A 72089-nucleotide genomic window follows, 5' to 3' on the forward strand; every position below is an offset into this window, starting at 1 on the left:
CCGGTGAAACCCCGTCTCTACTAAAAAAAATACAAAAAACTAGCCGGGCGAAGTGACGGGCGCCTGTAGTCTCAGCTACTCCGGAGGCTGAGGCAGGAGAATGGCGTAAACCCGGGAGGCGGAGCTTGCAGTGAGCTGAGATCCGGCCACTGCACTCCAGCCTGGGCGACAGAGCGAGACTCCGTCTCAAAAAAATAAATAAATAAAAATAAAAAAGTTGCCGGGTGTGGTGGCGCCTGCCTGTTGTCCCAGCTACTCGGGAGGCTGAGGCATGAGAATCACTTGAACCCAGGAGGCGGAGGTTTCTTTGAGCAGAAATTGCACCACTGCACTCCAGCCTGGGCGACAGAGCGAGACTCTGTCTCAAAAAACAAAACAAAACAAAACAAAAACAAAAACAAAAAAGGACATTTTGGTTACCAAATGGCAACTAGATACACATTTATTCCAGTTCCATATCTTCAGATACAGGTAGAACGCAAAACCTCTCAGGCCACGGAACAAATTAACCACTTCTTAAAGTATAGATAACATCCATTTTTCCTGTCACTTTGTGGTTTTGCCACCTGATTTAAGTAGCTTTAGCTGTGTAATAAATCCCTCAAAATGTAGTTACTTCCGGCAACCACCATCGGCTTTTGTTTACACACCATGGGTCCTGGGTGTGGTCTCTTATCTGAGCCTGCTCAGCACTTCTCTACTAGGCTCTCTTATGCAACCGTGGTCACCTGGTGGGGTGTTCAATTCCGTGAGTTAGGATGGCCTCAGTCGTGTCTCTGGCAGTTGGCAGACTCTTGGTTCTCTTCCAATTCACAAATACTTTTCAGACCTCTGCTGAGTCATGTGTGCTAATGTCATATTGGCCAAGCAAATTTCCTAGACAACCCAGATTCAAGGGGTAAGAAAATAGGCCCCCTAATGTCTTCATGGGAGGATCTGTACTTCCATCTTGAAAGGACAAGAATGAAGGGAGGGGAACAATTTGTGTCTATTTTTAACTGTACGTTGTCATTTTCTGGTGTTTTCTATTGAGATCGGGTCTTCCTTAATTGAACCTCATGATGTGACAGCCTCTAGCCACTTGCCAGTTAGAATATTTTAAAAGGCCACCCCTCCCTCACAATTTCTTTTCTCTGAACGTATCCATCTCTTGTTCAATTTTCTATGGACATTGAATCATAATGGTGATTATCCTTCGTGAACATCATCTGATGTTGTGTTAGCGTTCCCTAGGTTAAGCACACTATGTTGCAACATACTTTTATAAAACACCATTTCACCCTCATTACTCAGGTTTTAGCTTTGCTCTAGACCTTCCTCAGTTTTTGTTTTTTCTCCCTCTAAGCATTATGACTAGCACAGTGTTCTAATAGCTATCTGACAAATGGCAGAAATATAACTTTAATTTTTATTATTCTTTAATTCATGCAAGCTAATTCTGGCAATGCAGTGAAAGACTTAACTTTTTGGACAAGAGAAACCTAGAATGAACCCCAAGCTCTTTTATTTACTAGTTATGGGATCTAGGCCAAGTTATCTATTAATTTACATATTTATTAAAACATTACATTTCTTTCATGAGAATAAAAATTGTTATACAGTTATCGTGAGTGAATTTTAAAGTACCTGGAATGCAGTAGATGCTAAATAAATTGTAGTAGTAATAAAAATAAGAGTAATAAGTATTATTTCTCTTATTGTTACCATTTTTAACATGGTGAGCAGATACTTTGTCTTGCTTTATGTTTGCATTATTTCCAAAGTTCATTTTGGTTGATTCTTTATAGGTTAAATGTATTTCTATGAGCTTAACTATAACACTGGAAATGTCACACTGAATCAGTGCAGATTTTTTTTTTATTCATTTATTTTTTGACGGAGTCTTGCTCTGTCACCCAGGCTGGATGGAGTGCAGTGGCGTGATCTCAGCTCACTGCAAGTTCTGCCTCCTGGGTTCACGCCATTCTCCTGCCTCAGCCTCCCGAGTAGCTGGGATTACAGGTGCCTGCTACCATGCCTGGCTAATTTTTTGTATTTTTAGTAGACACGTGGTTTCACCATGTTGGCTAGGTTGGTCTTGATCTCCTGACCTCGTGATCCGCCCACCTCGGCCTCCCAAAGTGCTAGGATTACAGGCATGAGCCACCGCGCCTGGCCCCAGTGCAGACATTATTTTACAATTTCTCCATTTCAGGGTGGCTGTGGAACTCCATGGCCTTCTGCTAATAAATGCCCTGGGCCCCTTTATACATTGATGACATGTATCTGTTCACTACTTCAACAATTTTTCATACCCTCAGATTTCTTCTTATTTTCCAGTCTGCCAAAACTTACTCTTTTAATGCAAATTACTCTAGTCTTAAGGTGGTTTATGGAATAATATATAATATGTTTGTATTCGTTAGTGTTCTGAAATTCAGCCTTAATTTCAGCTTCTTATTGCTAAGTATTCCAGAGAAGTTATGATGATCCAAGGAATTCAAGTTCTCTGATTCACAGTCAATGGGATTAAGCCTTTCCTCACAGCCTCTCATCTGATTCCCTTGCTGGAAAGTTCCAAGAAAAACACTCTATATTCTTTCTCTTATTCTTCTGTTACTGCAGCTGAAAGTCAATTTTCTTTGTTTTTAAGTTTCTCTTATTTTCCTCTGTTGCAAAAGCCCTCCTTTAAAAAGATCCATATCCATACCCTGAAGAGAACAACTCTGGGAGCAGAATTAGAGCAGTCAACGGTTGTGGCCAGATGTCACCCGCTTAGGAGTCCCCAAAGTTTTTTTTGTTTTTTAAAATTATGAACAATAATTTTTTTTGTTTTTTAAAATTATGAACAATAATTTTTTTGTTTTTTAAAATTATAAACAATAATAGTGTCTTTAAATCTTATTCCATGAACGATGGCAAAACCCAGTGTCACTCTCAATGTCTCCAGACATTTCTTGGAAGATGCAAGTGAATACGAGGGAAGGGGAGCCACTGGGACTTCTATCGTGTGGAGTGGTCTCAAGCTCTGATTTTCTGCATCTATTGAATTCTTAGTTTTCTCTGCATGTCTGGGCTTCTGTCTGTGTTGACTGTTTTTCTCACTGCACTGTCCTGTTGGTTTTCATCCTGCTTCTTCACTACTCTGAAGTAGTACTAGTACAATCTTGCATGTATAGCATACTTTAAAAATAAGATTAGAAGACTATTCTACAGAACCTACAAAGGCAGCACCAGGGATTTCCTACAGTATCTTCTGACATACACACTCTAATTACTAATTTCGGACTTACACATAGGTATTAGATATTCCCTTTGTGACTACCTAGGAATTTTATGTTTAAAGAACAAAAAGATTCTTTGTTTCACTGTGGTCAGATGGGATTTTTATGCCCTCACTCCGTTTCCCAATTTGCAAGAAGAAAACGTGTATATTATGGTAATATACACTACTATCCAGTTATAGAAACCACACACACACACACACACACACACACACACACACACACACACAATCTTTTCCCTCTCATTCTCTAATCATGTAACCTAAGGCATGTTTATATTATAGTATTAAGTATTGTTAACTTTACATCATATGATTTAAATCATAGAAGTTGCTAGACAGTAAGGAGAAGAGTAAACATCATTCACAGACTTTACCCTTCTTCTGAGAAGAGGTTGGTACATTTACAGTTGTATGCATGACAGTTGTAACATATAATGAAGAATTATGACCTTTTAGTCTTTATTTGGAGATTAAGTATGGCTTAAGGAGATGCATATGAGTGTGAGGTTGACAAGGGATGGCCTTTTGATGGTTAATTGTATGCATCATCTTGATTGAACCATAGGTGCCCAGATTTTTGGTTAAACTTTATTCTGAGTGTGTCTATGAGGATGTGTCTGGATGAGGTTAACATTTACATTGGTAGACTGAATGGATGGCTTCATTTAATCTCTCATTCTTCTGTTACTGCAACTGAAAGTCAATTTTCTTTGTTTTTAAGTTTCTCTTATTTTTCTCTTTTGTTAAAGCTCTCCTTTAAAAAAAATCCATATCCATCCTCTGGAGAGAACAATTCTGGGAGCAGAGTTAGTGCAGTCAACTGTTGTGGCCAGATGTCACCTGCTTAGGAGTCTCCAGATCCTCTAGTTTTCTTTTTTTTTTTTTAAATTATAAATAATAATAGTGTCTTTAAATCTTATTCCACGAATGGTGGTAAAACCCAGTGTCACTTTCAATGTCTCCAACAAGGGCCTAAGTAAAAGCAAAGCCTGAGCAAGAGAAAATTTGCTTTCTCTCCTGTCTTTGAGCTGGGACACTGGACTTTTCCTATCGTCGGGCTAAGACTTGAACTGGAATTTAAACTCTTGGTTCTGAGGCCTTTGGACTTAGACTGGAACTATACCATCAGCTCTCCTGGGTCTCCAGCTTTCAGATCTTGGGACTTCTCAGCCTTATAATCATGTGAGCCAATTCCTCATCTATCTATCTATCTATCTATCTATCTATCTATCTATCTATCTATCTATCTATCTATCTATCTATCCATCCATCCATCCATCCATCCATCCATCCATCCATCTATCTATCTATCTATCTATCTATCTATCTATCAATCATCTATCTTCTATCTATCTTCTATATGTCTGTCTGTATCTGTCTGTCTGTCTGTCTAATCCTCTTGGTTCTGTTTCTCTGGAGGACCCTGATTAATACACCACACTAGAAAGAACTGACTATGCCCCTTACTCTTGCTCCAACCTGTGCCTCTTGCTCTGTTTTGTTGATGGTAATGATGTCTCAGCCAGCTAATCTTTTAAGCTAGAGAAGATGGTTTATTCTTCATTTTCCTCAATTCTACACCTCTAGTTCCTGTCCCATCATGACAGTTTTACTCTTGAGTTATCGTTTTAGTCTCTACTCTTCTATACATCCCTAGATCACTTAGTATCTCTTTCTTCACTATATCAAGACCTAATTGACTCCCTGCCTCCATCTTTCTTTCTCCAATTCATCCTCCACACTGCAGCCACAGTAATCTCTTTAAAACACCATTCAGTTATTTCCCACTTTAAAAGTCAAACGTGTTTCTAAGAAATTAGGAAAACATTAATTTTTAAAATTATGTGTATTTTTCCATGTGTACTATTTATGGGAGCCCACAGTCTTTCCTGATTGCGGTTATATTCAATGAGAAAAGGAGCACAGAAATTTAAGGTTATTAATCGATTTATCTTAAAATAGGTTATCTTGGATTATTCGAGTAAATCTAGTGTAATAAAATGACTCCTTAAAACCAGATACAGGAGAGGGAGTCAGATTTGGGTTTGAGAAGACTTGACAAACTGTTACTGGGTTGAAGATGGAAGGGATCACATGAGAAGGAACGCAGGAGCAGTTCTCAGCTGACAGCCAGCAAGGAAATGGGAACCTCAGTCCTGCAGCCACAAGGACTGGATTCTTCTAACAATGGATGAACTTTGAAGAGGAGCCCAACCCCAGAACCACTGCCCTGGCCAGTCCTCTGATTTTAGCCATGTGATATTCTGAACAAATAATTTAACCAAACTTTCCTGGGCTTCTGAACTGAGAGATAATAAGCTTGTTGTTTTAAGCAGCTACCTTTGTGGCAATTTGTTATGTAGCAGTAGGTAACTAACACAAGGAGATACGAGTAAGATTCCTGCCATTTTGAGCAAGATTTGACTTTTTTTGTGCCTTAAAGACTCTATTTACTCAGCTTAGACTACCTTCTAGCCAAACAGCTCCATGCATTCCTTGCCCTAATACGGGTTTTTCTTTTAGACCACAATCCAGTTGAATATTCAAATTGGAAGTAATCTATACCATGATTTATGGACCAGGCTCCATTCTCTAGAGACTCAAGATCTTGTGGATCCTAGATTCTCTACATCTGGCCAGTGCACAAGGGAAAAAAATATTGTAGAAATAATGCTGGCAATTTTAGGAGTCAAACTTTACATGATTAGGCTGGAAGATTGAGGTAACTGATAGCTTTTGATAACACATGATTAGGCTTGGAAGATTGAGGTAACTGATAGCTTTTGATAACACAATTTCCTTTGATGACAGAGGATGAAATTATGTATCATAAGGGTTGAGAAATTAGAATCAGTAAATGCAGGCATAAAGAAGGGAGCTGAAGCTTCACTCAATACAATACATTATGTCATATTTTCTATTATGACATCTGCATCTCTGTTCTTCCCTAATTTCCACTTTCCTATCTCTAGATATCTCTTAATCCCTCCCACTCCATCTGTCACATTCTGTATTCATTGCCACATTCTACCTCATTAACAATTGAACAAACTCAGTCCATATATCCTCAACATAGATATAAGGAGGGAGAGTAAATAAGAGGATTGGAAACAGCAAGACAGGGAAATGGGAGAAATTGTTGTTTCTTGCTGACTCTTTTGGTTCATGAACCCTTAGAGAACCTTCACAGACTTCCCTGTGGTTGATTTTCTGAACTCCTAAATGCCAAAAGGGGGAGATGAAAAATACAAGCATCACACCAAAGTAGGGCCATTAGATATTAAGTTATAAGATGAAATCGTGATTATAAACCGAAGCCCTAACTTTGATGACAAGGAGTATACATGTGAATTATTTCTTCACATACATAAAGTGATGGTACAGTGTTAACATTTGGTTTGTTGTCATTTTATTTTAAGTAAGAACAAATTGAGTGCTCAGCATGCCCTTCATTTTTTTGTAAGCTAATTAGGTTGCAACCACAATTGAGTATGCAGGTTGGAGGTGACAATATTGTTTTTTCCTAATTTAATTCCATTAACGGGGGCAGTGAGGCACTTGGGTAGATTCTGCATGTTAGTCAGAGTCTTCAGATTGCTGTTGCTCTTTTGGATCACATGAAGTAGAAGTTACATTCACATCTTCTTTATATTTTGAGGAATTTGAGGAAGCTGAAGTGTTTGGCTGCACATCTTGTTCTGAATCTAGATGGGACAAATAGCCTATACACGTGTCTTGTACTGAACTTTGGCCAGAAGAAGAATGAAAATCTGGCTTCACGTTTTCTGATTGCAGGTCTCCTGAGGCTTGCCCTGTACATTTCATGTCCCCTGGTTTGATGTCTCTAGTATATATATCTCCTTTCTGTGTAACTCTGGATTGAAGGTCTTCTTGGTCTTTATCTTGACTGGCTTGACATTCTAGGTTATGTTGGGCTGTTGTGTGCTGGGTTTGGACTTCTCGGTATAGAGCTATCTGCTTTAGGGCTTCTTTCTCTAATAGATCCTGTGTTTGCCAGGGCTGCATTTCAAATTGCCATTCTCTTGCTTTATAATCTTTGTTTCTCCAGCCTTGAGTTATCCATTCAGGGGATTCTTGGCCAAAAGATTGACAGTCTTGGGTTGTCCAGTCTGGAGACTGCCTTTGTGGGGATTGCCAGTATTGGTATTGCTGTATTTGGGATTCTGAATCTTGGCATAACAGTTTTGGCACTTTCTCCACCTGAGCTTGCTGTCCTTTGGCTCGAACATTTTGGGATTGTCCTTTCAGGGATTTCTTCTCTTGGGTCTGCTGGTCTTTGGTTTGCTGATCCTGGATTTGCTTCTTTGAGGGTTGCTCCTCATCAGTCTGCTGGTCTTTAACTTGTCCATCTTTAGATTGTCCTTCTGGGTATTGTTCCCCTTTGGCTTGCTGATCTTCAGCTTGTTGATCTGGGAGTTGCTCTGTAGTTTGATTAAGTTGAACTTGCTTATCTATGGAGTGCCTCTTTGGGGATAGCCAGTCTTTGATTTGCTGGTCTAAGGATTTCCGCTTTGGAGATTGCCAGCCTTTGCTTTGCTGATCTAAGGAACGCCTCTTTGAGGATTTATGGCCTTTGGTTTGCATGTCTAAAGAATATCTCCTTAAGTATTGCAAGGCTTTGGTTTGCTGGTTTAAGGAATATCGTCTTGAGGATTTTCTTCTATGGAGTTCCTCCTGAGATTTCCATTCTTTGGTCTCTTCCGTAACTTCTGATCTAATATCTTGATATGACATTTGTAAAATTTGCTGGTTTTGAGGTTCGGTGTTTTCTGGTTGAAGATCTGGGGGCTGCTGAAGTAGCTGTTGTATTTTAGGGAACTGCACAATATGGGGTGTTGAGGCTTCAGGTAATATGGCATGTGCTGATAGAGCTTGGGATAGCATATCTTGGGAAGGTGTGTCTTGGGGTGGCATGTTGTGGGATGATGTGTCTTGAGATAGCATATCTAGGGATTTCATGTCTTGGGATGTCATGTCAGGCAACAGCATATCTTGAGGTGGTGTGTCTTGGGATAGTATGCCTTGAGGGGGAAGGTCATTAGCTGTCAGATTATAAGACTGTTTGTCATGGGATGTTGTAGACCTAGATGGCATGGATTGTTCTGACAGGCCTTCTACTGGTAGAGCTTGGGATGGCAAGTCTTCAGGTGGTAGATCTTCGAGTTTTAGTATAGAATGGGATGGAAAAACTTGGAGTGACACAACTTGGTCCTGCGGAAACTGGGTTTGCATTTGGGAAGGTTGTACAATAGCAGATTGTAGATCTTCATCTTTCATTTGTTTAAATGTAGAGTCTAGCTGAATGGGCGTATTTTCTGAGGGCTTTTCTTCTAATGTAGGAGGCAAAGGTTTTAGTTCAATTTCTTCCTCTGAAAATTTGGGAGATGGAAGGATACTTTGCTTTTGTTCATCTGGCACAAATTCCGTACCTTTATTACCTGGTTGGGAGACTAAAGGACTTCTAGAGAGTCTTAACTTGAAGAAAGCATAGCCTCCAAAGAAAACAGAGTGTGCATATGTTGTTGAATCATCACTGGAAAACTCTTCTTGAAGCACAAATTGTAATTGAGCATTTTCTTCTGCGGCAGGTTGTTCACTATTTTGAGTAACATCCGAAGGCAAGAAAAACAGAACCTATAAAACCAAGGATGAGGGTAATTAATATGACAGAATCATGTCTGATTTTTTTTCCAAGTTACTTTTCATCTCTGACTTAAGACAGTAGATAGGAAATAACATCTAAATGAGAAGGCAGAAAACAAATGCCGGCCCTGCCTTTACCATCAACTTATTGGTATTATTTTAGAAAAGTCATCACCTTTTAGTTTTTCAAATATTAAACAGAGGAATTTGATTAAGATTGCCTCAAAAATTCCTCCCATACTTAATATTATAAAGCTTCTGAGACATTTTATATCATCTAGTCAATATTCATATATTCATGCTTAATCTGTAATGGTTTATTGATCACCTAGATGAACTAAATGCTGGGAATCAAAGACAGTTATATGTGGGTTTTTCCCTTAAGGTGCTCACAATTATCTGTACATCAACATATAAATAGATAATAGTAATACAATTCAGCAAATGCAATAGATACTTAGTGCTTTATGGAAACATAGAAGATGACCTGATTCTGAGACAACCTGGAAATGCTTTACAGAAAAGGCAATATTTAATCTATATCTTAACAGCTGAGTAGGAATTACGCAGGCATAGACAGTAAGATGAAATAAGACAGGAGTCAGAATCCAGGTAGAAGCAGCAGTGGAATAGCGGGTACAAAAACACAAGATTGTGATACAGCATGGTGTGATGGCAGAGGGTAAACAGTTAGATATTGCTGATATTATTAGATGGCATGCTAGGCTAGGAAATTTGGACTTTCCTTTACAAATAAGAGAAAGCTATTGGAGTTTTTTAAACAGCTAAGTGACAGCATCTGATACAACCTGCAATGCTTTCCATTAGTTCTCATGTTATTATTATAATTTTTAGGAGGTTGTTACTGAAGCACAACCTACTTCTTTTTATTCTGACTCCATGAATTACACCTTTCTGAGGTAATTCATAGAGTCAGAATAGACTACTTGTTCTATTTGATGAAGTGGATCAGAACTCAGTGATTAAATGAATTAATTATGCTTACCTCGTTGGCTAATAGCAGGCCTAGATTGAGAATCTACACATTCTCTTACATAATACATTGTATTTCCCACTCTCCTAATTAGTTTTTCACACCTATATTTCATCTCTATTGAAGGACTATTTATGTGAGTATAAATGGTACTTTGGAAGAGATTTCTGTATTTCTAAGAATCCTCAAACTTTTGTTTCATGTGAATTTTAATTTATTCTTTCATTTAAAAAGAGGTTTGGAAGAATGAATTATAGTTCCTCTGTTTATTCAAGCTCTCAAGTGCTATGATTTTAAATTTCCTCATCATTAATGAGAACTCAGTGATTACCAGATGCTAGACAAAGTTCCAAAGTCATCCCAAAGAATTGGTATGACATCCCTATAAAGTTATTATCCTTCTTTTAGAATTGAGGCAACTGAGGTTCAGAGATGTTAAATAACCAGACCAGTATTGTAGAGCTGTTTACCTAGGAAGGATTTAAACATTGTAGTTGAATCCAAGGTCCTGTGCTTTCCTCTCTGATCTATGCTTCTTGTATTAATAACCACCTATTTCCTACTTCAGGGTGGCTATGACTAAAGATCATGTGAAATAATACTTTCAAGCACAGAAACTGGCACAGAGAAATTTCTCTGTAAATGTAGAGTTCACTTTTCCTGTCCTTTTCTTGAGATCAAGGTACATATTTTATTATTTTTGAATCCCCTGTTGTACTTTGCACGTTACTATGCCATTAGTGGATTAAAGATCTGTATTCACTGAATTTGATTGAAAAGTAATTTAGTGTGAGTAACTTACTTTAATATTGTTTCTAAAGGGCTTAAAACAGGGTTTGTCCTCTCCTCTAGTTGTATAGTATACAAATAATACAATAAAGGTGAAAGCATAAGATGAAAAATGACAAAAGCCAATACCCATTCATGATTTTTTAAAATCTGCATAACAGAGTAAATTTGCTCTGTAAAAAACCTACAAATAACATCATATTTAAGAGTGAAATGTTGAACATTTTCATCCTAAGATCAAGAACAAGGAAAGATTGACTATTTTCATCACTTATTTTAAACATTGTATTGGAGGCTACACAGTGTAATAGGGCAAGAAGAATGAGGCATAAAGTTTGGGAGTAAAAATGTCTTTATTAATATTTAAAATGGTTATCTACTAAGAAAATTATAGGAACTCTATTAAAAAGAACTATGAGAACTAATAAGTTAGTTTAGAAAGGTCATAGTAGACCAGTATATAAAAATAAATTGCATTTCTATATGTAGGAATGAACATTTAAAAGTAAATTTAAAATACTATGTACAATATCAAGAAAAAATGAAATAATTACAGATAGGTTTAACAAAGTATGCATAAGACTTATACATTGAAAATAATAAAATAATACTGAGTGAAATGAAATGAGATATAAGAAAATATTGACATGTTTCATGGACATGGATCAGAAGACTACATATTACTAGGAAGTAAATTGTTTATAAATTATCTATAGGTTCAGTACAATTCCAACCAATATCCCAGCAAGATTTTTGTAGGAATCAATAAACTAATTCTAAAACTTATATGGAAATTCATATGACCTAGAACAGCCAAAACAATTTTGAAAAAGAACAAAGTTGGAAGATTTACACTATCTGATTTCGAGAATTACTCTAGCACAATTTTAGTAGGGCAGAGGAGAAATCTCCATAGAGAATTGAAAAACAATAGAGAAAATCAATGAACCCAAATGTTGATTCTTTTAAAAGATCAACAAAATTGATAAACCTTTACATATACTGAAAAGCAAAAAGACAATAAAACAACTAAAACAAGACATAAAAGTGAGGACATTATTACTGACCTTATAGAGAGAAAAAGTATTGTGAAAGAATACTATAAAAAATTATATCCCAAAAAATTAGATACTGTATAAGAAATGGGCAAATTCCTTGCAACACACAAATTACCTAAAATGATTCAAGAAGAAATAGAAAATCTTGACAGATCCGTAACAAGTAAAAAGATTTGTAATCTAAAACTTCCCAACAAAGGAAACTTCTGGATCAGATGGCTTCACCAGTGAATTCCACCAAAATGTAAAGAAAAAAAATATTATTCTCAAACTCTTCTGAAAACTTGAAGAGAAGGGAAAATTGCCTAACTCATTCTATGAGGCCACCATTACCTTGACACCAAAACCAGATAATTATGTCACAAGAAAAGAAAATTACAGATTAATATCCTTTATAAGTGTAGATATAAAAATTGCCAACAAAATATTTGAAAAGGATTATTCTATGATGAAGTGAAATTCATAAGCAAAATACAAGGATGGTACAATAAGAAAATCAACAAATGTAATACATCACATTAATATAATGTTGGAAAACCCACACACAATCGTCTCACTTGGAGTAGAAAAGGCATTTGATGAAATGCCTTTCATGAGAAAACCTCTCATAAAACTAGGAAGAGGTGGAAAATTCCTCAATATGTAAAGTTTATTTATAAAACACACACAGCTCATTTCATATTCAGTGGTGAAAGATTAAAAGCTTTCCCCCTAAGATCAGGAACTGTATAAGAATGCTTTCTTTCAGTGCAGCTATTCAATATTGTACTAAAAGCTCTAGCTAGAGCTATTAGAAAATAAAAGGAAATAAAATTCATCCAAATTAGAAAAGAAGAGATTAAGGCCGTCTCTATTTTCAGATGACATGATCTTCCTATAAAGAAAATCCTCCCAAATCCACAAGACAGTTACTAGACCTAATAAAGGAATTCAACAAGGTTCAAGATATAACAGCAACCCAAAAAAATCATTGTTGTTTCTGTATAACAGCAATAAACAATATAAAAAGAACATTTAAAAAGCAATTTCATTTATAATGCCACCTAAAATATACTTTAGAATAAATCTAATCAAGGGGATGAAAGACCTCTATGCTTAAAAAATACAAAACATTGCTGAAAGTAATTAAAGACCTAAATAAATGAAAAGACATCTTGTGTTCATGTATAACAAGATTTGAAATTGTTAAGATGTCAGTGCCGCTCAAAGAAATATACAGATTCAATACAATTTCTATCAAAATTCCAACAGTCTTTTTCCCAGAAATGGAAAAATGGATCCTCAAGTTCATATGGAATTTTAAGAGGCCCTGAATAGCCAAAACAACAATGAAAAAGAATAATAAACTTTGAGTGATTATACTTTCCAACTTTGAAACGTACTATGAAGCTACACTAATTAAAACAACATGGGGCCAGGCACGGTAGCTCGTGCCTGTAATCCTAGCACTTTGGGAGGCCGAGACAGGTGGATCACCTGAGGTAAGGAGCTCGAGCCCAGCCTGGCCAATATGGTGAACCTTGTCTCTACTAAAAGTACAAAAAGTAACCTGGCATGGTGGCATGCACCTATAGTCCCAGCTACTCGGGAGGCTGAGGCAGAAGAATTGCTTGAACCCAGGAGGCAGAGTTTGCAGTGACCTGAGATTTCACCACTGCACTCCAGCCTGAGCGACAGAGCAAGACTCCATCTTAAAAACAAAACAAAACAAAACTGAAAAACCAATATATTACCTGGCATAAGGGAAGATATATAGACCAATGGAATCATTCAGAAATAAATGCTCACATATATCACATATATAGTAAATCAGTTTTCAACATAGACACTAAGAATATTCAGTGGGGAAAGGAATCTTTTCAACATATGATGCTGGAATAACTGGGCATCCACATGCAAAATAATAAAGTTGAACCCTTACTTTATACCATATACAAACATTAATTCAAAATCAATCAAACACTGAGCCTAAGAGCTAAAACTATACATTTCATGGAAAAAAATTGGAAGAAATCTTCATGACAATTTGGGAATAATTTCATGGATGTGACAAGAAAAGCACAGAAAACAACAACAAAATAATAGATTAATTATAGTTCATAAAAATAAAGAACTTTTGTGCATCAAAAGGTCGTCAAGAAAGTGCAAAGACAACCTACAGAATAGGAGAAAATATTTGCAAATCATTTATCTACTAAGGGACTAAGATCCAGAATATATAAAGAACTCTACAATTCAACAACAACCACAAAAAACCAGCCCAATTAAGAAACAGGCAATACCATAAAAAATATTTCTCCAAAGAAGATGTGTACATGGATGCTCAACATGAAATTGTTAGGTAAAAGCAAATCAAAAGCGTAAGATACCACTTCATACCCGCTAAGATGGCCATTATGTCAGGCTGGGTGCGGTGACTCATGCCTTTAATCCCAGCAGTTCGGAAGGCCAAGGTGGAAGGATGGCTTAAAGGCAGGAGTTCAAGACCAGCCCTGACAACATAGCAAGACCTTGTCTCTACAAAAATAAAAATTTATTTGGGTGTGGTGGCACATGCCTTTTGTCCCAGCTACTCAGGAGACTGAGACAGGAGGATCGCTTGAGCCCAGGAGTTTGAGGCTGTGGTGAGCTGTGATCTTGTGCCACTCTAGCCTAATTGACAGAGTCTTTGTATAAGAAAGAAAGAAAAAGAAAGAGAGAGAGAGAAAGAAAGAAAGAGAAAGAAAGAAAGAAAAAGAAAGAAAGAAAGGAGGGAGGGAGGGAAAAAAGAAAAAGAAAGAAAAGAAAGAAAAAGAAAGAAAGAAAGAAGAAAGAGAAAGAAAAGAAAAGAAAGAGGGCCATGATAAAAACAAATATGATCCAGCAATCCCATTACAGGGTATATATTCAAAGGAAATGAAGACAGTTGGAGAAACATCAGTGCTCCCATATTTATTGCAGTGCTATTCACAAGAGCCAAGATAAGGAATCCACCTAAATGCTTATCTACAGATAAATGAATAAAGGAAATGTAATATATGTATATTATACATATATTATATATTACATATATAATGTATACACACACACAAACAGTGGAATACTATTCAGCCATAAACCAGAATGTAAGTCTGCCATTTGTGGCAACATGAATTAACCTGAGGACATTATATTAAGTGAAATAAGCCAAGCTGAGAAAGACAAACACTGCATGATCTCACTCAGATTTGGAATCTAAAAAAGTTGATTTCATAGAAGTGAAGACTAGAATAGTGGTTAGCAGAGGCTAGGGAAGGTAGGGAGGTTGGGAGGACCAGGAAAGATTGGTCAATGGGTATAAAATTATAAACAGGAAGAATAAGTTCCCACTTACTATAGATAGTAAGAATAAGTTCTATACATAGTAGTGTGACTATAGCAAGTAACAATGTAGTGTATATTTCCAGGAGGCTAGAAGAGAAAATTTTGAATGTTGTCACTACAAAGAAATGATCAATGTTTAAAGTGATGAATGTGGTAATTACCATAATTTGATCATTAGAAAATGTAACATGCATTGAAGCATCGCACTGCACCCCATATGTAGTACAATTACCATGTGTCAATCATAAATTGAAAATTGAAAATAATTGCTCTCCTTTTTCCCCTGTTGGTTGGTATTGATGGAGATGTGGAGAAATTGGAATCCTTGTACCCTACTGGTGGAAATGTAAGATGGTGCAACCAATGTGAAAAACAGTTTGGCATTTTCTCAAAACATTAAACATAGAACTTCCATATGACCCAGCAATTTCACTCTTAAATATATATCCTCTCTTAGGATATATATTCAATATCCTTAGAATTGAAAACAGGGACTTGAGGAGATATTTTTACACCTATGTTCATAACGGCGTTATTCACAATATGCAAAAGGCAGGAATTTCTGTGTCCATCAACAAATTAATGGCTAAGCAAAATGTGGTATATACACAAAATGGAATTTTATTTAGTCATAGAAGGAATGAAATTTTGATGTATACTACAACATGGATTAATCTTGAAAATATTATGCTTATTCAAATAAGCCAGTTAGAGAAGGACAAATATTGTAAGATTCCACTTATATGAGGTCTCTAGAAAAGGCAAATTCATAATATAGAAAGTAGGATAGAGGATACCAGGGGCAATTGGGAGGAGAATCAGGGAGTCATTGTTTTGTGGTACAGAGTTTGTGTTGGGGATGATGAAAAATTTTTGGGCATAGATAGTGGTGAGAGTTATACAACATTAATAATGTATTCAATGATTTGAACAAATGGCTAAAATGATAAATATTATGTCATATATATTTCACCACAATGCAGAAGAATTACTCTAAAGATACAGAAATTAAGAGAGTGTAGAATACGTGCAAGGATAGACATATTGGCCAGAGGAACAAAATAAAGTATCCAGAAGAGACCTAAAATAAGTAATAAGTAAATTGATTTTCAACAAAAATACCACAGTGCTGGAGGAAAGCATTGCATTTTCAACAAATGGCGTTATAACAACTGGATATCTCCATGAGGGGGGATGTGCATTAACTTCTAACCTTACCCTACATCTGTATGCAAAAGTTAAGTTAAAATGGACCATACATGTAAACAGAAAATCTGAAATGATAAAACTTCTGTAGGAAAAGATAGAAGAAAACCTTCATGACTTGGGGGTAGGGAAAACTTTGTTAAACAACACACACAAAAACCATAACCATAAAAGCAAAAATGATAAATGGAACTTCATCAAATTTAGTTTTTTGAAAGAAGCTATTGAAATGAAAAGGCAAATCACAGAGTGAAACAAATATTTGTAAGGGATTTGTATTAAGAATTAATTAGGCTGCTATAAGGCCAATAAGAAGAAGATATTCCAATAAAATACAGCTAAATATTTGAACAGACATCTCAAAAGAGGATATACAAATGGATAATAAACATATAGCAAGAGTCTCATCATCATTAGTCATCAGGGAAATGTAAATTAAAACTACAATGAGGTGCCACTACATACGCACTAAAATAGCTAAATTATTGATAAAACTGACAGTTTCAAGTGTTCATGATGACATGGAGCAACTGTCCCTCTCACACATTGTTGATGAGAATGGAAAGCAATATAGCCACTTTGACAAACTGATATTTTCTTATAAAGTGAAACATCTGGTTACCATACGATCTCACAATCAAATCCTAGATGCAACACTCCAGGAGAAACAAAAATATGTCCACATAAACATATGAACTCAAATATTCTCAGTAACTTATTGATAATAGTTCAGAACTTTAAACAATCTAAATACTCATCAAAAGGTAAATGGACCGGGACCAGTGCCACACACCTGTAATCCCGGAACTTTGGAAGGTCATGGTGGGTGTATCACTTGAGCCAAGGAGTTTGAGACCAGCCTGGGCAACATGACAAAACCCTATTTCTACAAAAAAATACAAAAAAAAAATTTAGCTGGGGGTGGTGGTGCATGCTTGCAGTCCCAGCTATTTGGGAGGCTGAGGTGGAAGTGTTGCTTGAGTCCAGGAGATTGAGGCTGCAGTGAGCCGAGATAGTACCACTGCATTCCAGCTTGGGTGATAGAGTGAGGTCTTGACTCAAAAAAAAAAAAGGTAAATTGATAAACAAATTGTGATGTACCCATACATAAAGGGAATGGATTCTTGATAGAGGCAACACCATGGATGACTCTCAAAAACATATTTCTGTGTGGAAGAAGCCATAGAAGCCATATACAGAGAGTACTTACTTATGATTCCATGAGTATGAAATTTTGGAAAGTCAAAACCAATCTAGGTGATGAGGACATTGACTGCAAAGGGGTTCAGTGAAACTTTTGGGATGATAGGAATGCATTATACCTTGATTGTGATGGTAGCTCAACATAGGTACATTTTGTTGTTTATAAATGATACTTCTATGAAGTTGATGTAAACAAAAAGAGAGAAATGAAAACTCCACGAATCACAAGGCCTGTACTGTTATTTGGAACTTAGCAGGCAGGCTCTGGGGACACACCATGAGGGTCAGAATCCTGATGTTATGTGATACTGGAGAGGTTATTCAGCCTCTTTGTGCCTTACTTCCTTCATATGTAAAATAAAGATGTTATAGTTTTGTTAAGATTAAGTTGGTGCTCAGTGATTAAAACGGTGACTGACGTAGTCAGAATTCTGTAAATATAAACTATAACAATTATTATAAATACTATGTAGTATCAGTATTAATAGTTTTTTTCCCTACCTCTTTTCTGGTGGTGGAACTGTGTCATACATCTTATGATCCAAGAATATACACCCCATGTCACAGTAACTTGGGATCCCATTAAGTCTGATATTACATATTTTTGGCAGGGACATAAAGAGCTATGTCTGAACAAAGATGACTGAGTATAAAGCAGATAGTACAAGAAGGGAAAGCATAGTTGTTTCAGAGGGTGGGGTGAGCTTCAATCTTAAGCTTGTGCCTCTCTGACCTTCCTAAATTTAGATGTTTTACTTCAGCATCTGAGCTTGCTGCTCTTCCTGCTAATAAACCAGACATCATCGTGTGCAGTATCCCAACAGGAACAGGAACCTGTTCTCTTAATAATATTAAGAGACATCAGAACATACCTCATCTGACTGTGTCCAGCACTTGCTTCTAAAGGATGCAATAGTCACAGAGATGCTGAGCTCTGCTATGCTGATGATCAGTAAGACTGACAAAATTCCCTGCAAATAATGAGGAGAAATAAATGGCATTTGAAATGAGAGCGGTTATTTTAAATATGTAAGCTGAGAACCCCTTACACTGTATCACCAAGTATGGGAAAACCATATTTTGGATGGTTCTGTAGCCATCAGACATTGCACAAGTTTCATCTTATGTCTTTCTGATAAGGCAGGGATAACAAACTCCAATGTCCATGGGAGCTGGGCAACCATTGTGAACTAAACAAGGAGAGAGTAGAGAGTAATAGCATTCATAGGAGGCATCAATTCCAGCCAATTGTTGTCATGTAGGAACATGGATACCATAATGCCTATTTTGTTTGTTTTTCCCTAAAGAGCCAGATAGAACATACATACAGGCTGGATGTAGCCCACAGATTGCCATTTTGCCCATTTTGCTTTAAGGTAATGTTTAGATTGAGAAGTAACATGGTACCTTATGGTGCCTCAAAGTTTAAACTATGAAGACAGAAAGACCTGGGTTAAAGTGGATCCAAGGTCGGGCCGGGCGCGGTGGCTCATGCCTGTAATCCCAGCACTTTGGGAGGCCAAGGCAGGCAGATTAACTGAGGTTGGGAGTTCGTGACCAGCCTGACAAACATGGAGAAACCCCGTCTCTACTAAAAATACAAAAGTAGCTGGACCTGGTGGTGCATGCCTGTGATCCCAGCTACTCGAGAGGCCAAGGCAGGAGAATTGCTTGAACCCAGTGTATTTCTGAATCTTGGTTTCCCTGCAGTACACCAAAAATCTTAGATATTCAATATGTGTTGGTAAAACTGAAATGTATGAAGACCCCATTGTATGCAATTTACTCACTTTCTCCATTGAACAAGATATACCTGGTCTTGGATTTTGTGGAACTTACATCATGGTAAGGGAGGCAGACAATAAGAAGTAATTAGGTAATTATTTACTTAACTAAATTGTGATAAATGCTGTGAAGAAGGATTGCGAGCAATGCACTACTATAATGGGGGTCTATGCAGATATGAGCGTAGAGGTGTGGTCAGGAAGAACTTCCTTAAAGAAGTGATATTTCAGTTGAGATTTAAGTATGAGGATGAGTTAATTGTATAACTGGCCTGGTGACCCTTCAAAGCAGGAAGAAGCTGATCCTATGATCATCTTGGGGCCATGAATACTTGACACATTAAGGGATTCTAGGAAGTGGCCGGAGTGTGGAGTGAGAAGAATGAAGTCCTGGAATAATGTCAGAAAGGTGGGTAGGATAGGTGTTACAGGGTTTGGCAAGGCCCTTAAGATATGGGCCTTAATCATCAGACGTTTTACAGGAAGCCATTAAGTAATTGCTCAGATTTACATTTTTAAATGATTACTCTGGCCACAGTATAGAAAATAGATTGGTCTTTAGGACAGGGGTCAGCCCAAGAGACATCTAAAGCCCACTGTTTTGGCTCTTTTAGCTTATGATGTTTGGGTTACAGCAAGAAATTGTTAAGTTATATAAGTGAGAACCAGGAAGAGACTGTTCATGGTTCTGTATGCAGGTAACTAATCTTGCAATACCCATCCATGGAGAGTAGGAAATAGCAAAATTTCCTATATCTGGAGATGTAACCCTTTCTGTATATACAAGTTCTTCCTTGTATATACCAACATAACAAACAGTAGTAGGCTCCTGTCCATTCGGCAATGGCCAAGAATTATAATGTTGTTTCATGTTCTTGGCCCAGTTAGAACAGGGTATTATTGCTTATGTTGTTTTCTGGCTTTCTTTAGTAATCTCTCAGAAGTCTAATTTTAGAATTTATCTCAGAACACATGAGAGGGTCCCTAGGACCATCTCACTGAGTGATTGTGAGGATTAAATAAACTCTTGTATTCAGGAGCTAGCTTCTTATTTCTTATTTACTGAGGAAGACCATTTTCTGTGATTCCACTTTATTTCCCTTCAGCAGATTCAAATAGTCTTCAAATTGTAGAACCCAAGCCTCAAGATATAGCTGATAGGAATAAAATAAAACCCCAGGACTTGCTTAGGGAACTAGAGAGAAAGGCCTATTGGAGTCACTGGCATGCTTAAAAATAATGTCATTGATTACTTGTTAGATAAATACTTTAAATTGTACAGACAATTACATTTCCTGGTAAAAGATCTCTCATCTGCTTTAATGAATAAAATTGCTACAATTATGTGAAATAATGTGTGTCTTAAGCATATAAAAATCCTTACTTTATTAAACGACTTCTAAATACCTTCCCCCACTGTATTTTGATCTTAGTGTTATTGAGCAAACTTTTAGATCATTTTGTTCATTAATGCTGAAACAGTAATATTTAATTAAATCTGTGTCCATAATAATTGTATTAGCTAAACCTATTAACTATTTAACCGTGAAAGGTACTGTTTTAATTTAAGCAATCCTCACAACAACCCATGAGGTAAGCATTCTTATTATGTTCATTTTCCACTTGAGGAAAACGAAGTCTTAGAGGGAATACAATATTAGGCCAAGGTGACAAACTTATGCAAACAGGATTCAAGTCCAGAAAATATCGCTCCTTAATCATTGCAACAATAACCCCACAGTACCCTTCTCAACCGTCAGTTCAAATGCTCAGACAACTTCAGTTAATAAAATAAAAATCAATGAATCATTACATCACGGACACAGTTCACGTAAGATTTTAGAGATTCATCATGCAAAATAAGACAACTTACAATGAAAAGAGTTCTACCCAAAACACATATTTCTTCAACAGAAGACGTCTGGCAGTACTTGTCTTGATGTCTATAGCTGAAAATGATTAAAGTAATCCCAGTTATCGCAACCAAGGAACTGATAACATTCATGCTCGTGACACCTTGACCCTGAAAGATAATTAAAAAATAATAAAATAAACAAAATCGAAACCAAAGCAAAAATACCTTGTAAGAAATTCTTAATGCTTTTATCTTTCCAGATACTTCTCAGGAAGAGTTGTTCCATCAGGTCAGTATGATTGGAAGGCTTAATAAACTAAATTCTGACTCATTAAAGTCGGAAGACAAACCAAGTTTTAGAATGGGCCAAGGATGCTCCATGGCTAATGCTAAAGAAAACGTTCATTTCATCCCATTTTATCTCGTTTTATCCCCACCATCTTTCATAATCTGGAAGCAGTACAATGTGTTAGCAAATATATTTGCTTGGAAATGAAACCTCATTTCAAGTCCAAGTTTCATTGGGACCTTATGCAAGCAACCGAATCTCGTGGAATCTCAATTTCTGCCTTTAAAAATGTGAATGTGTCACCTTTTAGGGTAGTACCCATTTATTCATTTATTTCATAGATATTTAATGTGCACCAGATACATGTGAGTACTGCATTAGGCCCTGGAGACACAAAAATGAACAAAAGAGGTGACATCCTGCAATCACACAGTTTACAGTCATTCCCTGGGAGAATTCAAGCGATAATCAACAGAATCATGAACATTTAAAGATGTTAACCTATTTGGACTGGAGTTTAAAGGTGTTCTTTCTTGAACTCAGTGTTCCAATAAGAATATTTCACATTGCCCTACCCAATTCCTTTTATTCATTCCTATTTTTGGGGGGAGAGGGAGGGGCGGGTGGGTGGGGTATGTATATCTGAGTTCCTTTAAAGGAAAGGGATCATCTGATTTGTTCCTTCCTACCCACTCCCAGGACTGATATCACTCTTTTAAAGGAAAAATAAAGAAAAGCTTCCCCTTTCCATTCATCAGGTATTTGCTGTACCTTCATTGATTGTCTTATGACTATCAATGTGGTGGAAAATACAATGATGCATTTACACAGCCAGTCCTTTCCGGAACAGTTTGTGGCTTGATGTGGCAAACCTCAAAAGTGTACTTGTGACTTAATATTTACCTCAGTCCCAGGTTTTTAATTGCAAATAGACACTTTGGCAGAAAAATGCACAGGAACATATAGATAGGCCATCTCTCTCTTGGTCTTTAGTCCCCTTGTTTTCTCAAGGCTCTATTTTGGCTCCCATAGGACATTTTATAGACTAAGATCTCTAGATAATCAATCCCTCATGTGTATTGGGCATTACAAAGAACATGTCCAGCCTATTCTCTTCTGATTCTCATTATACTTTTGTGATGTAGGAAGGACATTTGTTGTTATCCCCATTTTACAGATAAATGGACTTCAGGAAGTAAGTGACTGTGAGCAATCACTTTCACGGTTTGTGAAAGGGCTGTGATGAAAAGTCAGGTCTTCTGATGCCTAGATCAGCATCCTGCCCCCATCATTCCTGCCCATCTCCGTCTGTATAGCTCTCAGTGAGTCAGGAGTAGGTTTTCCTTACCCATAGTCTATTTCTCAGCTCTGGAAGGAAGTCAATACAGAGAGAACACCATTTGGGGCTTCATCCTCATTGTCTGCATGTGTTTCCATAAGCAGGGGTGGAAACATTTATTCCCCCTCCCCTCAGAATGTCTCTATGGCTTGTAACTATCCCTAGAGGAAATTGGCAGAGGAGCATAAGAACAGAGTTAAACTGACTTTCAGAGAGGCCCACATCCCCAGGACCTTAAACGAGATCAGAGTGGTTAGAAAGGAGTATGAACATTTAAGCATCATCCTGCCTTTTATAAGTAATGTCTCATTAAACCCTCAAAATAACCCTTGGAAGTAGGTACTTTTCCCTTCAGGTTAAGAGAGAAGTGAGTGATAGCCTTGGTTCAATCCTAGAACAATCCAGCATCGATGCCCAAACTCTTTTTTCCAGACCTTGGACAGGCTCTAAAGAAAAGCATCGGTTGGTATTGGAGATAGGGCTAGGATTAGGAGGAAGAATTACTGAGATCTTAGGATTGAGTTTGGTTAGAGCAAGGTTTCTCAACTTTGGTACTATAAACATTTTTCGTTGTCTAATTTTTGTGTTGTGGGGAGGCTGCCCTGTGCATTTTAGATGCTTAGAAATGTCCCTGGCCTCTACTCACTTGTCGCCAATAACACCAATTGTAGTGACCAAAAATGTCTTCAGAAGTTGTCCAATATTTCTGGGTCCTGGGAGTGCAGGGCAGGGAATTACCCCTAATTACAAACAGTGAATTACAGGGGTACAGAATGGTTCCCAATAAACAACTCTTTTAGTTTACTTGACCAGGGAAATGGGAACCAGTGTAAGAATGTCTGTGGGGCAAAGAGTGGCACTGGCAAATAGGGATGATCTGAACTGCAACTTTGACATGTACAGATTTTCCTGACAGTTAACTTTACTAAAGGCTTTATACATAAAGATGATAGAAAACAATAGAAGATTTTAAAATTTATGTAGTTTAAGTGACTTACCAGAATTTTTGACTTCGTATCGGTTACTGTGTAATATCCTGTAAGAATAAACTGTTAAGAAGACAAGAGACAAAAGTTAACAGGTGATGTGTTTGACCACCTTGCAATATAATTTCTCTTGGATTCACAAAATATCTGTTTGTGAATCTCCAAGACCATCCAATTTTTCCACCTGAGCATCAGGGAGTAGGGAAGGTAGGCAGAGGTAGGGTAGGAAGAAACTCGGCTGAATTCACTCAGCACTGAACAAGCACTCTCTGCCAGGGTCAGCTGGGACAAGCAGGCTCCTCTGAGATCCAGAGGACACCACCCGGATGTTTGGTCCAACTGGGGCTCCAAAAAAAGATTCCTGAGCTCTGGGTCTTGAAGAGAAGAAGAGGAACTGTGCCTGTTCTGAGCAGGTGAAGGGAGACTTTCTCAAGGAAGACCCCTCTAAAGGCTGATACGGGGACTGATACCTAGTGTAGTTATCAGAGTCCCTCATTTCCCATGAGTGTAGAGCCTAGTGCCACCTCGAGAAAATGAGAACTCTGTCACTCCATGTGGAGCCCCTTACTTTTTTTAATGTTCTGAGGATGGGAACCTTCCCTGTGGGAACTGATTTGGACCTTGGGGACATCTGGGTCTTAGAGTCCAAGGATCTGCAGCTGACTTGCGGAGATCAGAAAGGTACCTTTGATACCTCCCTCCACTTCACTCCCCACATTGGATTGCCAAGTCCTGTCACTTCTACCTCCAAGTCACTCTCAAGGCTTTCCATCTTTAGCTCCATTGACGCCAAGCTAGTTCAGGGAGACTCCTTCCTCATCCACGTGATTGCAGCCTCCTCTCATTGGATTCTCCTAAGTTTACTGTTATAATTGAATTAATTTCTCACTCGAAAAACACAATGATACTTCAAGAAGTCTTCAAATGTCTCTATCCTCTTTAAAAATTTTCAGTGGATTTCCCATGCTTTCACATTGAAGTTCCATGTCTTAATATGACTAACGGGTTGGCACAACCTGGTTACACCCTACCTTTATAGCCTCATTTTGTGCCATCACGATAGATTTGTTGGTCTTCTTTTGGTTACTCTTTCCCACATCAAGCCCTTGGCTCATGCTTTATCTTTGCCAGGGATGCTTTTCTCCCACTTCGCCTAGTGAGCAGCTATGCAGAAAGCACTTCCCTGACCTCCGTGGTCAGGTGAGTCCTCTATTAAACCCTCACATGGCACCTGGAACTCTTCTCTTAGAACACTTGGCACAAATGTAGGAACAAATATTTGGGGTTACTTTTGACTTTTTCATGTCTAGTCTCCCAGTTAGATGACAAACTGTCTAAATCTAAGAACAATTCACCACTTCTCTCAGAGAGGAGCTGTTTTCCAGTATTCTCAGTCTCAGCACCTAGGATGCTATCGAAGACACGGTATGTGCTCGGTAAATATCCTTTAAGTGAAAAGTAGAGTTTTCAAAAGCAGCAGGCCAGAACCTCATTTTAACTCACACATGCAGATTACACAGAGTCACACTGGGACAATTCTGTTGTGAAATGAGAAAGTGAGGGGTTGGTCTGTTTGATTTTCTACAGTATGGCATGTACAGTTTGAAAATCATGTTGAATATTATATTATGTATATTGGGAAAATGAAAACACTGCTGGTTGTTTCTGAAATGCACATTATAGAAAAGGCATGGAATATTTCTGTTTATCAAAAGAGACTCTGGATTTTTAATAGTTAGAGATAGTGGCCTAATTTATTCATTATTTTACCTATTTGTTCATTGATTGATTGATTGACTCATTCATTCGTTCATGCACACTATGCCTCAAGAAGAAATGATTCTAGATTCTCAGAATATAACAACTAAAACAGATGATAATATTGCTGTCTTCTCAGTAGTGTATGTTACAGCAGGAGAAGCTATAATGAGTCTGTCCTTAACTATTATGGCACAAAATTAGGAATCCAGGCTGTGGAGAATGGATAGAAATAGCATTGTACTAAGAATAATATTTATGCGCCTCTATGATTATCTAGAGGAGTGCCACTCATAAAATTGTCTCTGGGGCTAAGAAGGAGGATGAGCGATGATAATCTTAAAATTCTTTTAAAGCTTTCAGAGTCTGTGATTTCATGAGTGCTAGCTAGATATGTTTGGTTATTCTCTACTTTTGAGCTCAGTTTCCTTATTTGCAAAGGAGAAAGTAGGATATTTGTGCATCTAGTCTCCCGGGTTAGTAGTGAGGAGCAAATGTCTTACTATACACACAAGGGCTTTGGAAACTTTCAAGCAGCTGAGAGTAGTTATTACAATGATGATGGTAGTGCAATGACCAAATGGAGTTGCTGCTTTTACCATGAAGGGAACTGCCTTTTTTGGTCTCCTGGAGGGCCGTATCTATGGAATTCATTACCCTAGCACGTGAAGCAGTTCAAATCTATCTTTATAGCAATTTCTCCAAAGCTTCTGAAGTACTCACGATAAGTGCTCCCCAAAATGGATATCCCGTGAGGACAACAAGGGGAAATCTTTGGGAGAAACGGATGTAATTAAGTACAAACATAGTTCCAAGGCCCACAATGATTAGAGCAAGCAGGATCTGGGTAGCCTGTGAGGAGAGAAATGGGTACATGAGGTTACAAGTATCCAAGTCCCTGTGGGCTACCCCAGGTCCCTCAGGGTGTGCCTCCATGGCACACTTTTCCCTCCAACCAAATGCCTTCCTCTCTCATTTGTCAATCATTCTCAGATTGTTAAGAGACTCAGTTCAATGTGTTTCCTTTTCACTTTGCTTGCCTGGATCCTTCAACTTCAAATCCTTCACTTTTATTCTTTATTATTTTCTCTCCTCCCTGGGGTTACCAATTAATCTTATATCAGACAGATTTGAGTACGTGTCTGACTACCCCCAGACTATAAGCTTCTTGAGCACAGGGACTACAAACTATTCACCTTTACATTTTGTTTTTCTTCTGTCTCACCTGTTTCCTATTATTATCCTAACAGCCCCCACCCCCGCATTTTCCAGCATTCAGTATAGGCTTTTGGAATTGGGGCTCATCCCAGTTGTCTAAAAGTTTTAAAAGTCTGATGAGTGGAGAACCTGGGATGAGCTTGCATTTCACCTTCCGTTCATCCAAGGACCCAACTAGGGAGGAGAATAGCCCAGTGGGCCTATCAGCTTGCAGGAGTCTGCAGGGAAAAGAATAGCAGCAGTGGTTCTCAGGGCGCAACTTCTCTAGCAGTCTAGATTTTGTCCCCAGGCCACATCTCTGGGCTATGGCACCCCAAGTAATGATTTTTGCTGTTTGTACAAAGGATGGAGGCTGTGCATACAGCTCTCCCCTGGGTGCATTTGTGATGAAAAACGTTTTGTATGCCTTATCATTTGGTTCACTGTGGAGCTTTGAATATGGATTTTGAAGCACTCCCAGTTACTTTAAGAGCACGAAGGGGAAGTCAAACCTCTGCACTTAAGGTTTCTTAGCTTCAAGGGAGGTTCCACCACACCCTGAAGTCACTTCCTCAATGAGATATTTTAAAAAGTTATACTAGTTTCTTGCTTCCCCCTCTGCTGGGATTCAAAGATCAGTACTAATTTCTCATGAAACGTGAAGGGGGAAAAGTAGAATTAACTCCCTCCCTGAAAATAATAGCACAGAGGTATCTCTGCAGACATACTGAATAAATGAGCTTCTTTCCTCCCCTTTGGGAGGATCTATTGATTGGAGAGGACTTACCCCCAAGACTCTTGGCTCTCCCTTCAGAAAATCCAGCAGAGAGCTATGAGGTCTGTAGGGAAATGCAGTCCATACAGTTTCATTTGGTTTTATAGTGATGACGTGAGTTGGCCTTTTTTCCTGGGATGGTGACTCCATGATTCAATGCAGAACTCTAGTAAGAGAAAGAGTGAGCAAACATTGCTGCCCAGATCATGGCCTACCTCTCCACCAGAGTCACATGGAGCCTTTAGACATGAGCCCTTAGTGATGACTCTACTCAGTAGTAGAACCTCAGAATCACAGTTGAGTCACAGAGTTTTAGAATTCTAGAGCATGCCCAGCCCCCCATCTTCCTGGTGAAAAGTACTGTATCCAGAAGGCCTCCTCTCTTGTCAATTTGCTTACAAACATATGGTAAACACAGAATAGATGGTATATACAAAACAAGTCCTTACACATATGTTCATGAGTTATAAAGGAACTAAAACTTATGGAATATTTCTTATGTTCCAGGAACTGTGTAGAAGGTGTTTTGTTTGTGTTGACATGCACTAACATTTATTCTCTTAACAGTTCTACAATGCTGAGACTGAGGAACAGCAAGGTTATGTCACCCAAAGGCATACGGGACGGGGGAAGGGGTAAACTCAACTTGCCCTGTCTCCAAAATCTATGTTTTCTAAACTCAACTGTGCTTCTGCCCTCCTTCAAAAGGAGTTTCTCACTTTTACTTGATGAATTTTCTAACTTACTGTTTAACCATATTCCTCTGTATTATAAAAATCAGTAGTTAACTTTGAATCTCAATTTTTTTCCATCTTTATTGAGGTATATTTGACAAAAATTATATATATTTAGGGTGTGCTACATATTTTGATATACATCGACATTCCAAAATGATTACCACAATCCAGCTAATTAACATATCCGTCATCTCACGTAGTTATCTTTTTTCTTTTTTCTGTAGTGAGAACATTTAAGAACATTGAACAATTCTTTGCATTTTCAAATTAAAAAGAAATCAGTAGTAAAGATGCTATAGGACCAGATGGAGTTGCCCCTTTATAATAGATAATATTTTAACTTTCATAAAGTTAAGTAAAACTAATGATAGTCAAATCCTTCCTGGTTTGAACTACACAAATACTAATTAAAACAACAGAAACTGCCTTTAGAAATTTTGCTTCCCATATTGATCCTTTTTATTCCTAAATTTGTTACAATTTTAACTATGAGATCATGAAGGCAAATTGTTTCATAAAACTAAAACCAATGTATACACATAATAACTTATTTCCTGGTTTGTAGGGACCATGGATAGCAGGGTGTCTCAAAATTAGCACTGATGGCATTTGGACTCAATAATTCTTTGTTGTAGAAAGTTATAAGATATATATTTTTTAAACTATGCTACTCTTCAAGCTTATTTAGGAAACCTCATATGCATAGAGAATGCAAAGTTAAACTGCAGCCACACTGGAATTTCCATAATTGCCCAAGAAATTGAGTTTAATGCAGCGGCCCACATAGAACATATTACACAAAGAACAGACAAGATAATTGCGGCAATGACTGGGAAGAAAGAATATGCTCATGTGGTACAAAGTGCAGGGGTGATGATCCGAATTACAAAATTGTGCTATAGATCAAAATAGAGGTAATACCCAAACAAACAAACAGACATTATTATTTTCAGTGTGAGCACTAGTTGGCTCCAAGTTAGAAACAGAAAACATGCCACTCAGAGACAGATTATCTGTAACTTATTAAGAAGACTAAGATGCCTTCATTGACTCCTTCCCTGAAATAATAGAAAAGAACATAGTTTATGTGCCGACTAAATATTTATTTTATTTATTTATTTAAAATAAATGAATTCAAAGACTATAGATAGTCCATTTTTATTTTTATGTATTTATTTTATTTATTTTGAGATGGAGTTTTGTTCTTATAGGCCAGGCTGGAGTGCAATGGTGTAGTCTCTGCTCACTGCAACCTCTGCCTCCCGGGTTCAAGTGATTCTTCTGCCTCAGCCTCTCGGGTAGCTGGAACTACAGGCACGCACTGCCGTGCCCGGCTAATTTTTTGTATTTTTAATAGAGATGGGGTTTCACCTTGTTGACCAGGCTGGTCTCGAACTCCTGACCTCAGGTGATCTGCCCACCTCGGCCTCCCAAATTGCTGGGATTACAGGCATGAGCCACTGTGCCAGGCCAAGAAGGCCGTTTTAAAACAATAAAATGAGCACCACTGGTTGGTGCCACAGGTTTGCAGAGATTTGGGTTTACATGGTACGATTCATGGGAGGCAGGGACATGCTTGCTGTGTGTTCAGAGGTAACCCTGAGCACTTGAGAAACTCTCTTTGCTGCCTTCCACCTAATGGCTCATGAAAAAGGGCCCAGCAGATCTGATTCTCAGAGAGTGGCCAGAGCAGAGTAGTTTAATTATATATAGTCTTTCATTTTTAATTAAAGGGTTCTTATAATCCCTAATATGTAATATTTAAGCAATAGGAGTGTGAAAATAATACAGAAACAGCCTGCAGAGTCACACGACTTACCAAATTCATGCTAGTATGAGTGCACATTTTCCCTTCTTTAGATCACCTTCTGCTCAGTTTACCCAAAGCAGTTTCTAAAGTTGATGACCATTTTGGAAGACTGGCTAATAACATTTTACTGGCTTGGGCTTTGAGGAAATTATTTTCAAGAGAAATTACAACTCATAGTAAATGAGTTGTAGTAAACGACTCATGTAAATGACGAATGATAGTAAACAAACACTAAACAAAAAGTTGGTTTTTTTAAGTTTATTTCACGGTATCTAAAAATGGCTGAGATTTCAGGAAAGTCTAATCACACTTGACTATGAGCGTTGGGTTGCTTTTCCTTCCTCTGAGGCCAAGAGTTGCTTATGTCCAAGACTGTGAAGAACTCTTTTTGACCTGCTGGATATGATCTTGTGACTGGGTCAAGGGAAATGAACTCTAGAAAACATATAATTGGTTAGAATTTTTAAACTTTTGATTTTGATTTTGGAGACTAAAAAAAATAACTCATAATACATTTTCCCCAAGTTTTGTGTAGTACTAGTTCTTCCAGCTTTGCCATAATATGGAATTGCAGCAATATTAGTTAAAAATAATGCCGTTCTCCAGTCTGCTAATTATTTTACTATGTTTAAATAGGATCATAGTTAAATCATACTTCATCCAAATTCTATAAGCACTTCTTTTTTGTTGTTGTTGTAGCCTTTAGGGGAAATGAAAATATTTTAAAATTATAACATCAAGAGCTAAGGGGATGTAAGAAAGAGCACAAGGAAGCATAAACAGGACAGAGACATTCTAGTAAAGTCTCATTACATTAACAAGGAAACTTGGCTAGGGAGACTCTCGGGAGGTGGGTGACTGTGTTCATGATAAAAGTGAGGGGATACGCATTCTCATTTTCAGCCCAATAGTCTGTATCACTCATTTTCTACGTAATTTTATCCAAGCCTTGGTTCTTTCATGAGGGGTTGGGCTATGTGATTTCTAAAGTCAATTAGCTCATATTAAGCAATTCTCTAACTGGTCTACTTCCCAGTAGACACCAACTGATCCCAGATGACTAGACTGTCCTCAGGAAGGAGCCCATTTATTTAAACTTTTTTTTTTTTTTTTTTTTTGTGGCTGAGTCTCACTCTGTCACCCAGACTGCAGTGCAGTGGTGGGATCTCAGCTCACTGCAACCTCCACCTCCTGGGTTCAAGCAATTTTTCTGCCTCAGCCTCCCAAGTAGGTGGGACTATAGGCATGTGCCACTGTGCCCGGCTAATTTTTTATATTTTTAGTAGAGACGGGGTTTCACTGTCAAACTCATTTTTTTTTTATTATAAAAGTGGCCTTCCATGTGCACCTTATGAACAATAATTGATTCTTCTTTTTGTCACTTTTTGAGCCTGGATTATTGTAGCCTGGACCTGGGACAGAGCAGGTATCATGCGACATGTCAGCATACTCACCCCAGGGTTGTTGGAGTAGAGCTGTTTCCACCAAAAGACAGAACTGTATGCAGCTAATAAGAGCTCCAGCACAGTGAAGACGAGCATCACCACTAGGACACCCTGCAAATCAGGACATGAATGGCTGGTACCCAACACAAGCTAGCCGTTATGCCTAACTAAGAGGAGACAGGGCGATAAGGCTACAGCAATGCAGAGAAAAGGGGACAGGGAAAATTGCTTAATCCTCTTTTCTGCTTTCCCTATCAGATTTCTGAATAGATGAAGGGAAATAAGCAGCAACTGCATCATCTCAGAACTTTGGTATCTTACCTAATGACAGATGAGAGTAATCTGCCATTTACCTCTGGTTGCTTTTATTATTTTCTTTTTGACTATGGTGCTTTTTATTGTCATGATGATATTTCTAGGTGTGTATTTGATTCTGTGTATCCTGCAGTGGTCTCAGTGCATTTCTTCAATCTGAAATCTCATGGTTTTATTAAATTCTAAAAGATTTCTAGTTATTTGCTTTTGCATATGCTCTCTCTTTTATAATCTCTTACTGGGACTCATATCAGGTATGTATTGAACCTCTCCACTTCCCTGCATCCACATGCCTTTTAGGCTTTCATCCGTCTTTTCCAAACACACATAATGTGTTGTGTTCTGTGTGATTTCATCAAATCTAAATTCCACTTCACTCTTTGTTTCCTTGAATATATTGAACCTGCTGTTTAACTGATCTGCTCAGTTTTTAATTTCAAAGACAATTTTCATTTCCAATTATGTGATTTCATTTTTTTCTCAAATGCACATATCTTTTTTTCCCTTTACTGTCCTTTTTTTTTTCCATTTTTGTTTCTATTACTTTTTTTTTTTCTTTTTAAGACAGGGTCTCATTCTGTCACCCAGTCTAGAGTGCAATGGTGCGATCTCGGCTCACTGCAACCTGTGCCTCCCCAGTTCAAGCGATTCCCCTGCCTCAGCCTCCCAAGTAGCTGGGATTACAGGCTTGCACCACCATCCCTGGCTAATTTTTGTATTTTTAGTAGAGACGGGGTTTCACCATGTTGGCCAGGCTGGTCTCAAACTCCTGACCTCAGGTGATCTGCCCGCCTCAGCCTCCCAATGTGCTGGGATTACAGGTGTGAGCGACTGCGCCTGGTCTGGTTTCTATTACTTTTTAAACATTTTTAATAATTTAAAATGTATTTTCATAATAGCCTTTTTCAAATTATTATATTATCTACAGTTCTTGAGCTTCTGACTTTCATGTTTCCCCATTTGCTGCCGCTTCTCGTTTTTTCGTGTTGTTGTTATGTTTCTCATAATATTTTGGTTATTAGATAACTTCAGTGTGTAGATGGTGGTAGTGGTAGGGTTCTTTGATAGGGAGGCATTTTATAAGTTACGTTTATGGACATCTCCTTAGATAGTAGTTTTAGATTTGATTCTGCGAGAACCTTTGAAGTTTCACATAGCAGTTTTTAACTCAATCCCTTTATTTGAGGTTCCCCTATTTTACATGTAATTATGAATTCGGATGGCACACTTGCACAAAGCTTAGTGAGCTGATGGAAGGTTTTCTTGAAACTTCTTGGGATGTTGGGCAGAATTTTCTTTATATTATTTTCACAAATTGAGTAAATATTCAGTTTCAACTTTCAACATTTTTGCAGGGTACTCAAAATGAGCTTTATGGTCCTGCCCAATGCCAAATCTTGTCACAGATATTAAAATTGTGTGATACTAGCCTCTAACACCAATATTCCTATCCAGACTTTCTTGTGTTTTTTTGGCCTCAGCTCTTGTTTGATGATTTGGCTTTAGGATCCTTCTTAGCTTCTGGAACCTAAGACATCTTTCTTCTTTGATTTGTTTTTCCTTCTGCCCTCCCTTCTTCTTCCAACCTTGGCTGTATATTTTTTAATTTTTAAAATTTCGTTACTTTTGTTCAGGTAATTGCTGTGTTAATTAACAAAGAGTAGGCCTTTAGAGTCGGCTTAGTCTGCTATGTTGCATCTTCTCTGATATTGTGGGAAGGTCTTTTGGACTCCAGTTGTCTCAGAATGGGAGGCAGTTTGAGGTAATGAAATTCATTTTCTTTAAATTAAACCCCCAATATGCCTCTCCCACCCCCATTGCTTTACCAGATGTCTGTCCTGCACCAGGATGACACTATCTACCAGGTTTCCTCCAGACGGGTCTCTGTGCTCTTCTACTTTCTCAAGCTCCTTAACCAAAAGGGTTGCTTTTGACAATCTCTGCATCACATGAGCAGACCCACGGGAGTGCAAAAGCTTGCACACATTTTGTGAGGTTTGTGAGACAGATGGATCCGAGGGAATGAGAGCTACTACCTTGGGCTCCCTGTGCTCCTACTAGGAGGATTCATAGAGGAAGAAGTCTTTCTTCTTAAAAGGCCACTGGTTTATGGTTTTAACACCATGATCCTATATTTATAGGATTGAATAAGCAAGGCTTGTCACCACGAACAGGAAGTGATCATCAAGTTTGGGAGAAAGATGCCAACAAAATGCTGCCCAGAAAGGTTGACATTTTTTCTAGAAGTCAAATCTGTGATAGGCTGTCTCCCTTCCCACCACTCTCTGACAGACCTGTTGGACAAAAGTACAAAATAACTATGTATTTGGACTTAAGGTTCAAGTTCTGTGCCTAACATAATGTAGCATACAGGCTTGCATTTGAAGATTAGATTAAACACCATACAGCCTCTCCTAGTCCTCAATTCACTGATGATCAGAAGACAAGCATCTTTAAGGGGTAGGGGCATCAAACCCCTGGAAAAGAATCCAAAAGAGATAATCCCAAATTCAAATATAATTCAAATGAAGACTATTTCTACCTGTGATGAGTAGGGAGAAGCCTGTTCAACAAAGGATGTACTTTAAGAGTTAAACCCATTGAGGTTGGAATGTTGGTGATAAGAAAGACAGTGGAGGGACAGACTCCCTACTGTCCTTCTTGATTTCCTCTTTGGACTTTATATAGTACATCCCCCACACCACGCAGTTGGCAGACAGGCCTCTTCTAACCACAGGTTTTTGTTTATTTCTGTCTGTCTCCAGGCATTCAGACTAGAAAAGCAGAGATTATGCAAAGGGGAGACACAGAGATTTCACATGACAGAATGTTCAATCTGAAACTACTCACTGTTAAACTGACACTGGTCAGGAGACAATCTTTGATTTCATATATCGGATAATAGTACTCCGAATAAGGCAATGAGGATAGATAATCCGTTTCTGAGCCGCAATGTTGAGAGGCAGTCCTCAGGGCTACCACGCTGTCAGCAAGGAGGAAGAGGCCTGCCCCTGCAGTAACAGAACTCACTGCATTTGAGGTCAGGCTGCTCAGGTCCTGGAAGAGAAACTCTGCATTGGGTTCTCATCACAGAATCAGCACGTGGCACTATTAGTCCTCTGTCCATTGTACTGCCATGGTGCTTCCTTGGGTCTGTTTCCTTCCTGTTTCCTTGTGCGGGCACAAACTGTGTTTTATTCATCTTTGTATCTCTTGTCACTATTTAGTTAAGCATGTGATATAATTAGTAAATGCTTATTAAATAAGAAAATGCATGAATAATTCCTCCTTAGGGAGAGGGATTCTGACTCCTTGACTCTCTGTAGCACTCAAGATAGAATCAGCGCTGCTCAGGTCACTGCCAACATCTCCCATGACCTCCCCAATAGCCTTCGTATCATTCTGTTGCCTTAAGGGCTTCTAGAATATGGACTTTGGCCCCCTCTGGTAAACTGAGTCTATGACTTTGATTTACATAAAAGAGCAACTTCAGAGAAAAGGTGGAGGCAAACTGGAAAAGTTGGAAAACCTATCTATAGGTCTATGGGAACATAAGACAGATTTTCAATTGACAAGCAATTGATCTTGAATTGACAATCAATATTTGTTCAATATGACAAGCATATGCCTTCAATTTTCCAAAGTGACAGGACGTGAGGCAGAGGCACATGGGCTTAGACCCTGTGCTTCTCTCTCCACCCATTCACAGACAGAAATATTATCAGACTGTAGCCACTTTTCCCACAAACCTTGGAGGGAGAAAGGGAAGAAGCAGCTATAAAGCCTTTGCTTCTCTCCATAGCAATTTTCTCTCTTCCCTGCCGTACACCCACAGAGGTGATTTAGGGAAAAGCCACATCTTGACTCAAGAAGATACAGGGTCTGGCTAGGCATAGATGAGGACACATGGATGGTACGTGAGGCTGGTATATGCTCCTGATGATTGAAGCTGCAGTCTAGAACCCAGGAGTATGGAAGAGGATTTTGAAGAGTTCACAGCATTCATTAGTTGGAGTCATAGTTCTAGACTTAGAATCCGAAAACCTCTCCTCCTATCCTAGCTCTGTCACCAACACATCTCACCGATCCATCTGCGTGCTTGAGCAGATCTTTCTTAATCTGAGCTTCAGTTATCTCTTTTATCACATGTGGAAGGTGAATCTTCTGATCTCTGAAGTGGCTTCCCAAATGCAGTGAATACACAGAAAGGGAAATCTATGCTTGGACTTGACGACAATGTGGGCTCCACATGTGGGACAAAGAACAACATGTGGGCTCCATTGCTCATACGGTAGCTTTGGGCAAAGTGACTGTCCATTGGGACTAGTTTTCCTTCAAAGACTCAGCACATGAATCCATGTAGCTACAGAGCTGGAGTAGAAAAGGGCAGAACAACCATCCTCCCCAACATACATTGTCTTCCAATGATGCTTAAACAGAGAGGAGCATGTGCTGGAAACCTTGCACAGAGCCTGGCACATCAGTGTCTTTGCTAATGAATTGTCATGCTATGGGAGAATCCTTTCTCCTAAAATGTAGAAGAAGAGTTGGGAAATGGTGTGGTGAATGTGGTTCTCATAGGCCTGATCCACCTGTAGGTAGGTATTCCAACCTCTCCAGTTTGCTTCTGTCTTTTCTCTAAAGCTGCTCATTTAAGTAAGAAGACATAAATTGGGTTTCTACAGAGGGACCAAAGGTCATATTCTAGATGCACTTAGGGCAATATAATAATTCTAAAGTTGTTGAGGAAGCCAGGGGGATGTTGGCAGTGGCATGAGTGGTATTGTCTTTGAGTTTGGTGCGCGATCAGTGCTGACATTGCAGACATCCCCCTTACCTCTACTCCATCACCCTCATTTTCTCCCACCTTACTTTAAACTGATTTTTTTTCTCGAACATCCAATTATCAAGAATGGGTCTTTGGATGGAAATAGTCTCCTCCAGCCTGGAAAAAGATGGCAACACCCTCTTCTGACAGAGGAATGAATGCCTCCCCACCTGTTATTTGACTGAATGAGGTTTATTTCAGTTGCCTAAAAAGTAGAAATTTGAGAATATATCATGGACTTCTTTCAAGTTGTTACCATGGCCACTGAATAGGGTAAACCAGTTATCCTGGTTTGCCTGGGGAGTAAAGGGTTTCCCAGGATATAGGCTTTCTGGGCTAAAACTGAGACAGTCCTGGCAAAACCAAGACAATTGGTCACCCTGACACTGAAGGGCTAGAATTTGTGTGAAGTCCCAACTCTATGAATGGGGACATTTGGCATCAAAAAGAACCCCAGGAGTCAGGTTTTACAGAAAAAGGATCTGTAGGCTCTCTCTGGGATGGTTGGCTACTTTATTCAAGGTCAAGGTAACAAGCTGTAAAGAGTCCATGGTACATTTAAAAATTTACACTTTTTAAATAACTGAGGTAAACCTCCTCCAAGCTTGGAATATAATCCAGAAGCACCATTTTGTAGAAGAAAGAGCACTGGTCTAGAAGGCAAGAAATTTGGGCTCTACTCTTCGTTCTACCAATGGGACAGCCAGGAAAACCTGGGATTCCTAGCCTGTTCTAAGCTTTATCTCTCTAAACTGTAAAATAGGGATTTTCAACTAGAAGACTTAACTCTGACATTTCTTCAATTCCAACCAGCTGAGATTTAATGGTCCTTATACTTACAAAGGGCTTAGTTGATTGTTTTCCAGAGATAATTGAGAGGGATCCAGTAATACCAAACTGCTCAGAAAAGAGAGAAATAATCAGTTCAGTTGTCTTGTAGAAATGTGCCCACCATGTCACTGTCAATCACTCAATCAAAAAGTGATGTTGGAAAACTTTTAGGGAGAGAACACTGCAGAAATCGTGTGAATCCATATTGCTAGAAAGGCCTAATTCCCACCTGACATAAGAATGTCTATATTGACTTTGAATGACATGCAGATGTACAGAGGGGTTGGATTTGTTTTAGTGGAAATCACTAGGAACTGAGGAGGCCTGGAGAAAAGGTGTTCATGGGAAGGAGAAGAGTGTTACTAAATTACAAGGTTGAAAGATAGGAGGTTGAGATGGACCAATGACTTGAATGGATCTAGAGACTGGAACAGCCAACTGAAGCACTCAGGAAAGAGGCTCTGATGGGACAAGGTGCAGAAACACATAAACTGGAAGTTATTGGTGTATGTTGCTTGAGTCAGAATGGGAGTTGAGGAAAGTGGGAAGAGCACGCTCAGACATGAAGTCTTTATCATAAAGCCCCAGAAATCAGTATTTAATCCCAGTGGTATTAAAGATCCAGCTGGCAGAGGAAGGGTATTCTGAGAAGCTGAAAAGTTGCTTAAGTGTGTGGCTTGGATATTGAATAGTCACAGGCAAAAAGGGTCCAGTATGAGCTAATGCTAGCTTCTCTAAGGAGATGTGGGGCCCACAACCACTGGTTATAGGAGAAGTCAAGGACAAATTGTGCTCTGGGGCAGGAGCAGGGCCTCCTTACATGACTGCACAGTTTGTGTTCACACAGGGACTGTATCCACACAGAAATGGTACCTTAGTATAGTTCATCTGCCCAGAATGTTTGCTTTTTATCCTTTGTACAAAATACTACGTGGAGAAGAAATAACCCTTTGTGGGACGTGCGAGTCTGCCCTGGCCACTCTCTGAAAAACAGATCTGCTAGACCCTTTTTCATGAGCCATTAGGTGGAAGGCAGCAAAGAGAGTTTCTCAAGTGCTAAGGGTTACCTCTGGACACACAGTAAGCATGTCCCTGCCTCCCATGAATCTTACCATGCAAACCCAAATCTCTGCAAACCTGTGGCACCTCCCAGTGGTGCTCGTTTTACTGTTTTAAAATGGCCTTCTCACTCTCTACCTGAAAAGTTAATTATTCTTACAATGGAGAGAATCCAATGGCCTCATCAAAGCCCCGAAGAGGGACATGGAAAAACATCCACTTTTCTAGAGGTATGTTGTAATGCCAGGTAAGAAATGCTGTGCTGGTATTCCCATTGCATTACCACCATTCTCGCTTGCCCCCTGCTTTGCAGGAAGACAGATTAAGTCTCTCTGCTGCTCTTCTTGAATAGAGGAAATGTGATGTGGGGCAATGATAGAAGGAAAGTTGAGGCCTTGCCTTCTTTTGCGTCCTGGCCTCTTGGAGTCTGAGTCACTCCACAACTATGCACCTGGTTAGCGTTTATAAAGCATGTCCCCTCTTACAGTCCCCATTCTACTCACACACAGAGCTCCTAAAAATGGGTACCCAGACATCAGAGTGGTGGAAATTGCTGGACTGAAGTGGGAGGGGTAGGGAGCAAAAACCAAGATGGCCCCCAAACTTGAAATCATCAGGCAACACAGGATCTGGACAGTCTGCAATAGAGAAGACAGGAAATCTAGACTGCACTTCAAACAGATGAAAGTGATTATTTGAATGCACATTGTAAAGCATAAAGAGTATAAGATACGTTATAATTTGTTGTATTAAAGAGGAACAAATGTTACAAGGAGCCGATCGATATGCTGCTAGAGGAAGTCATGTATAGCTAACCTCTTCTTTTCTGATAGGATTACTAAACTAGCAAATAGGGAAGTGATCATATGCACACTTTAACTATTTTTGAAAAAGATACTTGACAGTTTTTAAATTTATTTCCTTGAAAAGTAGATAAAAAAGTTGTTCAGTGAGGTGGAAACTTTTCACAGGAGTGTTAATGAAGAGTTTTTTCAGTTGAAATTAGATAGAGCAGGTCATCTCTTCTGCTGTAATTCATCTTGTTTTGTTCATCATTGAATTTTAATAATAATTATTTCACAAGTGGAAGAACTGAAGTTTTGCCATTAGTTTGCTCTAAAGCCTATGCTTTTGCTCAAATGCACGTGCAATTGAAAGATGATGCAAACATAGGAGAAATAAAAAAAGAAGTCAACCATTCATATCATTAATAGTTATTGAATACCTGTTGTGTGCCAGGCACCAGGGAATGAAGCAAATGAAAATCACTACCATTGGAGAGCTTATATATGTATTGTGTGTCTTGTCTGTAAGGATATAGACAAGTTCCATGGAAGGCAGAATAGAGTTAAGAGCAAAGTAGTAGGACATGGGACCTGTGAAGGACTGGAGGCATGGTGCAAACGATGTAGGGATTTTTAGGCTGTTTTACCAACTTTGCTTTTCATCTTGAGCAAAAAAGGAATCCCATTGGATAATTTTGAACTAGCAGGATACATGACCTAACTTTCATTTTTAAAAGATCACCCTACCTGCTATACTAAGCATAGATTGTGAAGAAACAGGGCAGGGAGATCCATCTAAAACTGGGAGTGAATAGGAGCTGGGTATTATAAGAGAGTATTCAAAACCATTTGGAGATTAAAATTCTGGATATGAGGGATGATAATCTGGAACACTTAGATGTCTTATCGTTATATGAATGAGGAAAAATGGATCATGAGATTAGTCTTGATTGTCTCATCTCAAAATATTTGAAAAATGAGCTCAAAGTTAAGAATATCTAATTTAATCAAACTGAGTAAAATCCGTATGGTTAAGTAGAAAATTTTTACTGTACTAAAGACAAAATAAGGAAGACGAATTTGTGGCCAGGCGCAGTGGCTCATGCCTGTAATCCCAGCACTTTGGGAGACCAAGGTGGGTGGATCACGAGGTCAGAAGTTAGAGACAAGCCTGGCCAATATGGTGAAACCCCATCTCTACTAAGAATACAAAAATTAGCCGGGTGTGGTGGCGTGCACCTATAGTCCCAGCTACTCAGGAGGCTGAGGCAGAAGAATCACTTGAACCCGGGAGGCGGAGGTTGCAGTGAACCAAGATCGTGCCACTGCACTCCAGTCTGGGCGACAGAGGGAGATTCCATCTCAAAATAAATAAATATATAAATAAATAAAATAAGAAAGACTAACTTGTTAATTGTGAAGCATGCTAGTGAAAAAGATCTAGTGGTTTTAGTTTCTGGAAACTGCTGCAGAGGATATAGTCTTCCCCTAAAGCTCCATTTCATGTCCTCATTAGCCTGGAGTCAGCCAGAAAAGAGTGAAAGAGTTTCCCAGACTCACTGTAGATCTGTAGTCTAGATACATTTACAAAGTATTTTCTCAATATTCCCCTTATGATGAGGTGGACTTACCCCAAGAACGGTGGCTTCTGTTGGCAGCCCGCTCTGAAGGTAATCTTCTTTTTGGTACTTGTGTCCAGGTTTCTCTCTTTGAGGGATAGTGATGCCCTTTGGTGTAAAGCTGTCAAAAATCCCCATGGTTTGGGATTGTAATAGCATGATGCTGATGATGCTGGAAGAGGCATCAAACTCAGTTACTTCCCAAGGTTTGACTTACAGACATAAGCTTCCAGGGACCATGCCTTGTAGGAACGTAAAGTATTTGCCATTATTCCAAGGCTGGTTGTCCTTCAGAAACAAAACATGGGAATCAGTGGAGTGTTGGAAAGCAGGCATGCTGGGCACAGTTCATCCATTGTGGTCAAGAAGCATGTCACTGCGAGAGAACTGTACATATTTTGAGGGGTCCTACAATTGAGAAGTGAGCAAATCACATAGAAGTTGCTTTGTAGCCCTAAATATGTCCATCTCACTCTCCCTCCAATGACCTCTGCTTCCAGCTTCCCTTCCTTATCTCCTGTGTCTCTGCTTCACCTGTGCTACCTTTCCACACCACATCTTCCAGGATTATACTTTTGTGCTACACCTGCACTGATCAGTCTTCTACTCTAGTCTTCATTTTATCTTCATAAAAATATTGGGGATGAATGCTGTTCCACTTTCCTTTCCTATAGCGAGATGGCGTATCCCATCCAGAATCTTCCTCCTTGCTTATATTGGTTTAGTAATTAGTAATGTAAACATTTACTTAACTCCTGCCGAATTCCTAGCATTAGACCATTGCAACTCTAATCCTTATAACAACCCTGTCACTTACATGTTATTAAATCAATTTTATACATTAGAAACCTGGGGCTAATAAGCTCAAGTGACTTTCATTGAATGAAATAGTCACATAAAGCACTTATCTCAGTACATAGAACGTGTTCAATATACAGTAGCTAATATTAACAGCCTGCATTTACGTGACTGGATTGAGGCTTATCTGGCTCAGAGGCGTGTGGTATTTTTTTCTCTATGCCATGTTATTCTTCTCCTCTTCCTTCCTAACGTTTCCAGTTGCCTTGTAGGTTCCAGGAGCAAGTTGTCTGCCACCACCAACTCAGCAGCATTGCTGGGCCTCTGTGGTGTCAGTAACAAGGCTCAGCTCCTGAAATGTTGCCCAGATTTGTTTTCAGCTCAGCATTCTTCCTACTGAAGGCCAGAGTTTAGTTAAAGGCTTGTGATCCTTGAAAGGTGCTACAGCTCTGCTGCCTAACATTTTGCCTCAACGTGTTGGTGCTTTAGGAATGGTTCCGGGCTCTCTTGGGTGGAGTGAATAACAGATAAAGATTGGAAATGACACCTAGAATCTCTTCCTAGTGAGGGAGATGGAAAAGTGCACTGGGATGGGAGTCCAGTGCCTAGGCATCTACTTGTACATCAGAGCCTATGTCTTGAAGTCCAGTCCTATGTTCAGATCCTACATCCACCAATTACTGCTAAACTCACCCTGGGCAAGGTATTTTCACCACTTCATAGGTTTGTGATACAGGTTAGATAAGATGATACATATAATGGGCTCAACATAGAGTGAGGCATGTGATAAACTCGCAAAACGTATCAGTTTTATCTAATACTCATTGGAAGCTCAGTTCTGATATTGATGAGCTGGCCATACAAAGGATACTTCCCCTCATTCATCCCCAGTTTCCTTATCTGTAAAATAGGGATAATGATACCATCCTGAAGGACTCTTCTGAGGATGTGAATGACATACATGAGTGCCTTTTGTTGTAACTCTCTGAGTTTTATTAGGTGTTCCATAATAGTCAATCCATGTTTGGACCCCCGTTTTATTTCTACTCCTAGATCTGTGCCTTAGTCTAGTTTCTCATGCTCTCTGGGAATCAAGTACTTTATCTGAAGAAATATTAAACCTAAAGTTCTCTTTGTTTAAGGAGATAATTTTCATTTCTTGGAATTTTGAAATCTGGGTAGAAGTATGGGTAAGGTTACATGTCCTATGAGGGGAATAATGTTGAAGCTGAATCCCTGCAGTGGAGCCAGGGTGAGCCTTCCAGCACATCTTTAAAGCCAGAGAAGGAGAAAAAGTCTCAGGCTTAGAGAAATTCTAGGTTTCAGAATCAAACAGTAGTTCATGATAAAATGATAATCATTGCTAACATTGATTGGGCACGCACTATGAATGTAGCATTCTATTAAGAGCTTTGTGACAGTCTCATTTAATCTGCACTCTCAGAGATGGGCGCTGAACTCTGAAGATAAGAAAAATGAGGCTTGGAGGGTGAAGTAGCTTGCACAAGATTGCTTATCTAGCAGGTCGTGGAGGCAAGATTTGGGCACAGGCCGTCTAATACCAGAGCTCTTCTATATCCCTGTAGGTTTGTGTTTGCCCGGCTAGCTACACCTGATTCTCATCCTCTCTATTCTTCTTCCCCTATTGTTGAAGCATTGGCTGCCACTTACCAGTTCCATACCCTCCCCCAGGGACATTGCTAATCTTGGGGAATATAGGTTGAAGATTTCTATTTCCCAAATTGTTTTCATGTTGTAGAAACTTGGCTTTTACCTTGCTCCGTGTGGCACAATAGCCAAAATATACCAACTAGACTCCTTCCTACTAGTCTTCGTAACCAGCCTCCTGAGTTCTGGATTCCTTTCTTTATTTTTTGAATCTCATACCCAAGGACACAGAAAATGCTTGATTCTCAGCCTGAAGCTAGGACTCGAAAGTTTAATTGATAATTTCAGACTATAGCCTGAAACCATGATACCATGAACATTTATTTTCCTTTGTTATTTCTTAACTGTTTGTTTTGTTTGAACGAGTGCATAAAGTACCACCATTACAAGGGAATACAGTTTGAAGAAGAAAACAAATTAGCTCCTTAACTTTCAACTGTCACCCATCACTCTTGTTTCCTATGCACATATTCTTTACATTCTCTCTTCCCCTCTGCCACTTTGTCTCTCTCCTCTTTATATATGTTCACAGACATTCACAACTCTACGGAAATAGTCATTCTATCCATGCCATTTTATAACTGTTCTTTTTGCACTCACCATTATTCTGTAGACATCTTTGACCAATGAATAGAAATAATAAAAATCCTAAATTTAAAAGCAAACGATAGATTCTGATACATGCCACAACATGGATGAACCTTAAAGACAATATGGCAAGTGAAATAATCCAGTCACAAAAGGACAAATATTGTATGATTCTACTTACGGGAGGTCCCTAGAAGAGTCAAATTCAAAGAAAGTAAAATGGTGGTTGCTGGGGACTGGAGGGAGAGGGGAATGGAAAGCTATCGTTTAATGGGCATGGAGTTCCAGTTTGGGCACACAAGGAAGTTCTGGAGTTGGGTGGTGGTGACGGTTGCACAACGGTGTGAATATACTTAATGCCACTGAACTGTAAACCTAAAAATGGTTAAGGCTGGGTGCAGTGACTCATGCCTGTAATGAGCACTTTGGGAGGCCGAGGTGGGCAGATCATCTGAGGTCAGGAGTTCAAGACCAGCGTGGCAAACATGGTGAGACCCCGTCTCTACTAAAAAAATACAAAAATTAGCCGGGCATGATGGTGAGTGCCTGTAATCCCAGCTACTCAGGAGGCTGAGATGGGAGAATCGTTTGAACCCGGGAGACGGTGGTTGCAGTGAGCCAAGATCATGCCACTGCACTCTAGCCTGGGTGGCTGAGCAATACCGTGTCTCAAAACAACAACAACAACAACAACAACAACAACAAAACATGGTTAAAAGGCTACAATTATTTTAAGTATATTTTACTACAACAAAAAAGTCAAATGGTATATTTAAATAAATGGAAGTCTTCAGATTCATTTAATCAGTCACACGTTCATGATCATTTAGGCGGTTTCTATTTTTTCTTTTTGGCACTATGAACAATGCAATAATGAGCATCTTTGCACTTCTGTGATGCCTTCTGCATTTAATTATCTCAGAGTGAATTTATTACATTTAAAGCTATGATACTTAAATTTTGACACACGTTGCTACTTTTAGGAGGAATTCTATATAACCAAGATTCTTTATGTTTCACAAAAGTCTCCAGACTGATGCTATCATCTCCAAACACCACAGTCTGACAGGATGCTTTGTCCTTCCACATTCGCCTTGTGGAGATAGACTAGAAGGACCCACACCTTTCAAGATGGCTCTAAAATCCTTGCTTTGAAGATAAATCATAACATGGAGGTCAACAGCTGTGCCTAGCAATTTTCTGTATTACAGAATTAGAGTAGGACAATGGGGTTCTAATGCAAGATTCAGTCTAAGTGCACAGCATTTGTTGAGAGTAGATTCTGTGTAAGACTGAGTGACACACCAGGAGAATGCAGAGCATTGCGGAAGATCACCTCAAATCTTGAGAGAAACCTGAGAATGGTTTTACCCAATTTTCTTATTTGGCAAGTGAGTAAACTGAGACCCAAAAAGGGGACCGAGCTGATGTTCCATCTCACACAGGTGGTCAGAATCAGAGACAGAATGATAATCCAATTCCCTGGCTGTCTTTCCAAAAGCACACAATCTTCCCCAAAAGTCATGATCTAAACCAAGGTGCCTACCTATTCTCGCAGCCTGGTCCTGTCTGCTGTGGCTGGTGCGTCAGCTCCCCTCTGGGGAGCGCTCAGCTGGAACCTCCCACTGGCTGTTCCTGCCAGAACGATCTTGGTGGTCTGCTCTCCAGCCTCTGAGACTTCCTGTCCCTTTCTCAGAGCAGTATTTATGATTACACAGGATGTGAATTTTGCTTATTTACAGACAGTGGATACGTAAAAAGTGCCTCTGCTTCCTCTTTCTAAATTCTGAGGTCTGGAAAAATGACACAAGATAGAAGTGACACATGAGTAAAAGACCTTTGTGAAGACTAGTGATTTGTACGGTCCCAGTTAAAATTCATTTTCCCTACTCCTACATAGACTTATGTAAGTCATGTAGTTTCGCTTAGCCTGAGTTTTCTTGTCTATTAAATGGCGGATGGATAATAATAATTCCAATCTGTGGCTGTTGGGAGAATTCAAGAAAAAAGATGCCAAGAGTTTACAAAGTAGACACTCTCAATAAATATTGATAATAGTAATGTTAATTTTGAATTTTGGAGAATCTATTTTCTCACTTTCCAGGCTCTTGGTAAGCTGAAAGCAACCTGTGGAAAATTCCATGTCTCCTCGTTACTTCTTTTGGGTGTCTGCATTCTCCATCTTTGGCCTCATGCTCAGGGAAGTCCAGGCACATCTTGGGAAAGATGCCTGTGGATTGGAGTCAGAGGCAGAGCCATCAAGCTCCACACAAGCTCATATTTGGGGAAGTATTTGTTGTTGAGGGGACACTGTTGCCACTTTCACATCCCTTTTAAGGCTTCTTGTAGACTAGCCATTGTTCAGAAGGAGAGGGTTTAAGATGGCTCTGGGACGTGCAGCAGCTGGTGGTACAACATGCTCCATATACAATCTCCATTTCCTAAAGGGTGGCAAGGCTGTGTCCTAAGAGAGAAGTAAACCTAAGCCTGGGAGGTTTAAATAACTCATAAAGTACTTGGAGGGTATTTTAGTCCAGTTCTTCTCTTCCCCAAATGAGGTGATATTGCTGAAGGAATCTGCCCCCAGTCACATGTCTAGCCTGTGGAAGAGGCAGGAATCTAATTCACATCTCTTGGCACTGAGGTCTGGGCTTGCTTCATGGCAAGAGTCTGCCATTTGGTCAACAACTTTTTATTTTTATTTATTTATTTATTTTGAGATGGAGTTTTGTTCTTGTTGCTCAGGCTAGAGTGCAATGGTGTAATCTCAGCTCATTGTAACCTCCCAGGTTCAAGCAGTTCTCCTGCCTCAGCCTCCCCAGTAGCTGGGACTACAGGTGCCCACTACCACGCCCAGCTAATTTTTGTATTTTTACTAGAGACAGGATTTCGTCATGTTTGTCAGGTTGGTCTCGAACTCCTGACCTCAGGTGATCCACACACCTCAGCCTCCCAAAGTGCTGGGATTATAGGCATGAGCCACTGTGCCCAGCTTAGTCAACATCTTAATACCCACAACCAGCATTGTCTTTGCTTAAGAAAACTTCCATGATCCAGACCTTCCTCTGGGTCTATGACCTGCTTTGACCAAATTGTCAAAGAACCTTGGTCATTTGGGCTTCTCTCACACTTCTTCTGAGACCCTGAGAAGGAATTCGTGAGAAAATCAGTTAAATATCCAGTTTGTTTTTTCATGAATAAAATTTGAAAAAAGGTTTTTCAGAGTTGTTTTGTGGATTAAGTCAAATAACATAAAAGTCCCCATGATTGAGCCTGACATATATGAACCATGAAGAAAAATCTGGTATTTCGGCTGGGCGCAGTGGCTCACGCCTGTAATCTCAGCACTTTGGGAGGCCGAGGAGGGCAGGTCACAAAGTCAGGAGATCGAGACCATCCTGGCTAACACGGTGAAACCCGGTATCTACTAAAAATACAAAAAGTCAGCTGGGTGTGGTGGCGGGCGCCTGTAATCTCAGCTACTTGGGAGGCTGAGGCAAGAGAATGGCGTGAACCTGGGAAGTGGAGCTTGCAGTGAGCCGAGGTCGTACCACTGCACTCCAGCCTGGGCAACAGAGCGAGACTCCGTCTCAAGGAAAAAAAAAAAGAAAAGAAAAATCTGGTATTTCTTGTCCAACACCTTCTCCCATCCCCTTTAGAGAAAAGTGTATTTTAACTCTAGATTGATCTCTGATCTCTAAGTATAATCTATGTTTACTCTAAATTCATGCTCCTGTCCATTGATGGGAATCTCCTCAGCCCTTTGCAAACAGTCCTGGTGCTCTAGACAGCCAAGTGACTCACAGTCCTAGTGCTTCCTTCAAGGATACGGTCTCCCCGCCATCCCCACCCCAAGCAGACCATGAAGCTAGTAAAATGGAAATGAGTCTTATGTGTCGGAAGACTCTGCCAGCCTTGGACAGACTAACTGTATTTTCTTTTTCTCTAGCAATGGAGATGATGAGCTGGGACTAGGGTACAAGGTCTGGTTATCCAGAGAGAGATTCCTTGGAGCAGCGTTCACAGACTCCCTTGATGTTTGACTTGGTTATTGGCTCCACTCACGGAATTTTCTCCCTGTTTCTTAGAATCTTGTATCCTGCCGGTGGAATGAAAGTGAAAGGATTTTTCCCCCAACTTCAGCATTTTACAGGTGGGGAAACTAAAGGCCAGAGGTTTCTTAGGGAGTTAGTAGTGACTGGGCTGGTGGCTGATTCATGCAGTTTCTGTCTCTATACTATTTTAGTGTTTTCTTTATGCCTTTGCGGTTCTTTAATACACAGGTAATGACTCTTTCTAGCAAGTACTCTCTGCTAAAATAACAGAAGGTTTCTGTCTTTTGGCTGATAACCTGAATTACAGAGAGGTTAAGTAACTTACCCTGTCACACACCCTAGAAATTAGTGAAGTCTAGATTTGAATCCAGGTAATCTTAATTCAGGGACTGTGCTCGTAACTGGTATATTATTACTTCCAGGAACTTGCTTTACTGGTCATCTGGACTTGAACAGTAAACCCCCAAACCTGGTGTGAGACCCTACCTTCCAAGTGAAATACAAACAAATGGTTATTTCCTGGTGCTTCTGATATCAGAGTAAAACAGAATTGCTGGGACTCACCATTCAGTGATGATGAATAGGGCAAAAGAATGCAATTAGCTCAGATGGGGATGAAGCTGAGCATTTCTAGCTTTGTATAACTGGAGGCTACACATGACAATGGGCGTGATGGGATGACTAAGCATGGGGGAGTCTCTTTCTACACCATCGTCAGCAGCTCTGCCAGGTTTCTGCCTCTCTTGGTCTCTGCCTCTGCTGATCTCGCCATGCACACAGCAGGCCTTGTGTGGTGCTTTACAGAAAATCTCCTTACTGAAGAGGTGTAGGGCACAACATTCCTTTAAAAAATTCCACATGAAAAATATTCCTCACTTTTCATTCAAATACCATAGTTTGAGTGCTTCCTCTGTGCCAGGCCGTGTTCTAGGTGCTTGGATTGCATCCATGAACAGAACAGACAAAACCACCTTCCTCTGTGGGATTTTGCTTTCTCCTAGAATGTTAAAATAGAACAGTGAGGAAGCATACTACATAGTCCTAGTAATAAGCCTAGCAACAAGGTGAATAGACCAATGAAACAGAACCGATGTTAAGAGTAGCATTTTATTTTATTTTATTTTATTTATTTATTTATTTATTTATTTATTTATTTATTTGAGACAGAGTCTCTCTCTGTCGCCCAGGCTGGAGTGCAGTGGCGCGATCTCGGCTCACTGCAAGCTCCACCTCCCGGGTTCACGCCATTCTCCTGCCTCAGCCTCCCAAGTAGCTGGGACTACAGGCACCCGCCACCACAGCTGGCTAATTTTTTGTATTTTTAGTAGAGACGGAGTTTCACCATGTTAGCCAGGATGGTCTCGATCTCCTGACCTCGTGAACCGCCCACCTCGGCCTCCCAAAGTGCTGGATTACAGGCATAAGCCACCAGGCCCAGCCAAGAATAGCATTTTAAATGGCTCTCATGAGGTGAATAAGCTTTAACATATTGAAACGAGGGGAGTTTTTCCTTATCCCCCTTGCAGGGCACATGATGGGGGTGTGACTTACTTCTTTGGTGCCCCGCAGCTCCAACCCCTAAGGGAAGCATGCAGGCGGGCAGGTCGTGGGGAGCGTGGGCTCCGACTCCATGGCAGCATCTAGGGTTGAGTGTTTACAGCTCTCAAAACCCAAACGGGTGTGTGTTACAATGTGCTCTTTCAGCTTAGCCATCCGCAGGCATCTTGTTTTAAACAGCTTAATTAGACCCTCTGTCTTTTTTTTTTTTCTTTTTTTTTTTTTATACTTTAAGTTCTAGGGTACATGTGGATAACGTGTAGGTTTGTTACATATGTATACTTGTACCATGTTGGTGTGCTGCACCCATCAACTCGTCAGCACCCATCAACTCGTCATTTACATCAGGTATAACTCCCAATGCAATCCCTCCCCCCTCCCCTCTCCCCATGATAGGCCCTGGTGTATGATGTTCCCCTTCCCAAGTCCAAGTGATCTCATTGTTCAGTTCCCACCTATGAGTGAGAACATGCGGTGTTTGGTTTTCTGTTCTTGCGATAGTTTGCTGAGAATGATGGTTTCCAGCTGCATCCATGTCCCTACAAAGGACACAAACTCATCCTTTTTTATGGCTGCATAGTATTCCATGGTGTATATGTGCCACATTTTCTTAATCCAGTCTGTCACTGATGGACATTTGGGTTGATTCCAAGTCTTTGCTATTGTGAATAGTGCCGCAATAAACATATGTGTGCATGTTAGACCCTCTGTCTTATCGCACGGACAGAGGGCTTTCTGTGTCCCCAGGTTCTTGCCCTAGTGTACCAGAAAAATCAGATCATACGTGGGCTTGGAGAGTGAGTGCAAGGTTTTATTGAGTAGTGATAGTAGTTATCAACAGATGGATGGGGAGCCAGAAGGGGGATGGAGTGGGAAGATGTTATTCCCCTGGAGTAGGGCCACTGAGCAGCCTGGCTCTCCTCCAACCATCCTCAGCTGAATTTCCTTTGGCATCTGCTTTGTTCTGCCACCGATAGTCTGCCAGCATCTGTTGGTGTGTTCTTCTGTCAGTGTGTTCCTCTCGATGTCCAGCCGCTTGTGTGTTTATACCCACTGAGATATCAGGGTTTTTATAGGCACAGGAGGAGGGGCATGGCTAGCTTGGAAATGCAACATTTGGGCATGAAAACAGGAGTGCCTGACCTCACCTAGGTTCGTGGGCACAGGCCGAGGGTGGACCCTCGCCAGGGACCCCGCCCTTCTCAACTCAGTGCTTCCTCGCCCCTCTCCCATATCAATATGTTGATGGATTTATTTAAAAATTTGTTCTCTAGCCTAGTGTGAGAATCCTGAAACCATTCTGAATATCAATCTGAAGATACAAATGATAGACAGTTAATGCTTGTAAGGCCCATAGCTATGGAGGCATGGTTGACCCTAATCATGAATTTTGCACATTCATTCTCGAAAGCCCACCTGAAAATGGTGACAGTGGCACATGAGAGAAAAAAGGAGGAAAAGAACATAAAAAGGGCAAAGACAAAGAACCTATTATGTATTTAGGGGCTCAGAAAACAATACCTCAGAAACAAAAGTTTTTCTCTGACTTTCTTGGACCCTCCTGTCTCTCAGTCCTATCTTTCTTTGAGGCTAGCTGTAGAAACAAGAAGCTCTCCCCAACATGGGTCATAGAAACCAGAAACCCCTCTTGCCAAAGTCAGCCATAAAACCTAAAAGTATTACTGTAACTCTCCTTCCACTCTATCTGTGTAAAACTGGTCATAAAGAAATCATCTGAGCTACCTTGTTTGACTGTAGGCCATAAGATGCCCATTCCAGAGATGGTCCTATCCTACAACCAAAAGGAAGGAATGCAGCACAGAGAGGCCAAGAAAAACCCAGACAGACCGGCCTTGCTGGGTTTCCCACTCACTCTCTTAGCATTTGATTATATCCAGTCATATTTCTACAGGGCTGTCCTTCCTTTGTTGAACCTAAAATACAAATGGACAATTTCTGCTGTATTTTTTGTGTCTTCATTCTGAAGGCCCTCGTGTCTATCCCCTTGGCCCCCACAATATTCTATTTATTTATTTATTTATTTATTTATTTATTTTGAGACAGAATCTCACTCTGTCGCTAGGCTGGAGTGCAGTGGTACGATCTCGGCTCCTCGGCTCACTGCAACCTCTGCCTCTCAAGTTCAAGTGATTCTCCTGCTCCAGCCTCCTGAGTAGCTGGGACTACACAGGTGCATGCCACCAGGCCCACCTAATTTTTTTTTTTGTATTTTTAGTAGAGACGGGGTTTCACCATGTTGGCCAGGATGGTCTCGATCTCTTGACCTCGTGATCCGCCTGCCTCAGCCTCCCAAGGTGCTGGGATTACAGGCGTGAGCCACCATGCCCGGCCCTTGGCCCCTGCAATATTCTTGTCATTCTTGTAAAGACTCTTGGAAGCTCCAATAAATTCGAATCCCATCTCTTAGCGATAGTCATTTAATTCCTCAAACATAGAAATATGTACAGGCAACTGTGATACTTTAGTCTGTAATAAACTTGGAGAGAGGTCAGATAACTGTCTTTTAAACTGGGGTTTAAAAGACACTGGGGTTTTGTGTAACCACAACATATGCCTTGCTAATCCTCTCTAGTACAGTTTCCCAAAGGTGTCTTTATCTCCAATTTGACATCCTGGCTATTGTACAGGTTTGCATTTTATGTGTATAAAGTTTGCTTCATCCTGTGCCCTCCTTTGCACTACCACTGATCTAAGCCTGTTAAAATTACAGTTATTTCTGTCTCCCAACAGTAGCTGATCTGCACTACTGCCCAGTAATTTCTCGAAATCAGAAGGACTTAATTCCACTTTCCTGATCCTCAGAAATTGATTATATTCTTCAAGTTCCCATCCTATTTCTGTCACATTTGTCCATAAGATAATCCCATTTGTAACTTCTCTAAGACCTAGGACTGATTGAATTTAACAAAACAATGTGTTCCCATAATTTGCCATAATTAGGAGAGCTAAGTGAATTTTATGCGTTCTCTTTCTTTTTTTTTTAATTGAATACTATTAACACTTTCTGTTGAAAAGGGCTTAGTATAAAAGGGTTTCTTAAAACTGGCCTGGGACCAAGATGTGTTTGTCTCTTTTTTTTCCGGGTCACTCTTTATTTCCTTAGTGAAAATGCCATAGTTCCTTTTTTTGTTCACATTTTCCCCAAAAGTTTCTGGTGCCTGTTGTGATAAATGTTAACAAACTCTTAGAAATATCTAGAAATCAAAGAAAGCTCCATTAAATCGAAGAGACTTCACAGTCATGTTATTTTCCCTCCCAAGGTAGACAAAAATGCATTTTCCCTTTGTTTATTCCACCAGGGGTAACTCAGAAAAAAAACCTGATTAAATTATAGATTCTATATCTTTAATTCTTTGTAGCTCTGCTCACTATCCATAGCATAGGACAGCTTCTTTTACTCACATATCTTTCTGGAAGGTATATGAGTCATTCCTGTGACACTATGTGGATTCTCCATGTCAAGCAGGGTCTGTTTATTTTGAACTGGCAGTTCTGGAAGTGTGTACACATGACAAAGTCACACATCTGATTACCGTACATTATTGTATGTGCAGTGAAAAACTAGGAAGCCAATATTTAGTTAATGGCTAAAGAATCTACCTGGGCTAAAGCGACTACTAGAGACCTGGGTAGACACACAGAGATGAGCAGAACCCCCATGCCCACCCAAACCACATAAAATGCACAAATATATATGCAAACAAAACAATCCCCACAAACGAAACCCAACACAAATAATACTCTGCTGACAAAATTCTTGGGTGAATCATTATTTACACAGCTGTTAATTGTACAAGCTAGAAACTGAATTCGGTTCTCCATACTTTAAACTCATATTGTGCCAATCACAAAGGCTTCACAAAAACAAACTGAGATGTTCCTAGTCCTAGCAAAGGTAGTATTTCCTAGGTAAACCTTTGGCTTCCCCGATAATTGGATTTGAAGATAATTGTCTACATCTGTGTTCCACTGATGTCCAGCATCACCATAAGACATATTGATACATTTACAGATTAAAGCATTGATAAGACCTTGAGAATGCAAGCTGATGAAATGCTCTCACCCTGGCCTTCATGAAATAGCTCATGTTTGCAATGCTAATACATATTCCATTATTAACTAATCTTGCTTCCCTGAGGTATTAATAGTTCTACTGAGTATTGACAATAAATGTAGAGAACGGGTACTATGGACCCCTGTAGGCAACGGAGCATATAAGAAACAATGTTGGTCTTGGACTTATAAACTCTGAGTCTGAATCATAACTGTGAGTGAGTCACTGTGGCTTTCTGTAGATTAATTTCATCACCCATTAAATACCAGAAATCAATAAAACCAGGAGATTTTTAAGGAATCCCAGCTATAACATTAAACAATGGTCCATTCTAAATGGTGAGGAAAGGTGACTGAGGTAATTAAGAGTGAAAACAATTTTAACCTCACTTTTAATATTAGAATAACTTGAAGTTTATTTTCTCATTTGTACAAACTATATTCTTTCTAGAAATGCCTATATTAGTATATCAATTTGAGATTGCATTCCTTAATACCATTACTTCACCTGGTAGAAAAGCAGGCTTTTTCAAGAATTAGGGAAACTGTCTAGAGCTAACTAACAAGACCTACAATATTGTAACCACTCAGTGGGTTCTCTCTGCCTGCTTCCTAGACAGAGTCGATTTATCAAGACAGGGGAATTGCCATAGAGAGAGTTTAATTCATGTACAGCTGACTCTATGGGAGACCCTCTAGAGTTTTATTATTACTCAAATCAGTCTCCCCAAAGACTCAGGGACTGGGTTTTTTAAGGATAATTTGGTGGGTAAAGGGCCAGTGAATTGGGAGTGCTGATTGCTTGGGTCGAAGATAAAATCACAGGGAATCAAAGCTGCCCTCTTGTACTTAGTTTCTGAGTGGGGGCCGCAAGACCCAGATGAGCCAGTTTATTAATGTGGGTGGTACCAGCTGATCCATCAATTGTAGGGTCTGCAAAATATCTGAAGCACTGATCTTAACGTTTTACAATAGAGATGTGATCCCCAGGAGCGACTGGGGAAGGTGAGAACTTCACAGCCTCCAGCTATATGACTCCTAAACCATAATTTCTAATTGTGTGGCTAATTGGTTACTCCTACAAAGGCAGTCTAGACCCCAAGCAAGAAGGGGGCTTGTTTTGGGAGAAAGATATTGTCTTTGTTTCAAACTATAAACTAAGTTCTTTCCAAAGTTAGTTTGACCTAGGCCCGGGAATAAACAAGGACGGCTTGGAGGTTAGAAGCAAGGTGAAGTTGGTTAGGTCAGATCTCTTTCACTGTATTAATGCTCTCAGCTATAATTTTGCAATGGCCATTTCAGTATCATCAGTGTTTTCAGATTCTCAGTTTTTTGTGCTCAACTCTCCATAAGGTGAGCTTTGATCTCTATGGGAGCTATATGGTAGCAAGTTGGATAATCCATTGTCAGCTTTCTATTTGCCTTTTCTTTTAAAAGAATAAGAACAAGAAGGCAAAGAAGGAGGGTGGTGGGAGGAGAGCAGTGGAAGGGAGAGGAAGGGCTATGCCTAAATAAGAAATTAGCCCATTCCCACAAATTCCAGCAAAATTCTTCTTAGGTCTCATTAGCGAGAACTATGTCACACTGCCATTTTTATATACAAAGGAGGCTGGGAAATATCACCTCTCAATTGTGCAGAGTCCCACTTCTGAATAAAGTAATCATTCTTTTATAAGAAAAATGGGGAGGTCAGATAATAAAAAGACAAATTATGATTATGTTGACTGGTCGTGTGTTTTCACACTGCTTTAAAGAAATACCTAAGACTATGTAATTTATAAAGGAAAGAAGTTTAATTGACCCATAGTTCCACGTGGCTGGGGAAGCCTCAGGAAACTTACAACACAATCATGGTGGAAGGCAAAGAGGAAGCAAGGGCCTTCTTCACTGGCAGGAGACAGTGTGTGAGAACGCAGGAAAAACTACTGCTATAAAACCATCAGATTTTAAGAGAATTCACTCATGATCACAAGAACGGCATAGGGGAAACTGTCCCCATAATCTAATCACCTCCCACCAGGTCTCTCCCTAAATATCTGGAGATTACAATTCAAGATGAGATTTGGGTGGGGACACCAAGCCTAATCATATCAACTATCAACATTGAATTTGCAAGATAATTTCTATTGGAGTGTGTGCATTTATCTTGGTGAAAAGGATTCCTTGCATATTTCAGATAACCCAGTTATGAATTTGCTCAAAGATTTATCTGAAAATATTTGTTCTTAGAGCTCCCAAGCTGGTGGCAGGCTGCTCCCAAGATGGCAGCAAGCCTTTAGTTCTCTGACCTGGGATTCTTGGCCTCACGGATTCCAAGGAATGGAACCTTGGGCCATGCGGTGAGTGTTACAGCTCTGTTAGAAGCTGTGGGTCATGGAAGAGAACCGTGGAATCCAGTGACTAGTGTTCAGCTCGATTAGGACGAACCTGGGCACTTAGCTGTGCAGGAACAGTAGTGAGCCTTTAGCCCAATGGAGAGCGGCAATGGGTGTCTCGCTGGATCAGAGGCGCAGCGGACACCCTGCTGGATCTGGAGGGGTGGAAGTCAGCGGCGGGCCTGCCGTGGCAGCAAACAGCGGTGGTGGACAGTGAGCAATAGCTCAGCTCGAGCCAGAACAAACACAGACCAGAAGAGTGTGCAGTTGCAAGATTTAATAGAGTGAAAACAGAGCTCGCATACAATGGGAGGGGACCCAAAGGGGTTTGCCGCTCCCTGCTCGAATGCCTGGGTTTATATCCCAATCATTGTCCCTCCCCCTGTGCTCTCAGGCGATGTATGATTTGACTATTTCTTTACCTCCTGCTGTTAGTCTAATTTGTAGTTTAGTGAGCCCTCTTTACTACCTTATTGGTCGGGTGTGAGCTGAGTTACAAGCCCCGTGTTTAAAGGTAGGTGCAGTCACCTTCCCCAGCTAGGCTTAGGAATTCTTAGTTGGTCTAGGAAATCCAGCTAGTCCTGTCTCTCAAAATGATACCTTTATGACTTGAACAAATTTCTTCCTAAGTATTTTCTTAAACCAGATGGTAGCAGAGAATGGGAATGAAACAATTTTACCATCTTTTTGCTGATATTACTAAAACACATTTGGAAACATTTTATTTTTCACTTTTACACATACACACACTCCTATATCATATAAAATTTTAGTGGCATTTAGAAAACAAAATTTATTGATCAGGTTTTTTCTTTAATTTTTGGTTAGCAACTAATTTTGAGTATAAAAGGAAACTATGTTTAGGAAACAAATCAAAACTGAATGTTTTATCTCACTGCAGCTGATTCAATTGACTGAAACTGGTAAGTGATTATAAACAACAGGACTTGTTTGAAACAGCTCACTTTTCCCAGCCTAAAGGCTGAAGACTGCTGAACCTCGGTCTTCAATTTGCATAACTATTATGAAACCTCTTTCTATTCAGTTTGAAAAAACCCCTGAATTTCCCCCACTTGGTGAATACTTAATGAATTTCCCCACAGGGCTCTTTCCTTACTGGGCACGTATACAAACGCATAAACTTGGCTTTTCATTTATATTTTATTTATAAGCTCTAGTGATCTTTAATTTGTTCTTTAACACAAGTGTAAGATCTTGTCAGAAAATGGGATTCAGATTTTACCAACCTCTGACTCAATACACATGTGATTTGAGATTCTTTTTAATTGATACATGATATTCGTACATATTTATGGGGTATATATAATATTTTGTTACGTGCATAGAATGTGTAATGATCAAGTCAGGGTATTTAGATTATTAATGTCGGTTAAAATTTTAAAAATTATTTTATTGATATAAAATACCTTCAAGTGGTGTTCAAATAAAATCTTTTCATCACTGAACCTAGTATGAAACCGCCTTTGCAAAATTATGACTGAGACAGTGAAAGACATTTAACTTAACGGATTCCATTTTGCTTCTAACCTCCAAGCTGTCCTTGTTCATTCCTGGGAGTAGGCTGAACTAACTTTGGGAGAAACTTAGTTTATCATTTACAGTTTAAACAAAAACAGTAACAGCCTTTTCCCGAAGCAGAACTCTTTCTTGCCTGGGGACTAGATTGCCTTTGTAAGGACTAACATTAGACACAAAATTAAAAATTATGGTTTAGGAGTCATGCAGCTGGAGGCTACAAGATTCTGACCCTCCCCAAACTGCTCCTGAGAGCAGTGCTTGAGATAGTTTGCAGACCCTGACGGATTAGCTGGCACCACCCAGATCAATCAACTGGCTCATCTGATCTTGTGGCCCCCACCTGGGAACTGACTCAGCACAAAAAAAGCAGCTTCAGGGCGGGTGAGGTGGCTCACGTTTATAATCCCAGCACTTTAGCAGGCTGAGGTGGGTAGATCACCTGAGGTCAGGGGTTCGAGACCAGCCTGGTGATTCTGCCTCAGGCTTCTGAGTAGCTGGAATTACAGGCAGTCACCACCATGTTCAGCTAATTTTTGTATTTTTAGTAGAGACAGGGTTTCACCATGTTGGCTAGACTGGTCATGAACTCCTGACCTCAGGTGACCCATCCGCCTCGGTCTCCCAAAGTGCTGGGATTACAGGCATGAGTCACGGTGCCCGGCCCCACAACTGTTCTTTGTAAGCATCCTCAGTAGGGCCAGCTCTCCCCTGTTTCTTGTTTGAAATCTCAGGTGTTACTACTGTCAGCTAATGAAGAGTTCCTCGGTCACTTTAGTAATTAAAATACAGATTTATGCAAAAATCAAAATCCAACTGTCATTCATATTAAAATTTCTTCTTTCCCTCAGTTTGGCCTGCCTTAGACAGGGCATCTGACATGTAAAGTGGGGGCCAGTGCTATTTCTTCTCTAACTCCTCCCCCTAATGATTGCTAAGAGGGATTCCTGATCCTCACAGAGTCAGGGGCAGGAATGAGGAGAGAGGAACAGAAAAAGTCTTTCTCAATTGGCTCTTTCTCAACTCCATGTCAGTGCTATGCAGAATGGTGGGTGTTGAATACATCTGCGTTGCGATCACTGAGATTCCTTGGCTGGGCTTCCCCTTGAGGAAAGAAAAAGACCCTCTCACATTGTTTTATATTGTTTTATACTCAGCACCTGTTTTAAGGAAAAAAAACAAGGAAGTAAAACCACAGACAGGCAGCCCGGCGCCAGGCCCGAAACCTGGCCTGGGTCTGCCTGGCCTAAACCCAATAGTTAAAAATCAACTCATAACTTAGAAACCGATGTTATTCATAGATTCCAGACATTGTATAGAAGAACACTGTGAAACTCCCTGCTCTGTTTCTCCGTATCAGTGCATGAAGCCCCTTGTCACGTACCCCCTACATTGCCCAATCAGTCACGACCCTTTCATATGAAATCTTTAGTGTTGGGAGCCCTTAAAAGAGACAGAAATTGTGTACTCGGGGAGCTCGGATTTTGAGACTGTAGCTTGCTGACGCTCCCAGCTGAATAAAACCCTTCCTTCTACAACTTGGTGTCTGAGAGGTTTTGTCTGCGGGCCTCCTGCTACATTTATTGGTTCCCTGACCGGAAGCGAGGTAACTGACGGACAGCTGAGGCAGCCCCTTAGGCGGCCTAGGCCTGCCCTGTGGAACATCCCGGCAGGGGAACTCCGGCCAGCCTGAGTGTCGGCAATCCAGAGAGCGATCCCGGGTAGGCAGTTGTCCCGGTGGAACGCCTCACCAGAGCAGCGCGTAGCAGGCCCCGTGGAGGATTAACACAATGGCTGAACACCAGGAAGGAACTGGCACTTGGAGTCCGGACATCTGAAACTTGGTAAGACTAGTCTTTGGAACTTGCCCCACTCCATTTGAGTGGAAGCGTGGCCTGATCACCCACGGTGTGCCTGTATCGGCACTTTTGTTGTGGTTTTGACTTGACTTGAATTGCTGGATAGTTTGGTTTTGGTTTTGACTTGGCTTAAGTTTCTTGTTACTCGGATTTTGAATTTCGTGGTATTCTGATTTTGGTTTGGTATAAATGATAAAACTGTGGGTGTGTGCCCTCTTTACCTTTTCTTTGTTTTGTGGTGAGTGTGGTATTTTGTCTTGAAAAAACATAGGTCAGGCACAAAGTAAGCCCACCCCATTGGGAACTATGTTAAAGAATTTCAAGAAAGGATTCAGTGGAGACTATGGAATCACTAGGACTCCAGGAAAACTTAGAACTTTGTGTGAAATAGACGGGCCAGCATTATATGTAGCTTGGCCATCAAAAGTAAGCTTCAACAGGTCTTTAGTTTCAAAGGTATGGCACAAAGTAACTCGCAAGCCAGGACACCCAGATTAATTTGCATAGATAGATTCCTGGTTACAGCTAGTTTTTGATCCCCCATAGTGGTTAAGGGGACAGGAGCAGCAGTACTAATAGCAAAGGGACAGTTAGTTAAGGAAGGTTCTTGCTCCACCAAACAAGGGAAGCTGGCACCTAAAGTCCTGTCTGACCCAGAGCCCAAGGACTCATGGCAGGGGATGGCACCAACAGTGCCCCCCCTTTATCAAGCGGGGAGGCCCTCTTCTCCTGAGCCCACAGCCCCTAGACCACCCAGAGTAGACAAGAAAGAGAAACTGCAGGAAAAACTCCTCCCTTGGTGGCCCGCTTACGGCCCAAGACTGGAATCCAAATGCCCCTGAGAGCAGCCATATACTGAGATAAATGAGGACGGACACATGGTGGAAAGGCGTGCCTTTGTGTATCACCCTTTCACCTCTGCTGACCTCCTCAATTGGAAAAATAACGCTCCATCTTACACTGAAAAGCCTCAAGCTCTAATAGACTTGCTCCAAACAATTATCCAGACTGATAATCCTACTTGGGCTGATTGCCACCTACTCATGTACCTCTTTAACACAGATGAAAGGCGAAGGGTGCTGCAGGTGGCAACTAAATGGCTGGAGGAGCACATCCCAGCCATTATCAAAATCTCCAGGAATACATAAGAATTCAGCTGCCAGGAACGGACCCTCAATGGGACCCAAATGAGGGACCAGATATGGAGAGGCTAAGATGGTACCGAGAGGCATTAATTGAAGAGTTAAAAAAGGGGGCTCAAAAAGTTACTAATGTAAATAAAGTTTCTGAAGTCATCCAAGGAAAGGAGGAAAGCCCAGCCCAGTTCTATAAAAGACTGTGTGAGGCCTATCGTATGTACACTCCTTTTGATCTGGATAGACCTGAAAATCAGCGTATGATTAATATGGCCTTAATTAGTCAGAGCTCGGAAGATACCTGGAGAAAATTGCAAAAACAGGCTGATTTGCAGGAATGAATACCTCACAGTTGCTGGAGATAGCTAATCAAGTATTTGTAAATAGAGATGCAACAAGCCACCGAGAAAGCCGTAAGGAGGGCGAACGCCAGGCCAAGTGAAACGCTGATTTGCTGTCTGCGGCAATTAGAGGAATCCCCCTGAAAGGGTAGGGAAAGGGGAGTTCCGGGAGGAATGCCTGGTCCAGTCACTCACGTCTGCAGCGTAACCAATGTGCCTACTGTAAAGAAATAGGACATTGGAAGGATAAATGTCCCCGACTAAAGGAGAAGCAGGGTGATGCAGAGCAAAAGACCTCAGACAAAGATGAAGGGACTTTGTTCAATCTAGCTGAAGGACTGCTAAACTGAAGGGGACCAGGCTCAAACGCCCCCAAGGAGCCCATGGTCAGGATGACAATAGGGGGCAAGGACATTAAGGTTTTGGTCGATAACAGAGCCAAACACTCAGTGGTAACTACCCCAGTGGCCCCCTTATCTAAAAAGACCATTGATATAATTGGAGCAACAGGAGTCTCCGCCAAGCAGGCTTTCTGCCTACCGCGGACCTGCTTGGTGGGAGGACGTAAAGTGACTCATCAATTTCTGTATATGCCTGACTGCCCCTTGCCTTTGTTGGGAAGAGACTTGCTTAGCAAGCTGAGAGCCACCATTTCCTTTACAAAACAGGGCTCTTTACAGCTGAAGGTACTGGAAACAGGAGTCATCATGGCCCTTACAGTCCCCCGGGAAGAAAAATGGAGACTTTTTCTAACCGAGCCAGGTCAGGAAATAAAACCGGCTCTAGCTAAGCGATGGCCTTGAGTATGGGCGGAGGACAATCCTCCGGGGCTGGCAATCAATCAAGCCCCCGTACTCATAGGAGTTAAGTCTGGGGCCCAGCCAATCAGACAAAAGCAGTATCCAGTTCCCAGGGAAGCCCTTAAAGGAATACAGACTCATCTTAAATGCTTAAAAGCCTTTGGAATTATAGTTCCTTGCCAGTGTCCATGGAATACCCCCCTCCTACCTGTCCCTAAACCAGGGACCAAAGACTATTGACCCGTACAGGACTTACGCTTGGTAAACCAAGTTACAGTGACTCTGCACCCAACAGTTCCTAACCCTTACACACTGTTAGGATTGCTGCCGGCTGAGGACGGCTGGTTTATTTGCCTGGACTTGAAAGATGCCTTCTTTAGCATCAGGCCAGCTCCCGAGAATCAAAAACTGTTTGCCTTTCAGTGGGAAGATCTGGGGTCAGGTGTCACCACTCAGTACACTTGGTCTCGGCTTCCCCAAGGGTTCGAAAATTCCCCCACCATCTTGGGGGAGGTGTTGGCTCGAGACCTCCAGAAGTTCCCTGCTAAAGACCTAGGCTGCATCCCGCTCCAGTACATGGACGACCTCCTGCTAGGACACTCCACGGCAGTCGGGTGTGCAGAAGGGACGGATGCCCTGCTTCGGCACCTGGAGGACTGTGGGTATAAGGTGTCCAAGAAGGAAGCTCAGATCTGCAGACTGCAGGTACGCTACCTGGGATTCACTATTCGAAGCGGGGAGTGCAGCCTAGGGTCAAAAAGAAAGCAGGTCATCTGGAGCCTACCAGAACCTAAAACCAGAAGGCAAGTAAAGGAATTTTTAGAAGCTGTGGGATTTTGCAGATTATAGATTCCAAACTTTGCGGTGCTAGCCAAACCGTTGTACGGGGTTACAAAGAGGCGTGACAAAGAGCCATTTGAATGGGGGCCTCTACAACAGCAAGCCTTTTGTAAGTTAAAAGAAAAACTTATGTCAGCCCCAGCTCTAGGACTACCAGATTTGACAAAGCCCTTCACGCTCTATGTGTCAGAAAGAGAAAAAAATGGCAGTAGGAGTTTTAACTCAAACTGTGGGGCCCCGGCCAAGACCAGTGGCCTACCTCTCAAAACAACTAGATGGGGTTTCTAAAGGCTGGCCTCTGTGTCTAAGAGCCTCGGCGGCAACGGCCCTGTTAGCACAAGAAGCAGATAAGCTAACCCTTGGACAAAACCTAAACATAAAAGCCCCCCATGCTGTGGTAACTCTGATGAACCAAAGGACACCATTGGCTAACAAATTCTAGATTAACTAAGTACCAAGGCTTGTTATGTGAAAACCCCCGCATAACCATTGAAGTCTAACACTTTAAATCCTGCCACCTTGCTCCCAGTGTCCCACAGCCCTGTTGAACATAACTGTGTGGAGGTGTTGGACTCAGTCTATTCTAGCAGACCAGATCTTTGAAACCAGCCATGGGCATCGGTAGACTGGGAGTTACATGTGGACAGGAGCAGCTTCATCAACTCGCAAGGAGAAAGGTGTGCAGGACGTGCGGTGGTAACCTTGGATGATGCTGAAGCTGAGCCATTGCCTCAGGGCACTTCGGCCCCAAAAGCAGAACTCATTGCTCTAACTCGGGCTCCGTGAAGGTGACCGTGTGTGGATCAAGGACTGGAACATGGCTCCATTGCGGCCACGGTGGAAGGGACCCCAGACCGTTATCCTGATCATTCCCACAGCTGTAAAGGTGGAAGGAATCCCAGCCTGGATTCACCACAGCCACATGAAGCCTGTGGCTGCTGAGACCTGGGAGGCCAAACCAATCCTGGACAATCCCTGCAAAGTGACCCTGAGGAAAACGACAAGCCCTGCTTCAGTCACACCCAGAAGCTGACTGGTCTACGCACGGCTGAAGCATGAGGAAAATCGTCGTGGGACTTATTTTCCTTATAACATGGACCTGTGTGGTAAAAGCTTCCACTGCTTCTTCCCACACAGAGGACTATTTTCAGTGCACACCTCAGGTCACTGAGGTAGGACAAGTTAAGACAATCTTTTTATTTTACAGTTATTATGAATGCCTAGGAACTCCAAAGGGAACCTGCTTGTATAATAACACCCAGTACAAAGTATGTAATCCAGGAAGTGACCAGCCCGATGTGTGCTATGACCCCTCTGAACCTTCCATGATCACAGTCTTTGAAATAAGACTAAGGACTGGTCCTTTCCTAAGGGACACAAGTAAAGTAATAGATGGAACAGAAGAAAGGGGGGGTCCCCCAAAATGTAACCTTAACATTTGATGCCTGTGCCACTATTAATAGTAAGCAGCATGGGATAGGATGCGGTTCTCTAGATTGGGAAAAAAGTTACACAGCCGAAAATAAGTATATCTGTCAAGAGTCATATTTATGTGAGATGTGTCAATACTGGTCTTGTGTCATTTGGGCTACTTGGAAAGAAGATAAAAAAGATCCTGTTTGGCTCCAAAAAGGAAAATCCAGCCCCTCCTGCACGAGTGGGAACCGCAACCCTTTAGAATTGGTCATCACAAACCCCTCAGACCCAAAATGGAATAAAGGAAAATACGTAACATTAGGCATTGATAGAAAAGGACTAGATCCTAGCGTAAGCCTCCTAATAAAAGGAGAGGTTCAAAGACGCTCTCCAGAACCAGAATTTCAGACTTTCTATGATGAACTCAATGTGCCAGTACCTGAGATTCCTGGAAAAACTAGAAATTTGTTTTTGCAATTAACTGAACATGTAGCCCAGTCTCTAAAAGTCACTTCATGTTATGTTTGTGGAGGAACTGTAACAGGAGATCAATGGCCATGGGAAGCCCGAGAGTTAGTTCCTACAGACCCAGTTCCTGATGAATTCCTGGCCCAAAGGAACCACCCTGACAATTTTTGGATTCTAAAAGCCTCAATTATTGGACAGTATTGCATAGCTAGAGAAGGAAAGGGATCCACTCATCCTGTAGGGCGGCTTAGTTGTCTTGGGCAAAAGCTGTATAATGGTACCGCAAAAACAGTTACATGGTGGAGTTCCGATTACACAGAAAGAAATCCATTCAGTAAACTTCCAAAGTTGCAGACTGTTTGGGCCCACCCAGAATTCCACCGGGACTGGACGGCCCCACCGAGTTATACTGGATATGTGGACATAGAGCCTACGCTAAGCTGCCTGATCAGTGGACAGGTAGCTGTGTAATTGGCACCATTAAGCCATCTTTCTTCTTACTGCCCATAAAAACAAGTGAACTTCTGGGCTTCCCTGACTATGCTTCCCGCGAAAAACGAAGCATAGCCATAGGTAATTGGAGAGATAATGAATGGCCACCTGAAAAAATTATACAATACTATGGACCCGCCACTTGGGCAGAAGATGGCTCGTGGGGATATTGGACCCCCATCTACATGCTCAACCAGATCATACGGTTATAAGCTGTTTTAGAAATTATTACTAATAAAACCGGTCAAGCCTTGACCGTTCTTGCCCGGCAAGAGACTCTGATGAGAAATGCTATCTATCAAAATAGACTAGCTCTTGACTACTTGCTAGTGGCTGAAGGAGGAATTTGTGGAAAATTCAGCCTTACTAATTATTGTCTACATGTAGATGATCAGGGGCAAGTAGTTGAGGATATAGTTAAAGATACAACAAAACTGGCACATGTACCCGTGCAAGTGCGGCGCGGATTTAATCCGGGAGCCATGTTTGGAAATTGGTTCCCAGCAATAGGAGGATTTAAAACTCTCATAATAGGAGTAATAATAGTAATAGGAACCTGCTTACTGCTCCCTTGTCTGATACCTGTACTTCTCCAAATGATAAAAAGCTTTGTCGCTACCTTAGTTCACCAAAATGCTTCAGCACAAGCATATTATTTAAATCACTATCAATCTATTGCACAGGAAAACATAAATAATGAAAATGAAAGTGAGAGCTCCCACTAATAAAATGAGTGAAAGTCTCAAAGCGGGGAAATGAGAATAGAAAAAGACCCTCTCACATTGTTTTATATTGTTTTATACTCAGTACCTGTTTTAAGAAAAAAACAAGGAAGTAAAACCAAAGACAGGCAGCCCAGCAGCAGGCCCGACACCTGGCCTGGGTCTGCCTGGCCTAAACCCAGTAGTTAAAAATCAACTCATAACTTAGAAACTGATGTTATTCATAGATTCCTGACATTGTATAGAAGAACACTGTGAAACTCCCTGCCCTGTTCTGTTTCTGTCTGACTATCAGTGCATGAAGCCTCTTGTCATGTACCCCCTAGATTGCTCAATCAGTCACGACCCTTTCATGTGAAATCTTTAGTGTTGGGAGCCCTTAAAAGGGACAGAAATTGTGCACTCGGGGAGCTCGGATTTTAAGACGGTAGCTTGCCGACGCTCCCAGCTGAATAAAGCCCTTCCTTCTACAACTTGGTGTCTGAGGGGTTTTGTCTGTGGCCCGTCCTGCTCCACCCTCAGTATCCTCATGGATTTAGCTGGCGGCTGATGATTCATCCTGTGTCCTGCCCCTGGATGTCCATCGGAAAATCTCCAGCCTCATTCTCTTCAAGATCTCCTTGCTCCCTCCTGGTTTCTTTTCAGAGCAAACTCTAAGACCACCAGGTAGAATCTCTTTCACACGACCTACAGGGGGAAGTGCAGACCACCCCCACGCAACATACTCCTCTTGCTTAATTGTGCAACCATGAGAGCTACTCTTGGGTGGCTGGATGATTCCTGCCTCCTGGTCTTCATGCCCTTTTGTGGTTATTTCCCTGTAAATATAGGCAGGATCTGTGACTTGCTTTGAATAACCAGAATCCTGCAAAGGTGACAGGGTGTATGTGATTTGGGGTATGTGATTACATGATCATATAACAGAAGACCACAATCTCTGTCTTACTGGTGTCTCATTCTCACCATTGCTGTCCTTGAGAAACCAATCTGTCATGTTGCAGTCTTGATACTGTAAGAGAGTGTAGGCAGCCCTTTGGAATTGAGAACGGTCTCTGGTCAATATCCTGCAAAGACCTCCAGCCAACACCTGGCAATAAATGAGACCATTTATGGAGCTTGCACTTGCAGGGAACTGAATTCTGGCAACAACATTGTAAGCTTGGAAGTGGATCCTTCTCTAGTCAAACCTCAGTTGAGACCTCACCCCTGCCAATACCTTAATTGGAACCTGGTGAGATCCTGAAGCAAAGAACACAGTTAAGTCATGCCCGGAGTCCTGACCTGTGAGATAACAGGTGTGCTGTATTAAATCTCTACGTTTGGGTGATTTGTTATTTAGCAATAGATAAAAACACTGGCCATGGCGTAGACAGGCCTAGTCTTAGCATTTTTTTTGGTTTCTCCTGGTATGTTGGACTCAAGTTTCTCATTTTCCCTAAACTGCAGAGGATCTGCACCATGATCCCCATGTGGTCCCATTCTAGCCTCTCTCTCTGAGCTGGAGATGAGGGGGAGGTTCCTCCTTCCTTCTCCTATAGTGACAGGATGGAGGAAACCACACAAAACATCTACAATGTCCTTCTAATGAAATTCTCCAGTACAGTTTCCAAATGACATTCTGTTTCTAATGAAATCCTCTTCCTTCAGTCTTACTCAATTTCTTACTCTTTTACTCAATCTTTAAAGTTTTATAATCTGGTTGAGAAAACCATGTTTGGCTCTTTTTTCTTAATTTCTACTCTGGTGAATGGGGTTATGTGTAAACTGGCAGCGATTGTCATCTCCCTGGCAAAACAAGAACGGGCTGATGGGCGTGTTCTCTTCAGGTGCCGGCAATGAGAAGAAGCATGGTCCGTAGAAAATGTTACAACAATAACAAACTGCCATATGCTTTTTAACATCCATTTGTAAACAATTCTAAACAGTATTGGTAACAGAATACTGCTCTCAGGAACAACAACAACAAAAAAGATCTAAATTCTGCCTGAATAATTACCTGCTCCAGGGGCAGACTCCTCCTTCTGCCCTGCCCTGGGCACAATTCTGTGTCATCTCTTGTCTTTGGGCTGCAGATGAAACTGAACAGAACGCCTCTCCTGCCTATGCCCTGTTATATATCTAGAGGGACAATTTAGCCTCTAACTTCACACTGCCACATAGGGCTGAATTAGATAGAAAAAGTAGTTCCTCAGGACACTTTGCTGGCATCTGCTGGGCAATTGTGAAAAGTACACAAAAAGTAGTTGGAGCCTCAGATTTGCATAACTTTCCACCAGCACACTCTTGTGTGAGGGTGTTTTGTGTGTGGATGTGTTTGTGTAAATGCAGGCACCCCCAACTATAAGAAAACATATGGACCATTTAGCACTATTGAAGATATGAAGAATTGAGATGCATAATTCCCTCCACATCTTACCTTTTCCTTTGGTCTAGCAAGAGTGGTACCAGAAAGTCACTCGAATGGTCTTGAGGATTCTAGGTGTGCCTGTGGGCAAGTGTTGGAGGGAGGAAGTGAGCAGGGTGTCCGGCTATGGAAGGGTAGTCTAGCTCTATCATCTAGGAAAGCAAGGCAGGGAACGATGGAAGAAAGGAAGCTCCTAAGTCTTGACGAGATTACACTGTCAGACATTGTTCTAAGTGCTGGATGTATATATTTTCTCATCCTGTCACCGGGTACTATTATGTTTCACTATCTCCATTCTGAAAACAGAGAGGAAGACCCCAAAACATTAAGGAAGTTGCTCTAGATAATTTTTTGTGTGTTTGAAGAAGTAAATAGGCTTCTGGGCAGAGTACTCATACGTCTGGTCTGCTGGGTTGGATATCAGTGACCTTTCTGAGCCTAGGCTGACCCGGAGTTTCAGGATCCGTAAGTGGCCCTAAGCTCTAAGACCAGACTTGCCCACATCAGCAGCCTCTCTGCCTCGGCTTTTGAAGCTATGGCAGAAACAAATGCAGGCGGGCAATTGTTATTTTCAGTGAGTGAACGTAGGGTCTTCCTTTGCTTCTGCCCTTAAAAATAAAAATAAATCTTCCAAGCCAGCTGCAACTCTGCCATCATACTTGCCCTGAAGATTGCAGTAGAATGTCACTGACAGGTCATTGCAGGATCCTGAAACTTAGGTCTTTGTTTCCAAAGTTTGGGAAACACTCATAGTGTCTGAACATGGGGTGAGAAGGGAAAGGAAAACTGGGTTGTTTATAACTGTTGGGAAACAAAAACGTGCTATGTTTTCCTGAGGTTTCTCTTCAATTGCTTTCCATTTGAGAGGAAATCTACTGTGTGGTTAATATGAAGTATCTCTTAGGCAGAAAGTTTTCCTTCCCATCGTTCTGGAGGGTATAGATCCTTTGCACTTTGTGACTCATACTTGACATTTTGTCCTGAAAAGAGTACTCACTGTTGTTTGAGGGGGTTACAGGGAAACATGCAAAAAAGCAGGAAGGCAGAAGATCAAACGAGGAAAAACAACTATATATATTTGCCACTCAGGGACTTTTATAAATTGCAGAGCTGTATAAAATTGGTACATTAAATAATAACAAAATAACTTTGAGTTTCATAGGAGACTTATGTTTTCTTCTTTTTCTTTCCTGTATTCCTTCTTAAAGGATCAGATTTATAGAAAGGTGAGATGATAAATGATTCAAAATAATTTATAATGTTTCTATGCTAATTCCAAAAATTTATAAACATAGATAAAAGTACAGATAATAATAAAACAGATATCTACGTATTTCCCCCGGTGATTCAAGTGACATTATCATTTTATGTGATTATTTAGTTTCACTTTTTTCCTCCCTACAGAAGTAAATTCTGCGGGTAGCCCCCAAAGCTCTCCCTGTCTCCTCCTCCCTCTGCCTCCTTGTCCAGAGGTATCCACAGTTAGGAAGGAACCTCCTCTGTCTCTAGCCTCACATTTCCTTCCAGCAGAACTTCCCATAGAGAAACACACCTGTTTCTTTCATCTCCTTAACCTGGTTCTCCTCAGGGAAGGAGGAATGCTGCACAAAGTTGCAGAGTTTGGAAGGAGGGCTTGGGCTTGTATGGCTCAGCCCCTTTGAGTTTCTTCATTTGTTTTGGAGATGGTCTGCCTACTAGAAACCACTATCATCTGCTCTTCCTTTCCCTTGCTAGGGTTTGGAAGTCCTCCTCTTATGGGACAGACCTGGGGTGATCCAGCTCTGCCAGTGACTTGTTGCACACATAAATTGAATTTCATTTGGCCTTGAACTGAAGGAATGCTTTTCCTTCAGCATATCAGGAATGAAGTAGTATTTTAGTTTTTCACCTGAGCATTTGCTGTATCTTATTTTGCAAGTCACTGTAAACATGGGACTAGAAGAAAGGGGTATTATTTATAGTCCTAGTCCCTTAGTTCTCCTAAAAACATATGTTCAAAGACTAGGAACTTTGAAAATTAAAACAGGCACTTGGGGAGATTGATGCATCTGACAGCGCCAGGAGGTAGACAATCCTAGGCAGACAGGGGCAGGTGTCTGGTGAACACCACCTTTAATCCAAAGAGAGTTTAAAGCCTGAAAGCCAAGCTACAAGTCTCAGATAAATCTGAGGCTGGATTGAGAACCTCTCTTCCCATTTGGCATGCTTTCCTCTGATTGGTCCCCACCCTTCACCTATTTTACATGTACCTACACTTCCATAATTGGCCTTTTACATTGTCATGCCCACTTTTGAGTGGTGTCTTTGTTTTAGCCTTTTTTGCATACTCACAAACTAATCAGCCTGTACTCCTCCATTCTGAGCCCATAAAAGCCAGGGACTCAGCCACATAGGAACTGCCCACCTCTGGGTGAGAGAGACCACCTGACTTTGGGTAGGGGACCATCCTTGTAACCCCCTCTATGCTGAGAGCTGTTTTGTCACTTAATAAAATTCTTCTCCACCCTCCTCGCCCTTCAATTGTCAACATAACCTCATTCTTCTTGAACATGGGACAATAACTCAGGACCCATTTAATGTGAGTACTAAGGCTGTAACACTGTGGCCTTATCCCCTTTGCCAGTGCAAGGCAGCCACCCCATGCAACAGGAAGCAGTAGCAGGACCAAACTAGTGAGTCCATTGAAAGAAACAATGGCCATAGCCTGGCCAACATGGTGAAACCCTGTCTCTACTGAAAATTAGCCAGGTGTGATAGCCTGCACCTGTAGTTGCAGCTACTCGGGAGGCTGAGGCAGGAGAATTGCTTTAACCGAGAATGTGGATGCTGCAGTGAGGTCCTCCAGAGTGTCCTGTTGGTCGAGGTCCAACTGCACAGTAGTGGTGTTTATGGTAAGCCAGTAGATGAATACTTTCAGGATATCTACATGGGGTATTTGGGACTGCTGCCAGTAGCCAATTAGGTCTACAAATTGCTGCTTTTGTGTGTGTGTGTGTGTTTTTTTTTTTTTTTTTTTTTTTTGAGGGAGTGGGGAGAGAAAAGAAAAGGTCAAAATCTAGACAATCATCTTTGTAATGAGAGGCTTTGCTCCTTTCTGAATTATGCCCAGGAGTTTTGTTAGTTTCACTTGGGTATCATTAAGTCCTTGTATCTTGCCTGTGTTAAAGGCCTAGCTATGTTGCTGCATGTGGATCAACAGGGTATCTAGTCCTAGTTGGGCAGTGCCTCTGTCTGAGCCCATTAAGATACCATCAATATAGCAGAAGGACAGAGCTCTCTTCAGTAGTGGGACTGTCTGTAAACCAGGCCCATCTCTGCATGGCAGACAGCTGGGAGCTTAGGTGGCCTTGCCTGTGCATGTGCTCTGCTGTATTGGTGGTGGCTGTTCTCAGGTCACTGTGAGGGACGGGGTCTGCAGTAATGTGGCCACGTGGTGCCCCTCTCCCTCACTAAGTTCTACAGGATTGCCTTCTTTATCATGCTTACTTCTGAAGTCTGCAGTGAAATATTATTAAAACACCCATACATTCTCAGTATAATTACACCTTGGTAATGATATATGTTACACTGTGAGATCATATTTCCTTGTGTTTTAAATATGATTTTTCAGAGATTGAAGAATATCTGAACATTTTCCCATTTCTTATTGCTCTGGTTTGGTTTAGATCAAAATCTTTTAAAATAAATTTGTGAGCATTCCCTTTTTTAAACAATCTTCTGAATATTTTGAATATTTCAGTTGTCTATTTTTTAGTATCACATAACTCACTTCTCAGGGCATAGTGTTTTATTTATTTAGTCATTGTTTAATTTTGTATGTATATTTTAAATATTTCTTCTAATAATATATTTAATATTTATTTTAAATAGTATTCTGTATTCAATTTTATTTTGATTACTAACATATCAAAGTTTAAATGTTTTATGGTATATTTTTCTTTCTACTCACCGTGCTTTAATTTTTAAATTTTTTTAATATCTTTTATTCTAATTGAGAATATTAAAAACTTATCATAAGTTGATTCTC

The 72089-nt window shown here is 40.6% G+C and overlaps 2 protein-coding genes across 3 annotated transcripts; both read right to left on the reverse strand.

The window, feature by feature from the left end:
* Positions 1-6659: 6659 nt before the first annotated feature.
* On the reverse strand, positions 6660-28275 carry MS4A14 (membrane spanning 4-domains A14). The gene is given in 7 exon segments (XM_025357119.1): positions 6660-7413; positions 7415-8920; positions 18394-18492; positions 21179-21328; positions 23787-23837; positions 26256-26384; positions 27517-28275. Coding segments are annotated over 7 exon segments (2145 nt in total). The 5' UTR covers positions 27655-28275; the 3' UTR covers positions 6660-7341.
* Positions 28276-30275: 2000 nt separating this feature from the next.
* On the reverse strand, positions 30276-45717 carry MS4A7 (membrane spanning 4-domains A7). 2 transcript variants are annotated; one of them, XM_025357121.1, is made up of 7 exons: positions 45534-45717; positions 40946-41105; positions 39033-39167; positions 37480-37536; positions 34662-34868; positions 31506-31607; positions 30276-30486 (listed from the first exon to the last, which is right to left on the reverse strand). In XM_025357121.1, the coding sequence occupies exons 2-7, from the start codon at positions 41090-41092 to the stop codon at positions 30412-30414; spliced, it is 723 nt and encodes a 240-aa protein (XP_025212906.1). In that variant the 5' UTR covers positions 41093-41105; positions 45534-45717; the 3' UTR covers positions 30276-30411. The 2 variants fall into 2 exon arrangements, with proteins under 2 accessions (XP_025212906.1, XP_025212907.1); XM_025357122.1 differs by lacking the exon at positions 39033-39167 and having other exon boundaries at positions 45534-45708.
* Between the last annotated feature and the right edge of the window lie 26372 nt (positions 45718-72089).

Source organism: Theropithecus gelada, chromosome 14, assembly GCF_003255815.1.
Source record: "Theropithecus gelada isolate Dixy chromosome 14, Tgel_1.0, whole genome shotgun sequence".
NCBI classification, from domain to species: Eukaryota; Metazoa; Chordata; class Mammalia; order Primates; family Cercopithecidae; genus Theropithecus; species Theropithecus gelada.

Bases quoted from the DNA above. Each gene is read 5' to 3' on its own strand.
- MS4A7 (XM_025357121.1), bottom strand. From the start codon at position 41,092: ATGCTATTACAATCCCAAACCATGGGGATTTTTGACAGCTTTACACCA. The intron at 37,537-39,032 runs GTGAGTAGAATG...TTTTCTGAGCAG, and splicing joins CATTTTTAGGAGCTCTGTGT to TTTGGTATTACTGGATCCCT. The intron at 31,608-34,661 runs GTGAGTAGTTTC...CCTGATTTGCAG, and splicing joins TGACCAGTGTCAGTTTAACA to GGTGTCCTAGTGGTGATGCT.